The sequence below is a fragment of the Macaca thibetana genome, chromosome 1 (genome assembly GCF_024542745.1).
Source record: "Macaca thibetana thibetana isolate TM-01 chromosome 1, ASM2454274v1, whole genome shotgun sequence".
Classification (NCBI taxonomy): Eukaryota; Metazoa; Chordata; class Mammalia; order Primates; family Cercopithecidae; genus Macaca; species Macaca thibetana.
In genome coordinates, this window is record NC_065578.1 from 171,047,913 (window position 1) to 171,120,001 (window position 72,089).

General features: G+C 34.4%; 1 protein-coding gene across 1 annotated transcript; it reads right to left on the reverse strand.

Moving 5' to 3' along the window:
• Positions 1–14,975: 14,975 nt before the first annotated feature.
• Positions 14,976–43,050, reverse strand: RGS18 (regulator of G protein signaling 18). The gene is made up of 5 exons (XM_050783187.1): positions 42,757–43,050; positions 42,190–42,291; positions 41,072–41,133; positions 20,701–20,867; positions 14,976–17,820 (listed from the first exon to the last, which is right to left on the reverse strand). Exons 1-5 carry the CDS (start codon positions 42,873–42,875, stop codon positions 17,563–17,565), a joined length of 708 nt encoding a protein of 235 aa, XP_050639144.1. The 5' UTR covers positions 42,876–43,050; the 3' UTR covers positions 14,976–17,562.
• Positions 43,051–72,089: the final 29,039 nt, after the last annotated feature.

A 72,089-nucleotide genomic window follows, 5' to 3' on the forward strand; every position in this document is an offset into this window, starting at 1 on the left:
TGTGTCCATTAAACTTCTTTCCTTTATAAATTACCCAGTCTCATGTATTTCTTCATAGATGCGTGAGATGCACTAACACAGTAAATAGGTATGGCAGAGTGAGACACTACTGTAAAGATACCTGAAAATGCAGAAGTGACTTTGGAACTGGGTAACAAGCAGAGGCTGGACTAGTTTGGAGGGCTCAGAAGAAGACAGGAAAATGTGGGAATGTTTGGAATAATCTAGAGACTTGGAGCATCAGAAGACCAGAACATGTGGGTAAGTTTGAAACCTCCTAGAGACTTGTTGAATGGCTTTGACCAAAATGCTGATAGTGATATGGACAATGAAGTTCAGGCTGAGGTGGTCTCAGATGGAGATGAGGAACTTGTCAGAAACTGAAGTAAAGGTGACATTTGCTATGCAAAGAGACTGGTGGCATTTTGCCCCACCCTAGAGATCTGTGGAACTTTGAACTTGAGAGAGATGATTTAGGATACCTGGTGGAAGAAATGTCTAAGCAGCAAAGCATTCAAGAGGAAGCACAGGATAAAAGTTTGGAAAATTTGTAGCCTGATGGATGTAATAAAAAGCAAAACTCCATTTTCTGGGGAGAAATTCCAGCCAGCTGCAGAAATTTGCATAAATAATGAGGAGCCAAGAAAATATATACAGGGAATGTCAGAGACCATCATGGGAGCACCTCCCATCACAGGCCCAGAGGCCTAAGAGGGAAAAATGGTTTCCTGGACTGGGCCCAGGGCCCCCCTCTTCTATGCAGCCTCGGGACATGGTACCCTGCCTACCAGCTGCTTCAGCTCCAGCTGTAGCTAAAAGGCACCAATGTACAGCTCAGTTCGTTGCTTCAGAGGATGCAAACCCCAAGCCTTGGTGACTTGCACATAGTGTTGAGGCTGCGAGTTCACAGGAGTCAATAATGGACATTTGGAAACCTCTGTCTGGATTTCTGAAGATGTGTGGAAACACCTGGATGTCTAGACAGAATTTTGCTGCATGGGCAGAGCCAATGTGGAGAAACTCTGCTAAGGCAGTGTAGAAAGGAAGTGCCCTAGCAGAGCCCCCACACAGAATCCCCACTGGACCACTGCCTAGAGGAGCTGTGAGAAGAAAGCCACCATCCTTCAGACCACAGAATGGTAGATCCATCAACAGCTTGCACTGTGTGTCTGGAACTGCCACAGGCATTCAATGCCAGAATTTGAAAACAACCAGGAGGGGGACTATACCTTGCAAAACCACAGGGGCAGAGCTGCCCAAGACTGTGGGAGCCCACCTCTTGCATCAGTGTGACCTGGATGTGAGATATGTAGTCAAAGGAGATCATTTTGGAACTTTAAGTTTTACTGACTATTCTGTTGGATTGCGGACATGCATGGGACCGCCCCTTTCTTTTGGCCAATTTCTCCAATTTGGAAAAGACATATTTACCCAGTGCCTGTACCCCCATTGTGTCTAGGAAGTAACTAACTTGCTTTTGATTTTACAGGCTCAGAGGTGGAAGGGACTTGCCTTGTCTCAGGTAAGACTTTGGACTTAGACTTCTAGGTTAATGCTGGAATGAGCTAAGACTTTGGGGGACTGTTGGAAAGTCATGATTGTGTTTTGAAATGTGAAGACATGAGATTTGGGAGGGGCCAGGGGCAGAATGATATGGTTTGGCTGTGTCCCTACCCAAATCTCATCTTGAATGATAGTTCCCATAATCCATACATGTCATGTGAGGGATCCATTGAGAGGGAATTGAATCATGAAGGTGGTTACCCCCTTGCTGTTCTAGTGATAGTGAGCAAGTTCTCATGAGATTTGATGGCTGTATAAAAGGCTTTTCTCCCTTTGTTCAGCACTTCTTTCTCCTCCTACCTTGTGAAGAAGTTTATGTTCACTTCCCCTTCTGCCATGATTGGAAGTTTCCTGAGGTCTCCCAGTCATGTGAAACTGTTAGTCAATTAAACTTTTTTCATTTATAAATTTTCCAGTCTTGGGTATTTCTTCATAGTAGTGTGAGAATGGATTAATACAATAGGACTGATATAAAGGCTAGGAAAATAGGGGAGTTCCAGCAGTACATGGCAAAGACAAAAATCAAGAGATGAGAGATAGTCAAGACAATTAAAAATGATTATGATAAAATTAAAAAGCTTCCTTTTACTAAGAGTACTTTGACTCTTCAACAGGGCAGATATCAAATATGTATTAATTGGAGAAATGTGTTCTTATTTACTCAACCATTTACATGTGGTAGAAATAATTATTTTTATTGTATATGGAAAACTGATAAGTGAAAAACAATTAGCAACTTGAGCACATCCTAAATTTAAAATAGCTGTTAAGTTTTAGAACTCAGATTTAAAGTCATCTCATTAGACTCCAGTTTTTATGCTTATAACCAACATAAAATCCTGTGTGTTCCAGGAAGGGAATTCAAATACAGACACTCATAGGCTCTAAGATGTACTTGTCATTAAATAACTAGAGTCCAAGCAGAGAAACGATTTGAGGGAAGTGATGTTCCAAATTCAATGTCAGATCTACCACAAGAGTGGCTTGCTGCAGAGTTGATAATTCACTGATCTGAGGTAGCCGTTCCACCTATTAGTCATAGCTAAACTCTGGGGTAGGAACAATAAACGAGATAGGCAATTGTAATATCCACCACTGTTACAAAAAAACTTCACACTATGTTCATTAAATGTGTTAATTTACATAGAAATAAAAGCTTGAGTCATTATTCCCTAGTGGATTCTTCTTACCTGGTCTGTTCAATCTACTCTTAACTGGTCTGTGAGAATCCACCTCATCTAGGTATAAACCTATTATTTCATCCTGACTCATGACTTTCAGAACACAACAAAAAGGTAAACTGAGATAAATAGAAGCCATGTTTTGAATAAAAAACTAGTCTATTTAAACAGTTAAATACACATAAAAATGTATGTATATACCATATATAATTATTGTGCAAATGAGATATTATTCATAAACGTATGTATAAAATCTCAATATATACATCTCAAGCCACCCCCCGCCCCATCTAAATGTGGGTCATTTTAACTCAGTTAGCAATAGCTCAATACAACATGTTCATAATTCTCTTGATATTATTCAATTATATTAATGTCAAATAGAAGCATGCGTATTTTGTTTTAAATAGGCTACTCAATGAAATATATGATTGGGAAAATCTTCTTAGTTCTAAACATTGAGCACAAATGAGCTGCTAAAATTCAAACCACATTCCTGATTCTGATCCCCCACACCAATAAAACAACAACAACAGCAGCAACAACGACAACAACAACAGTATTTCAGCAAATGCTTTTATTTCTATATAAATATATTCTGTGTACTCAGGTGACTGTTATTTACTTTTTGTCGGTATGAGTTTTAGGCACTATGGTAAACTTTTTATATATATTATATCATTTAATTGTCATCCATTTTAAAATTATAAATTTGAAATCTCAGTATCCTCTGACGCAACCTGTGGCCATATAACACAGTTTTGGCCAATGTGGTCAGGCAGAAGTCCCTTGGGAGGAGTCTGTTCAGAAAAGAGGGCAGTGCTTCAATAGAAAGCCATCTTTTCCACTTTTTAATCAACTCTCCTGTCTGTTGTGAAAGCAGACATCATGCCTATAGTTGATGCAACCCATTTCAATCATGAGAACAAAAGGCACACAGGAAGAAAAATAAAGCAAAAACATTAAAGGCATCCAGGCCACTGATGTCATATGATGCTAACAGAGCAACCCTGGCCTGCTTATTATGTGAGAAAAGTGATGCTGTAAATTTTTAAAGTCACTGTTAATTTTTGGTTAATAAAATTACCACACAGACAGGAAGTTAAGGGCTAGGATAAAACATGAGTATTAGTGACTACAAAGCCAGTATTTTTTTCCTATTTTGCCAAAACTGTCTGGGTTCATATCCTTAAGGAACACATGGATTTCATGGAAAGGTCAATAAACAGCTAAAGTAATAGTAGCTTGGATATCACTACAATAATAAGTATAGCTTCATTAACACTTTATGTCATGTAATTCTTCTTGACAGTGTCCTGGATTTTGGAGAGCTAACCGTGGCAGAATTAATTTGCCCTTCCACCACCTTTTGATCTCTCTGCACTCATCCTCCTAGAACGTGTCTCCTAGAATGTAGGAGAAAATGTTTTTCACAAAGCAGGAAAATGTTAAAAAGAAAAACTAGAGAAAACTTTGGGCATTACATGAAAGATATTTTCTTTCTAAATTAATGTTTGTTTATATTCTCAGAGGTCATAAAATTATTTAAAATTTTAATGTGTATTAAAGAGTTGTTCAGAAGTTTAAGTATTTAGTGTCACACAAACTGCTTATAAAACAGTTTTTACTCTGCATCAATCTGCAAATCACAGTGGCAGTAAATGTTTCTGGAAATGTCAAATACTTTCTGGTTTAAAATCACTCCAGAATACCAATAGTAGCTCCTCATTGACATTTTACTATTCTGCTTCAAGCTAAAGACAGATGGCTCTTTATATGTGTGATATGAAAAGCAATATTCTTTTTAAAATCAAGTCGTAGTAAGGTTTCACTAAACTTTTTGAAAAGGTGTGCGACTTCTTGTTTACATGTTTTCCATTCTGAATTGCCCTATAACTCAACAGTTTTGCTTCTTTCAGTCTTGAAGTATGGCAGAAAGCAATTAGAAATAAGAATTTCAATATAAACATTATCTCTTTTGGAGGCCCATTGGAGTTAGTGGTAAAGCAATAATAATGATTAGGTTAAACAATACTCCAGTCTGTCACCTGTCAGGGGAATTCTAAATTTGAATATTAAAGTTTGTATTTTAACGTACTACACATGCTACTTGAAATTATAAAACTATAATTAGCTGTAAGTGTGACACCTATTGAAATTAAGGTTAAAACAATGCTTATAAAATGTCGTTATTATCCATTTTTAAGCACAAGTCATTGCCTAGCATGTTTCAAAAGATGGGGGAAGCTATTTGATCTGGTAAAGTAACTAAAAGTTGTCAGTTTTTAAATAAATAGGACACCATGGCAGTGTATTTGGAGAGGAGTGATTTTGTAAGTATGATCATTAAAGTGGCTTTGTTAATACCAATCCTCTTTTGCATTTGCAAAGTATGCTTCCTTCGAGAGGCTTAGAGTGCTTTTTTAATATCTTTGTACTGCTTCACAGTAACTGTAAAAAATGAAACAAATCTCCTCTCTAAAAATGTCATTGCATAAAGAATTTTCTCTATGGGAATAAATGACCTAACATTGAATAAATAACCAAAAAAATCTATTGCTACCTTTATCTGTCTCAAAGTGTGTAGTCAGATCAATGATCCCATTGAACTTTGCATTAGTCTGAAATCATTTGATATATTTGATCAATTTAGGGTGTAATATTTTGAAAAGGAGTTGTCGATTGTGTTTAATTTATCAGTTTGTGTATTCTCAGTACTGCTTATATGCACGTGATATATAAGGGTTGTTTAATACCTGAATTAAAATCAGATGTTGACTATATACACGCAGTGAAAGATGCAGAGGTTTTGAGGTTTAAAATGTATTAGTTTGCTTTTTATTGCTGTGTAACAAATTAATACAAACTTAGAGGTGGGCCAGAATTCTGGAGAGGGCTCAATTTGGTTCTCTGCTCAGGGTCTCATCAGGCTGAAATCAAGTTACTGGCCGGGGTTGTGTAACTATGGGAGTTAATATCCCATCACACTTTGCTATGTAATATGACCTAAGTAAGCAAGCGAGTGACTACTGAAATATGAACATGTTAAGCCTACACTCAAAGATACATGGTTGTAAGTCCTATAAACCAGGGAGTGAGCATCCTGGGAAACTTGGACGCCATCTTAGAATTCAGCCTACTGTAAGAAGGACACACACACACTCACACACACACACGAAGGCAGCATGAAGGGCAAACCTCATTTGAATTTTTTTTTGTTGTTGTTTCTTCACTGTTATCTCCTATCAGGAATAGAGATAAGGGAGAGGATTAAACATTCTCTGCTAGTTGTAGTTCAGCTATCTGAAAACTGACGTGTTTGATGAAATAACAGCTAACATGGATTGAATGCTTATGTGCCAGACACTCTTAAATTTTAGCTACATTAGCTCATTTAATCCTACAAAAACTGTGTAGAAAAGGTAACATTATTGTAACCTTTTTCATAGTTGAAAGATGTGAGGCACAAAAAGATTAAGTTGTTTATCAGGTTCAGAATGCTGGTGAGTGGCAATGATAGGATAATATGCCAAATATTTATTATATGCTCAATAAATGTAGTTATTAATTTGATTGACTATTATTTAGGATCATTAGAAAAGGAAATAGTATAGAGTAACCTAAAGCACGCATACATTTTGCTGACTAGCACTGTTGGTCTTTCATATTAGAACTAGTGGAGGATTGTAGCCATCCTCATGCCAGAGAAGTACAAAATCAAATTTGAAAGAACTTCTAATTCAAAATCACTTCTGTTTAGCAGTGCCCATGACTTCTGTTTAGAAGTTCCAACACTGCCCATCTTCTCAGTGTATGGACCAAGGAAATGGAGGGAAAAAAAAGACAAAATCTTATAATGATCATAAAAATTAAAACAGAATGGCCAACCACCACCGGGTAGAATCTTCATTATATTGAAGAAAGAAGATCGATGATGAAGAGCATTCAGCCCAGGTTTGATTCAGTGGCATAACCTGACTTTGACCTCATGGAAAAAAGCTAACAAAAATAACGTGAGATATGTTGTTTCTCTCAAAGCTTGATTTTGGCTTTTCCAAAATAAATAGCCACAGTACTGTTTCTTTTCTTTGACTTCTACCCCGCTGTCCTCTGCCCTCAAATACCGATTGTATCAACATATTATGTTCATCTAAGCAGAGGTAACAAAGCCCAGCAAACAGCTAGGATTTGGAATCTGAATCAGAGTTGCTCTAGGGGGTGAAGGTGGTTGTGGAAGGAGAAAAGAAGCTGCAGCAGACAGAGGTGTAAGAAATTTAATGCCGAGACCCAATGCTACAGGAAGAAACCTGAGAGCAGAATATTACTTGCAATGTGGTTTTTCATACATTGCAGCAATTCAGATCAGCAGGGAAACATGCTCACGTCCATGAATTATTATTTTGTAGGACTCATCATAAAATTTTAAGACACTCTTTTACATGCTCAATATGGTTTCAGAAAATCTGACTTTCTTTGTTAGGAAATGTAGAGAATTACTGTTTATTTTGATTTCAAGAGAATAGGCCAGGTATCAGTTGAGACTGTAATTCTATGACAATTTTACTAAAATAATTTTATTTTAAGATAAACAATGATTCAGCAGATGTCTGCCACACTATTGTGAATAACAACGAAATTTTAATCTTGTTCAAATAGGTAAGCATGGGACATAGTCAATAGAGAAGTATGTCTTGGTTGCCAGAGTTAAAAAATATTACTTATACAATTGATGAGATGCAAAGAGATAGCATAATTATAAAGTTGACTTGGAATTACTGGATTAGTAGAACTATTGGAACTGTGTTTGAAGTTGAAAACTTGCATTGATACATTTTCTGAAGGCAATGAACATATTAATAAGGTAATACAAAGGACTGCTAATTCTTAGAGTTTGTTATTATTCTGCAGAACTGTCTCTTCATGTCTCTCAGAATGAGAGCATATTAGTTGACATCATCAAAGAAAAAGTTTGTTGTAATCGTTGAGTCATTCCTTATAATAATTGCTTTTAAAGTCCTGAGGTTGGCTTTAAAAGCTTGAATTATGAATATTTCATATTATGTTATTTTCATATTCCATGTGCATAGCTCATGCAAATTAATTTTCTTATAGCTTCATACTGACCTTTACTTCATTGAAGGAAATTAAATTGTAAAATGAATCTGCTTGGGAAAATCTTTTTCAGGAAATATCCCTTCCTCTATTTTGTTGAGGTTTAAAAGAAGCCTTTAGCATTCCAGGTTATTGATCTTATTATATAATATAATGAAATAAAAATTTAGATATTTAATAAAAATTATTTGTTTAAAGTTTAAAATAAAATGCTAATATTTAAAATGTTGGAATACAGCAGAAATGAAATGTAGCTGTTACAATTACCTCCTAATATTTTTAGGATATGAGGGTAATTTTCACATCATATAGTGGTTTATTTGATGTTTTTCCAGACTGTTTGAAATTGCTAAAATACACGTTAAGACATAGATATTCCATAAATATCTAAAAATCTTTAATTTGTATATCCGATAATATAGTTACCATGAAGAAATTAAAATATACCTTAAACACCTAGAAACAAAGCAGATGTGTTTTTTACATGTAGTTATACACAATAAGCTGTTTTTTGTTTTATCTGAGGATGGCTTTGAAGAATTTTTTACATCTTTGATGATCTCAGATAGAAAATAGACTGAGGATTGTGTATTTTCTTTTCATAATATCTCAACTACCTCCAAAAATTCACAAATGTAACCTTACAATGGCTGGTGACACTGATGTTTTGTATACAAAAGAAGGGGAAAAACTTTGAGCTTCCCATGCATCATTTATTTTAAATTCACATTGCATTTTATTTTCAAAACTCTAAAATCATATTACATGGACATTACCTCCTTTATCTAAACATTATGATTCAATTTTCATATTAAAGTGTTTTTCAATGTAACATTATGCATGGAATCAAAAATAGAACTTTGGTGTTTATTCTTACACCAAAGAATAGTTTTGTTTATAAGACAAATTTAAAGAGAATATATTTATAAAGAGAGAGTCTATGGACTTTAGAATAATCTCAATAAACAATTAGTTTGGGAAGATGAAGCCTGAGAGATAAAATAACCAAATCCATAAAATCACGAGTATGAACACAGACTTGTTCACTGAATCCAAAGTAAAACAAAGACCTAATTAGTTCTTTAAGAAATTTCAGTTTTAGAAGAAGTAAAAGAAAGAATAATAATGTCTGAGGTAGTAAAACTATTAAGCTTGTTAACTTGAGGAGCTGTCAAATACAAAATATAAACAGATCTAATAATGGTTTAATAAAGTCTATGATGTCAGTTACATAAAATGTACTAAGACACGTACAAAATTCTTTCTTATTTGAACACATTTTCATAGGGATTACGACTTACATTCAAATACTATGCCAACTCTCTGGTTCTCCCAAAACCTCCCATTCCTACCCCACCCCCACTGTAGTATTTCTGTCAAAGCTTAAATTTTCTTCTCTATAATTCACTGTTTTGCTATATTTTTATAATTCTTTATTTATGTAGCACAATTTAAACTTTAAAAAAGAATGTTTATAAAAACCTGTAAACGTGTCATCATAATTTTAAATTTGATATCAACCTTTTTTGTTGTTGTTGATGTCAAGTCTGGTCTAAATCATTGCTTACCTTTTGAAGGAACTTGATCAACCAAACCATTCTGTATCTTTGCCAAAGAGTCAGCCATATAATGTGGAAGGGAAAAATTAACCTCTGTGCTCAAACTTACTAATATAATTTAAATGTTCACCTTTTATACTATCGATTTTAATCAGTATTAGTAATTCTAGTATTTATTTTATAGATGAACTAGAATCTTGGAAACAAGCAAATACTAGGTATTTTTCAATATTTCAGTAAATGTAGCATATATAAAACATTAAAGAGAAGCAATGAGGCATTTTATAAAACAAAAAAATAGATTAGCAGTGCTCATTGTTATAAAAGTATTTAACCTAATATCTAAAAATGAAGGTAGCTTATAGTTATAAATGAACATAATAGACATAGGAATACATATCTTTGGCTTTTGAAGCCAAAGACAGAGATAACTTGGTGTTTAATAATTGAGTATTTATTCAATTAAATATGCAATTTTAACATAAAACATATTATTAAGTATCTAAGTTCTTATAAAACTCTGAAACTCTGAAATTATATACACAGGACATATGTGTACATATATGACTAACATTTTAATATGGATACGTGTCATGCATTATGTCTTACATTCAAATTTATGCTAATAAATATAATTAATGTACTTCATTTCTTTCGTGAAATAAAATTCTCTAAATGTTCACTCTCCCAAAGATTAGCATTCAGTTAAATGGTAGTGTCCTTAGTGTTTTATACGTAAAGTTTAAAAATATCGATTTTAATATAGCTTTCATTTCTTTCAACCATTATGTATGTGCATGTTTATGAACATATGTAAGCATAACATTAGCAAAAGTAAATTTCAAGGAAATAATGTAGTTTTATATTGAGTTTTGATTAATGTTTAATTCCCATGAAAGTAAATGAGATAACTCTTGTGGCAGAATAATGAACATACCTAACATTTTGCTTTATTAGAAGATAATCTTGATACTTTGTAGTTACTAATAAATTAATGGTCGATGAGAGGAATACATAAATGATATTGGTTGATATCTGAGTGACATTTTTGCTAAAATTCCTTCTTTATTAATGTTTTAAATTAGTCTAGAAATGACTTCCTTATTCTACTCTACAAAATGTGAAGGTTTGTTGGGACATGAGCTCTAATTTCTTTCCAGCACCAGTGTTTAAAGATCAAATGAAATTTTAAAAATCTGCAGAGTGTCTTATTCAGACTCCCAGTAATGAAGTAGATTTCCCTTATTAGAACAGTGTCATGCTTTTAATAGACAATTCAAATATTGCAAATGTTTTATTATTCAAAATATATCACAATGTGCATTATTTGTAACGAAACACTGCATTTTAGAATCATTACTGTATCAATATTGTCTGGTTTTGGACTCTATTTTTTCTCATTCTTTACCTTCATATCTTTTATAATCCAAGTTTTTAATATACTCTGTCTAGGATTTACCTCAAATATATAATCACTTTTCCATTTTGAGATTTGAATATATTTTATTCTTAACTTCAATCTAGTTCTAGTTCATATTGATACCATACAATACATTTGAAAAATTAAGTATTTTTTCACACATTAATACTAGCTTAAAAACTTGATTTTTGTAATTAATATAATTCTATAAAAATTGATATTCATATTCATAATCCATTATTTCAATGACAAAAATTTGTAGATTTTTGAAATATTAGAAGAATATAAATGTTAAAATGTTTATTTTTGGAATGAAAAATTAGACTTATTTTTTATTCAACTTATGCTCCTCACATGTTGTTTTAATTTATCTTTAAGTGATATGTAGAATTAATCATGTTAAATCTTCAATATGTACACTCTATAACCCTTTATAGAAACCATGGTATGATTTTAAAGTATAGATGGTGGTTCAGAATATTATAATTTTCACTTTTCTGTAATCATTTTTCCAGAATATATACATTGTTTTTATTGCCAATATATATGTCCTTGAAATGAAAGAATTTCCCCCATGTAACCTTTTTTTGTTATGTTAAAGATAATTTAGACATGTGTCAATCATTTGTTGAAAAATTAGGTTTGAAATATTATAATATGCTATAATAATTACTGAACTCTGTCTCTAGAGATATGTTTGTTGACTCAGCCATTCAAGAAAATGGGACTTTCTATCTAAAATATTTTTAAGTTTCTGAAGGCCTCAGAGACTCTGTATGAAAAATGAGAAAAATGAATGTGAAATACTCTCTTTTTTCCTCAGAAAGATAATGGCAGTTGCTAGAGTGAACTCCATCAATAATTTGCAATATTCAGTGATCAAAATAATGCTTAGTTTTACGTGATTTTAAAATCACTACAACTACTATTTCATTGATTTCTCCAATTACTATTATCAGTTATTTATAATCCCAGTTTTCTCATAAAAGTCTTCTGAATGATATAAGTGTTGTCTTATTACATCACTCCAAACACTTCCCTAAAGATTTCTTCAATGAGGAGGAAATACTGATATTCCACAGCAGAGAAAATACACTCTACCCAATTGACTGAAAAATGATTGTAATAATTATACATTTCCTTTTAAAAATCAAAGTGTGTGTGTGTGCATGCGTACACATGTTACTACATGTGTAACACGCTGAAAACTTCTTTTATTTACAAATTTTTGTCAAAGTAGCTGCCTGGAGAAAGGATAAAACAGACAAAAAACAACAGAATAAAATATATGGTGAGGTTATTACCAAAGAAAAAAATATGTAATGGGACCAAACTGTAAGATTAGTGTTCTCTTCATGATCATGTGAACTTTTTAGATAATGTGTTTATTACATTTTTCAATAGAAGTGTTGAAGAATAATACAAATAAATAGAATTTCATGGGTTGAATCATGATTTTCCAGTGAACTTATTTAGTTGTCTCAGTTATCATACATGTATGATCTTTTGGTTGATACTCATTTATCAGTATCTCTTAACATTTTTTCACAATTCCATCAAAAATTTACTTCCAAATCCTCTGTGTTAAATAATTTTCCATTAATATAGCTCGAATACATTTCTGGAAGCTTACATTCTAATGTGAGTGATGCCCATTTATGAGATCAGTTTAGGTTTCTAGAGATTGAGGTTTTAAAGCAGATTTCAGTATGAATATAGCAATTTAATACCTAATCCCATACTATAAAATATACTCAGACATATGGTGAAGGCACAGGGGCATGACTCTGCTGTTTAGCTACATTGCATGAAATTGTCTTGCCATTTTTTAGATATAAGGAGTCAAGATATATATGTGAATGTTTCACACGTCATAGTAAAACAACTGATTTTTGTGTTTGCCTACATAGGAACACCATTCATTGTAACACTACATTGATAGCCTTTACATTATTTTATTTGTCTTTGTATCGCTACTGTTCCATATAGTGACTGGGACAGAGGTGAAGCATGGCAAACATTTGTTGAACTACAGGACCCTATGATTAAATAACAATAAATGAAGTATAAGATATTCCAAACTATGGGTTGTTAAATACATTTATTCCTGCTATCATTGATACTGATTTGATCTCACTTGGATTCATGTTTCAATATTTCAGTTTCTTTACATGTAACAACAATTCCACATTGAAAAAAGTGATTGCTGGGTTTTACATGTTGATGTCAATCTTTCCAAATGTTTTTTATTCACTTTCTTGCTCTAGTAAATAGCATCTAACAAAAAGAATTTTGACATTTTTTAGTGGATCAAAATATAACAATGATTCAGTCTTCATTTTTCTCACAATTATCTTTTTGTTACAGTTAGATAACAAAATCAGAAATAATAAGATTGTAGACAAAATATCTAAAATTTAATATTGTTATTTTAGCAAATGTCTGACATTTAAAATAGTTGCTTTGCTTATTACTTCTAAAAGTTTCATTTCTACTCTATAAAATTTAATTAGTAGGTAAGATTCCAGGTAAATATATATATTTACTGTTAAATAATTACATCTTTAAAAACACAGCTTAATCTCATTTTTTTAATTTTCCAAATGTAATATTTTACTACCTGTGCTGCTAAATTTGTATTGTTTCCCAAGTGATTTAATTTTTTAAATGTTTCTTAAACTTTTTGTTTTTTCATCTTCAAAGGACCCCTCTGTAATTGGTTGATTTATAGGGCAAAACCAATAAAATGAAATGACCAAAATCTTCAAACCCTTAATAAAATGTATTTATACATACATATACTTTCCGTTCTGCTTTTGTTTTATTTATTTTTTTAATTTATTATTTTTTTTTTTTTTGAGACGGAGTCTCGCTCTGCCGCCCAGGCTGGAGTGCAGTGGCCGGATCTCAGCTCACTGCAAGCTCCGCCTCCCGGGTTTACGCCATTCTCCTGCCTCAGCCTCCCGAGTAGCTGGGACTACAGGCGCCCGCCACCTCGCCCGGCTAGTTTTTTGTATTTTTTAGTAGAGACGGGGTTTCACCGTGTTAGCCAGGATGGTCTCGATCTCCTGACCTCGTGATCCGCCCGTCTCGGCCTCCCAAAGTGCTGGGATTACAGGCTTGAGCCACCGCGCCCGGCCCTGCTTTTGTTTTATAAAAGATGCACAAAGATATGCAAGTTAGTGAATCTTTTGTATTGTCCTTAAATGAGGAAATTAGCTACTTAACTCCCAGCTTCAAAAGATAAGTGGTAATCTGCACAATTGGTTGTAGAAGGATTTGCTATTTGGGATACATGTGAAGAAAAGTTTAAAACATGGCTCTCAGCTGCGTATTGCAGAATGCAAACTTTATCAGAGAATATACCAGGAAGAGAGTTTTTCTTTCTCTCACTTTCCCTGTCACTCCCACTGTTAAATTCACTTTTGGATGCCCAGAAGCTAGCAGTAGCAATCAAACACAAGTGTTCAATAAATACTTGTTCATTTATTCAAGTTACAGAATATGAGTTTTGATAAGTTGCACCAACTTTTATTTTCATTGCTGAAAAGGCTTCAGATGACATAGCTAAACAAACATGGTTAAATTTGTGTTGGTAATTTTTTTCCTTTTTAGACAGATGATAAAGAGTCAGGAAATTAAATATAAGAACAGTCAATGTGGCACAATGAAAATAAATTAATCTTTTTAAATTTAGTTAATGCCATAGCTAAGACTTAGCATCTGATGAGGTGGGTCGGGGAGGGTATACATCTTCACCATGCTTTGTCTTTTTTTTTTTTTTTTTTCCCTCTTAACGAAGATCTGCACTGCACATAACTAAAAAGTTAAGGGTTTTTTTTTTTTAAAAAGCTTTTTCTTTAGAAAAATGCTTATGCTTAAAATGTTCCCATATTTTAATTTAGCTGAAATATCATTTTTTATGAAGTAAAAATTATAAAAGTTTTGAGGAGAGCAATAGTTATCCCCATACTTTAGTCAAGAAAAATCTCATTATTCTCAAAGATATTTTTTGATTTGCAACCAAGACATTATTAGAAAAATTTATGTTAAAATTAAAATGTGACAGTTAAACACAGGGAATAATTTTTAAAATCCATCCACACGCTGAAGTCAATTAATACTGTAGTTGGCACTTTGCAAATGCTTACAATTGAATCACCATAAAAACATTGTGAAAATTTTATTCCAATATTACAAATAAAAAATTGAAGATAAGAATTTAGGTAGCTTTCTCAACATAGTACACTTGGTAGATAGTAGAGACAGAATTCAAATAAAAATGCACCACAAATTAAAGACTTTACTCTGCTGAAATACGACTCTAACTTCCTTATAATGCTTCCTTTTGATTTCACCTGACTTTGCAATCACTTATTGATCTTTTATTATGTTCATAACTTGACAGCCTAGGTATTTACTATTGCTTATGGACTTCAAAAAATGCCCCAAATTATCTAATTCAACCCAATTTTATTTATCATCCAATACTTTAAAGACATTGTTATCATACACTGGACTGGTCAAAAAAAATTCAAGCTCTATTTCCTGAGGCTTCTTTCCTTCATATATTTCTGGGTTTTCTATAATCTTGTGCCCTATTCCTAGACAAACATCCCATGTTAACTTTTAGTCTTAAGTTTTCCTTCATTAATTATACTTATTTGCCTCTTTTCCTTGGATACACGTCAAGAGTTGCTTTGGAGAATATCAAGTGAACAAATTAGAATTAATGAGTGTGGGGACCATAAAGAACACTAGAAAGTAGAAATCCTGAGTCTTTATCTTAAAACGAATGTGGATGGAGAGAGTCCTTAGAAGTTATATAAACTTCTGAGGATCCCACATCCAGTTAGGGGAACTCGCATACTGAGGCTCTCAAGTCTAGTTTCAACTTGTGCATTCTGTCATATTCAGCCAACACTCAGTGCTTTCTGTGCATCTGTGCTTGGCTACTTTCAGTTGTCCAATTATTTATTTTGTTTCTGTATTTGTCCATGTTTTCTCCTCCAGAGAGTGCAAAGTTTTTGAAGTCAGTGATTAATTTTATGAAGAAGTCCTGGTATGTTTTTGAAGCATCTCATTGAATATTTTATAATTTAGCAAAGAGATCAGATGATTTTGAACAGCATTATATATGGAAAAGCTACATGATACATATTTGTGGTACCTGAACAATGCTATTAAAATCAGCCCATGATGTTTCTGATGAGATCACAAAGTTTGTATCAAGTCTTAACTCTGTATATGAAACAATTAAATTCTATACAGAAAAAGAAAACAGGAATTAACCAAGGAAAACATAAAAATCACCTTTTTAGTTGATTTCTGAAATGCAAGATACTTTGTTTTTATATTCACAACAGTTTAAACAACTGATATAGCATTAAGATCAATGATACAATAACTCAATACTTTCTATCCCAATATTACTCTAAAAGAAGAAAATATGTTTATTCCTTGTTACATAACAGGAAGGATAATCAACATTCAGTGAAAGCTTTTATTGTCAGATAAACTTAACTGTATGAATGAAGTTAAAAATATTTATCACTACAAACGATCTAAAGTTTTTACATTTTACATTTCCACTAACATTATGTTTCCCAAGCCTAATGCATGGCATTTTTAAATACAAACATTTAAAATTAAATATCTCTTTAAAACAGTGACATATAAATGCATTAGTATAATCTTATTTGAATAATAATTACTTAAGCAGATTTGTTTAACAAGAATATAATCAATGAGATAACACTTTCTGAATATGAACCAATGCGGTAGATGACCAAATCGCCAGGGCCTTAGACTCCTTGCTGCTTCCCCTCATTTTGTTTCTGATTTCTACCCACAATTCCAAAGGGCCAAACATGAGACCTCCTGGGCAAACCCTTCTCTGGTTTTTATTCAAGCCATTGATGGCCTAATAGTTTAGTAGCAAGTTTTCTTAGCAGGTGATAAGGTAGTCTACTCGGTTCCCTACCTGGAGATACGCAAAATCTAGTCATGTTTCTGTGACCAACAGAAGTGCTTTTTATAACTGGGTATGTCAATGCTCACTTAGGAATGAGTTCATATGTGGATCTTATTCTCAGTCATTAATCTAGATTATATTTAAACTGAAGTTCTGTAGAGATGAATGTGTCTTCACAAAAGTTCCTGTTGCTGTTTTATAACTAGAAGTGATGTTACTATTCTTGGGACAGGGTTAGTAGTAACCCAATAATAAATGTTCTTCCTCTCCCATTGTAAGAATCAGATCACTTCTGCACTATTACTGAAAAAAGAGAACATTCATTATGGAAGATGCTATATGAACATTTGGATATCTGAGTATTATTTTGTTTATATAACACATATTATGCTGCTTTTGTAAAAAAATCCCAACTAGATTTTTGTTTGAACTGTTGACAACTTTGCAAAAGCTTAACTTTTACTTAACTCTACAATCTTATAAAACATTATTACTTTTTTCTACTGCCTTTTAATTAAGAAATAAGTTTTTTTCTGATTATGAATGGAATGACATCAAATAGAAGGTTTTATAGAATATACTGGCAGATACTGTATGTATTTTGTTAACAAAAAGTTTAGTTTTTACATTTTTAAAATCATTTCACATGACATATTTCAGTTTAAAGGATGGGACCAGATCTTAACATAAACATGCGATATGTTAGAAGCAGATGTATAAGTTTGTCATAAAAATGAGCAAAATAAATTTTCTTTATAACCAAATGGCAACATCTGATTGTACATCTTGGAATTCATTGCAGGTAAATGAGCGTGATCGTCTCCTAAGATTTGTTGGTCTCTGAGGTCTTCCTTCAATCAAGTCTAAATAGATGTCAGATTTCAGAAAACGTGTATAACTGTCTTGTTCCATGAGCTGATATACTCTGCTTTGTGCAGCATCAAAACTGTGGAGGGTAGGTTGAGTGATGCTCTTTGTAATGACTTCTTTGGTGTGAAAATCAAGGTTAACCTGGATAAACAGGAAAAAAAGTGATATTATAGTTAATATGCTTATATAAACAACTTTGAGAAACAGTACAGGACTGATGCAATGTTGGAGTGGGCATAGTGGACTTAGAAACTGATATAGTTTGGATGTGTGTAGCCTGCCCAAACCTCAGGTTTAATTGTAATCCGCAGCATTGGAGGTGGAGCCTGGTGGGCAGTTATTGGAACATGGGAGTGGATTTCTCATGAATGGTTCAGAACTATCCCCTTAGTGCTGTCCTCGCGATAGTGAGTGGTTTCTTGCAAGATCTGGCTCTTTAAAAGTATGTGGCACCTCCCTCTCTCTCTCTTTTGCTCCTGCTCCTGAAATGTGAGATAACCGCCCCTCCTCTGCCTTTTGCCATGATTGGAAGCTTCCTGAGGTCTTCTCAGAAGCAGATGCTGTTAGGCTTCCTATATAGCCTGCAGAACCATGAACCAGTTAAAGTTATTTTCTTATAAATTACCTAGTCTCATGTATTTCTATTTTTTTTTAGCATATACCAAAAACTTTATTCTTTCTGTGGCTGAATATTCCATTCTATGGGTATACCACGTTTCATTTATCCATTCATTTGTTGCTAAACAATTGGGTGGTTTCCACATTTTGGTTATTGGGAACAATGCTGTTGTGAACACTGGTGTTTATTACAGTGCAAGAATGGCCTAATATAGATGCTTGAGTGTTTTCCTCTATTCTTGACTAGCATTTCATCTGGTTCTTATCTCCTGGAATTCCTGGTCCTTCTTACTCTCTACGAATTTAGAATAATGGCATATTGAACTGCTAAAGATCATTTAAATAATTAAAGCATAACTCATTTTCAAAATAGGTAACTAAACCTCACAGAGGTTAAATTATTTGAGTCTTGGGAAAAAATGAGCTGGGGCATATTCGAGATTTTAATATGGGACTTCTACTTATTCCAGTGCTTATTTCATTACATTATGATGCTTTCCTCCAAGCAAACATATGCTGCAGTATGAATGTCTTTTAAAGATATAAAATTCTTTAATGTCTTGTATCATAGCACTGCATATATATCTGGTTCTGATGGTGGTAGGTTTTCAGGTAGAGGCTTTCTTTCCCCTTGTCCATAACACAATGCAACTAGTTGCCTTTTTAAAAAACCAAAAACAAACAAACAAACAATAAAATGATGTAAAACGTTGGTTTTGGGAGAATCACTATTTATAAAACACATATTAGAAACATTGAAACTCTATTTAATTAATATTTGAGGGCAGTCAAGTCATATTTGCTAGTCTTATAACCATTTTAGCAATTGTTTCACACAATTACTTCACACTGAGTTTGGAGTAAAAGAAAATCTCAATTGTTTTCCACTTGAAAACTTGCCTAGTTAGGTTTACCTCAATTGTAAGATTTTTCTCTATTGTAAGATTTTTCTTTTAACCTGTCTTTAAAGTAGCCCTAAAGCAAACAAAAGTCTGTATAAATAGATGAGCCAAAATTAAAATGGTACATGATACAAACTTCTTGATGTCTCTTGACTTCATCACTTATAGAAATCTTTAGTTTCTATGAGAGGTTGCTTGTGCTAAAGTGATTAATTAAGTGAATGAATCTAAATGTTTCAATTACTCATATTCACTCTTAGCCTAGAAAGAAAATAACTCTGAGAAGTGACTTTAATTGTACTTTTTCTTCTATGATAGTATTTTACAATGTCTTCCATTTGTATGGATAAATCTGTATAAATATCTTCACTCCAGCAACATCATGAACATTCTGGTAGAATGTATGAGGGTACAAATTTGATAAAGGCAGATTACCTAAAAAATTGAGCTCTGAATAGACATTTCTCAAAAAAGACATAAAGTGCCATTTTGGACAAAATGTTCAACATCATTACCCATCAGGGATATGCAAGTGGAAACCGTAATGAGATATCAACTCACTTCAGTTAGAACGGCTATTAATGAAAAAGACAAAAAATAACAAATGTTGGTGAGGATGTGGAGAAAGGGAAACTCATGCATTGGTGCACTTGTGGCGGGCATGTAAGGTAGTTCAGCCATTATAGAAAATAGTATAAGTATTCCTCAAAAATTAAAAATAAAACTATCAGATGATCCAGCCATTCTACTTCTAGGTATATATCTAAAGGAATTGAAATCAGCATGTTAAAAAGATATCTATACTCCCATGTTTATTGCAGCACTATTCACAGTATACAAGAGATGGAATCAACCTAAATGTCCATCAAAGGATGAATGTATAAAGAAAATGTGGTACATAGGGGACACTATTGAGGTATAAAAAAAAACAAAGAAACTCTGTCATCTGTGGCAACGTGAGTGAACCTGGAGGACATTATATTAAATGAAATAAGCCAGGCACACAAAAATAAGTACCACATGATCTGACCTGTATGTAGAATCTAATAAAGTTGCTCACATAGAAGTAGAGAGCAGAATAGTGGTTACCAAGGGCTAGGTAAGGTAGGAAGGATGGGAGGATGAAGAAAGGATGAATCAACAGGTACAGAGATAGATAGGAAGAATAAGTTCTGGTGTTACATTACCTAATAGGTGATTATGGTGAGTAATAATACATGGTATATTTCAAGAGTGCTAGAAAAAAACATACTGAATATTATCAACACAAAGAAATGATAAATGTTTAATTTGATGAACATGCTGTCTGATTTTATTATACAATGCAGTATATATATTAAAACATGACAATGTATTCCATTAACATGTATAATTATTACATGTCAATTATAAATAAAATTAATAAAAATAAGTTGGGAAAAATATAATTCACAATTTTAAAATAAAATTATTAAAAAATTTTGAAAGCAGTTATGCCTTTTTACAGTTATCTTTACTGTACCTCTTTTGGAGCATCAGTCTTTATAAATTTCTCATATATTGCTTTTGCTTTAAGGTGAATTTGTTGAGGTCCTTTGCTTTTCTTGAAATCTTCACAGGCTATCCAAAATTCAATATTTTCCTCACTGAATTCAGTTTTAAGAAATCTGGTAAAAGCCTCTAGTCCATCTATCAAGAAAATAAATAATATAACTACAAATATTATTAATGTTGGAAACATTTACTGATTGATAATAAATAAAACGTAGTTGGAAATATTAACAGAAAAGCTACATCCTCCCTCTAATGCAGCACCGCAGCACACATCTTGCACAATACACATGAGAGACCGCATGTAGTTTTCACAACCATAAAAGGAAAGTATTATTCCCACTGAAATAAGGCCAGTATCTCACTCAGGCTTAAGTTTGACTTTAGGACTAAGATTAAGAGGGACCCCCTACAGTGGACCTCACTTTGTGTCTCTTTTATCCATTCTCCTCCCAGAGTGTGAGGGGTGATTGCACAGAGTCAAGAAGCCATTACATTTGGAATGGATCCTACCTACTTCTACACCATGCCTTTGAATTTCAGGATCTTGAGACTCCCTGACTAAAAGCTCTATGCTTCCAGCATTTACACAGCCTTTTCTCCAAGTCGATCTACCAAAAACACACTGACTCACTGGTAGGTATACCCTTAGGCCTGACTATGAACAAGGCTTCAATTTGCAGGCTGAAGTGTGTACTCAAATGTGCGAAGAGCTGCTCACAGCGTGAAACCAAACCTTGGGGGGAAAGAAAAAGGTGCTAGGTCATGTTTACAGAGCGGAATTGTTAAGTGTCTGAAAATTTTAAATTCAAACATCATCTTCCAAGTGGCTTACAAAGTATATTTGTCAAAGCAGAAGGATAACATATATATTTATTTTAAAGTTATTAGTTTCTATAGCTCATAAACATTTAGACATACAGCACCCTATAAATGTTAGAGGCAGGTATCAAGTCTTGTGGAAGACAGTCTGGGCTCAAATTAGTGTTCATTTAGTTACTCTGTGGCCCTTAGCGTATTACCTTTTCTTTGTGTGTCTTAGTTTTTCAATATTTATTTATTTATTTATTTATTTATTTATTTATTTATTTTTTGAGGCAGAGTCTCCGTCTGTGGCCCAGGCTGGAGTGCAGTGGCCGGATCTCAGCTCACTGCAAGCTCCGCCTCCCGGGTTTACTCTATTCTCCTACCTCAGCTTCCTGAGTAGCTGGGACTACAGGCGCCCGCCACCTCGCCCGGCTAGTTTTTTGTATTTTTTAGTAGAGACAGGGTTTCACCGGGTTAGCCAGGATGGTCTCGATCTCCTGACCTCGTGATCCACCCGTCTCGGACTCCCAAAGTGCTGGGATTACAGGCTTGAGCCACCGCGCCCGGCCTAGTTTTTCAATATTTAAAATTAAGATAATAATGATCCCCACCTGATAGGGCTGTTGAGAAAATTAAATGTGTTAAAATACACAAGGTGTTTGAAACAGTAAGTGGGACATATTAAGAACTCCATAAGGGCTCTAATGGTGGCTGTGATGATGATGGTGATCTTGATAATTTTTATTTAAGGCTCACGAATATGACATTTACATAACTAAAAAAGTGGCAGACTTTGGATTCAACCCTAAGACAATGTGACTTCGAAACTAGGGCTCTTTCAACTATCCTTTTTAACACTCTACTTATTTTTAAGCCTTTTAAAAGTTAAACTTTTTTTATTTTGAGAAAATTATAGATTTACATGAATTCGTAGGAAGTAATGAGAGAGACCCCCATGTACTCTTTATCCAGTTTTCACCAATGTAACAACTTGGAAAACTACAGTGAAATATCACAGCTAGGATAGTGACATTAATTAATATAATCAAGATACAGAAAGTTATAAGTATAACTCATGTTGCCCTTTTACAGCCACCTTTACATCTCCCCACATATAACTCTTTTTAACCCCAGGTAACCACGAATCTGGTCTCCATTGCTATAATTTTGTCAACTCAAGGATGTTATATAAATTAAATCATACAGTATATGTTGTTTTAGATGTTTCTGTTTTCCACACAGCATGATTCTGTGGAGATTTATTCAGGTTGATGGATGTATCAATGGTTTGTTTCTCTTTGTTGCTGTATTATATTCCATAATATGAATATACTATCATATGTTTAACCATTCTGCCATTGAAGGAAACATGGGTTATTTCTTTCTTTTTTTTTTTTTTTAGTTATTACAAATAAATCTGCTATGAACATTTATGTATAGTTTTAAAAAATGTACACAAGTCTTTATTTATCTGGAATAAATTCCAAGGAGTGAAATTGCTTGGGTGTTTGGTAGCTGCACCATAGAAATGTGGAGGGAAGGGAAATATGTTCCTAATGGATTTTTCAGATAAACTTTCTCAGAATAAATCACATTCGAGTTGGATTTAAATGAGTTTTAGCAATCTTTCTTTAGATTCACTCTCACTCTCTAGTTATAGCCCATTTCTCTTTCTGCTGTGCTTATGTAAGTTATTGCATAAGGAAATATCATGAGTCCCATCTGGACTTCCCACTTGGTAGCATCTGATAGTACTGACCCCCTCCTTTTTCAAATACTCTTCCACATAGGATTGTAGGATGCCATATCTCCTAGTTCATACTGTGTGATCGTTTCTTTGTGTGTTGTCTGTTTAGGTTTAACTCCCTCTGTTCTCCATTAAATGTGCTATTTGCTAAAATTCTGTCCTTTACATTCTCCTTTTCCTTCTTCTTTCCTTTATCTTCCCTATTTGCCCATCTTCTCTCCTGACATTTTCCTGAACTCCTTTTTTTCTGACATCCAACTGTACTTTATGCATATTGTTAACACCTACAGACAAAATGAGGCATTAGAAACAATTCTGAAAAACAATAAACTTTTTCTTTTACATGTTGATATCATTAAAATATTTTAATCTTCTTACAAGAAATTTTTTTTAAAAATCTTAACTTCAAATATTCCTCTAGCTACTAACATATCTTTTTTCCTTACAAATATAAAATCTTTGATTAAGTTTTCTACACTTCGTCCCTTAATCCCCTCGATCTCATTTACTTTCCAACACACAAAAATGTGGTTTCTATTCAACACTTTACTCAAATTATTTTTGCCAAATTGACTTAATGTTATAGTTAGTGAACATTTTGTTTTCAGTCCATATGTTATTTCATCTCTCCACAACAGCAGGCACGGTAGAGAATTGCCTGTAATTCTCTTCAATGGCAGCTAAACTCCAGAGTTTCCTATTACACCTCTGACTACTGCATCCCCAACTCCTTCTCAGTTTATCCTTCTTCATCTTTCCCTTAAACTCATTTCCTGAAAAATTACTTCAACACCCAAATACAATCAGTATGCAGATGATTCTTAGAACTTATCTCAAGCCTCTTTTTCCTGAGCTCCAAGTTCATATCAAGCAACATGTGAGAAATATCATTGAATTGGCCATTGAATTAGTCATATGAATGGTGCATTTATCATCTTTACCCCAAACCTTCCCTGCATACATTTCCCATTTATTGACTCTATCCACTCAGGGATATAAATGGGAACCCTGGCATTTATTCTCAGGGATTTTTAATTTTCCTCTTATCTCACACATAGCTGATAATCAAATCTTGTAAAATTTCCCCTTTCATATATCCTACGTCTGTCTTTTTATTTTTGTGCGATCTGTAATTACTTTTATTTAGACGGGAACTGTCTCTCACACAAATTATAATAAAAATCTCCTAACTAGTGACCCTGAATTGAGGTTTTCCTTGTCTCTTCCTCCAATCTCCAAGTGTATTATCCACATTCTAGTCAGCAATATCTTTCTGCAGTACAAATTTTATTATGATTCTTCACCGTTTAAAATGTCCCAATAGCGTTCATCTCTTCCTACCATGTTTTTACACTGATTTAAGCTCCACTCACAGAGAGAAACATGTATAGTTCCATTCATGTGCCATGTTCCTGAATCTCTTAGTTTTAGCTCCTGTTGAGAATACTTTTCCCTTCCTATTCTAAATCCATAAAGCAATTTTATTAATCTAATCCATACAGCCTATATTCATTGAGGTTGAAATTACATTTCATCTTGTCTGGAAAGACTTCACCAATCTCTAAAGAATGAGTTGGGTGTCCTTCATATATGGCCTTTTACTGTGCTGAGTAAACTTAAAATATTGTACTGCAGTTGCCTGTTAACTTTTGTTTTCCAGGCTACACTGTAACATACATAAAATGAAGACCCTTGTCTAATTTGGTGACCCTTGTCACCAAATTTCCAGTACCCAACATGAGAAATAACGCAATAATTATTTAATAATACTAAAATAAATTATCAACAAATAATTGAATTAATGATAACAATACAGAATTATATTTAAAAACATGAAACAGTTCTAGGAAATATTTTGTGTACTAAATGAAATATCAGACCTATCATATTTACAAGAGATATGGACAATCAGAGCTAGTAACATAAAGCAAAAAGTAAAATAAAAATCCACAAAATTTTGTCCTATTGTGAATATGGACAAAAATATGTAATTAAAAATAGACCAGTTTATTAAAAAAGTTAATTCTTAGCTTGATGACATTAAACAATTAATATTCTAGTTTCATGCTTGGCAAGCAAAATTTTTAATACACTTTGGCGGCTTCTTTGGTCATATGAAAAGGTAGAGAAATGGCTATCAGTGACAGTTTTATTTCTGAATCTATATTATTAGTTTGGAATTCAACCTTATGAGTTTTGCCAATGTGAGCCTTCCACTGAGAGCTGGGTCTTTCCTGGCATGCCAACAAGATGACAGCATCAATTTTGAGAACTTGTAAAGCAGAGTTTGTGGTGAATGCCAGTCTATATGACTTTGGACAAGCTGGCAAACATTTCTGGAGGTACACTGCTCTCTGTTGGATATCACTATAAGTTATTCAAATATATCTTATAATGTATTCCTTATTTTGTTCAACTACTTTATTAAATATGTTTGTTTGCATCCTGAACTCCCCACTGAATAATTCATTAGTTAATCTAAACAATATTGATCACATGCTATGTTCCAGACACTGGTCTAGGTACCAGAAGTGGACAAAGCCCTTGATTTGATATTTAATCTATAGAGCCCTACCTTAAATAGAAAAACAGATTACTATTACACTATTAAGAAGAGGCGAGTCATTACAAAGTAATGGGAACCAGACTTGTCCTCCTACCACAAATAACTATAAAACTAGAAAAGATATTGAGGCTGTAGTTTTCAAGCAGAATACAACTGCTTGTATTCTGCAACAGGGGAGAAGAAAAACACATAAAGTGAGTGCTAGGCTTGTTCTGGCTTTCTACCTGGGGGCATTTTTAAGACTGGAATGCATGAAGACGGAGGCTAAACAAACTAAGAAGTCTTGCTGAATTGAGGAGGCAGAGATACGAGTTTGGGCATTATGATGTATTTGGAATTTGTGGGTAAGGCTACTGAAAAAAGGAGACATGCAGAAGGGTGTGGGACAGTTTGAGTGACCTTGTACCAACTTGTTCTCTCTTTTTCGTCACTTGTAGTTCTCAAAAATAAATGTACAATGCACTGACAATGCAACATCCTGAGATAAGAAGAAACTGACCAGAATAACCCTGCCCTGCTCCTTTGCCACCCCAAAAGAGGATCTTCTTTAACACTTTAGTCCAGGGATACCTGTATTCCCTCAGACACAAAAACCAAGACAGGCTGCTTTCTGGGATCCCTCAGCTGCAGTGCAATTGGAACATCATAGATAAGATTTAATTCACTCTTAACAGCTTTTCTGAGTGTTGAGGGAGCAGCTCATTATGAATACTAGGCTTCTATTATCCCTTGCTGCCTATTTGCAAGTACTAAAGTTGCTTTGCCCAACTAGTTGTATCAGTGTTCTCTCATAGTGGATTTGTGCAAGTAATCAAAAATTGTAGACCAAGATATAGGGGGCTTAACTGGTAACCAGTGCACAGTGAATCTGCTTTATAAGGGGACTCGGAAGCCTGCATGCAGTTTTCCTGCAGAGTCTTGACTGAGGGCTAAGCTGCACATGAGCAGGGCAAATTTTGTGAAGTCTAGAAGAGGATAGATGCTATGGGACTGAGGCAAATGGAGATAGGAGAGTTTTGATAAGTCTGGATGACTTTGGATTTCTGGCTCAGCCATAGAAGAGATACCAAAGAAAGGTCATGTTTCTGGTATAAATACTATGTCTTGTCCTACTACTAAGAAAGCTCTTGTCCTCATGCTAAGACAATTCTGAGAGACACCAGCCTTAATCAGAAAAAAATCAGGAGGATACAACAGGGATTTAATTCACTTCCAGAAAAATGATTCAATACTCTTTAAGGGAAGAACACATAATTTAGACTTCTATGTCTTCCTCCATGCTCACACGCAAAAAAAAATTAGTCATGTAAGGAGATTTTCATGACTCACTATCAATATTTTGTTTGTTGATAAAATATCAATAAAAACTGATCATGAGGTATCTAAAATGTTAGAAATAGCAGACAAAAACTTTAAAAAAGCTCATATAAATGTTTTGAAAAACACAAAGTTTAAAAAAGACTTAAGACAAAATTTAAACTATAAAAATAATCAAGTTGAAATTCAGGAAATAAAATGTAAAGTATTTAAAATAAAAAAATATTGGATAGTCATGGCAACAGATTAAAGACTGCAGAAGGGATGGGTATGCTAGCAAGCAGTTGGATAGAAGATAGATTTACTTAATCTAAATAAGGTAAGAAAGGAGAAAAAGAAAAAGAACAACAAAATGAAGAAACAAATAGAAAATAAATAATAAGATACTAAATCCAATTCCATATATATCAATGATGAGATAACATTTAAATGAGCTAAACATTCCAATTAAAAGTCAGAGATTATCTGACTGGGTTAAAAAGTAAAAACAGACTACATATTAGCAATAAGAGACACATTAAGTGAAAAGCATCAGGAAGACAAAGAAAATGGATAAAAATGTTACACAGTGCAGAGGTTAAGCATAAGAAATCTGAATAAAAAATCTTCACATGGCTTGAAAAAGTAACTTCAAAATAAGGAGTATTTCTATTTTGTAATTTTTATGTGACCAATTATTACTAGTACATAACAATCCTAAACATATATGAACTTAATTTAGAGCTTCAAATTACATGAATCAAGCTAATAGAACTAAGAGAAGTAGAAAAATTCACAATTTAGGTATAGATTTTAATTCTGCTTACTCATTAATTCATAGAAAAAAGGAGACAGAATATCAGTGACAATATATAAAACTTAAACATCATTAATTCGACTGAATTGAAAATTACAAAATGATCTACCAAACACATCTTTTCAAATGCACAAGGAATATTATCCCAGATAAACTCCGTGTTAGACTCATAATATGAGCCTAAATAAATTTCAGAAAACTTGACACCTTACAGATATGTCCTTTGCCCACAAGGGGTTTGAATTAATAACTGACACTAGTAACATAGATAAAAACAAAACAAAAATAAACATTTTAAAATAAGCACACAATAACCAGTGTGTTTGTGATAAATATGTAATAAACACAATAACCTACATGTTAAAGAAATCACAAGGAAAATTAGGAAAATATTTATACTTGAATTATAGTGAAAGTACAGCAGATCAAAAATTTGTGAGATGCAGCTTAAACAGTGGTCAGGGATAATTTTATTACACAAAATGGTGGTCTAGTAAAAAAAAAAAAAAAGAAAAAGAAAAAAAACAAGAAGGGTATAAAAATTAAGATCTAGTTTCCACCTTAAGAAACTTGAAAAGAAGAGCAAATTAAATACACAGTCAGTAGAAGAAAAAAGTAAAAATAAAAACAAGAGGAAAAATATACGTAATAGGAAAACTACAGAGAAGATTAACGAAGTCAAAGTTGGTTCTGAAAAACATTAATAAAATAGAACCCCTAGCAAGAGTCTTTTACATTAGGAAGCAAACCATAAATATTAGTATAGATCTTACATATATAACAAATAAATGAATATTATGAATGACTTAATGTCAGTAAATATAATTTATATGACATAGGGAAATTGTTTAAAAAAACAATAAACCTATACCCAAACTGACACTTGAAGAAGTAGAAGATCTGGTAGCCCTAATTCAATTAATAGATTTTGTAAGAAAACATTTCTCTCCCCCCCAAAATACCTGGGACCAAATTTAGTAAATTCCATCAAACATTTAAGAAAAAAAAATGTATTTTAATCTTACACACTTGCTTCAAGAAAATTGAGAGGGAGTGAACACTTTCCACCTCATTTTATGAGATGAGGATAACTCTAATACCAAAACTTGACACTCTCCCCCATAACAAAATAAGTAAAGACTAAGAAAGAAAGGAAGAAAGTTACACAATATCTCTCATGACTATAGCTGCAAAGATTCTATACCAAGCATATTTTTTAAAAATCCAGCTATTTATAAAGAAGGTGCAAATATTCTGGCATTATGGCTGAAAAAAGTTGAAATAAATGTAGCTTTGTCTGTTCAACTCATTTTAACTTAGATTGCCACATTTTGTTTTAATGTTTACAGCTCTCTAGAACTATTCCTCATGGTCAATGACTATTACTAATATAAAAAGTTCCATATAAAATGAAACAAGAAGAATACATTTCTATTGGTAGAATTACGGTAATAACTAAGAGGTTTTACATTTATAACATGTTTAGAGGTTTTGAAGGTTAAGTGTTATTTATATACATTACCTCATTTAATTTTTATAACAGATACATGGAATATGTCTTATTTTCATTTTCTTAGATGAGAAAACTGAGATTCAGATAAGTTCAATTGCCCCAGATTTCATACGTGTGTGTGCGTGCATATTTTTTCTCAGGACCGCATTGTCCCCTTTGGTAGGCAGAGAAATAACCCTCCAAAGTTGTTCATGCCCTAATCTGTAGGACCTGTGTGAAAAAAAGGAACTGAATATAGTGCAGGACCTTGAGATGGGGGAGATTATCAGCGTAGATCCAATCTAATCACATGAGTCCTTAAAAGTAGAAGATGCAAAAGAGTAGATCAGAGAGATTTGACCTAAGAAGGACTTGGCTCTGCTGCTGGCTTTGAGTATGAAGAAGATGGACATGACCCAGGAAATGTAGTATATTCTACAAGGTGGGTGTCTTAGTCTGCTTTGTGTTGCTATAAGGGAATACCTGAGGCTGGGTAGTTTATATAGAGAAAAGGTTTATTTTACTCATAGTTCTGCAGGTGGTATAAGAAGCCTGCTGGCATATTCTTGGCTTCTGGAGAGGGTTTTGAGTCAAAACATGGTGAAGACCAAAGAAGAAGTAGGCATGTGCAGAGAGGGATCAAACCCGCGGGGCATCCTGGCTTCATAACAACCTACTCTCGAGGGAATGAATCCATTCCCCTGAGAACTAATCCAGTCTTTCAAGAGTGAAAACTTACTATTGCTGAAACTGCACCAAGCCAATCCTGGGGGAACTTCTCTCATGCTAGAAACAAGTCCCCTAGGTGCCCCCTTCCAACATCACCACATTGAAGATCAAATTTCAACCTGAGATTTGGGGTCAGGGGACAAACAAATCACATCCAAACCACAGCAGTGGGAATGATCCTCTGTCTGTAGCCAGCAAGGGAAGGAAGTAGCTGGTCTATAACTGCAAACAGCTTAATTCTGCCAACAATCCAAATGAGCAGAAACGGGATTCTTCCTTAAACCCTTCAGAAAAAGAACAGCCTGCTGACATCTTGATTTATTTTGATCAAATCCATGCTGGACTTCTTACACAACTATAAGATAATCAAATTGTGTTGTTTTAATCACTGTAGTTGTGGTAAGTTGATACAGCAGCAACAGGAAACCAATACAATCCTGAAATTATTCTTTTTGCATCACCATTTATTCCTCCTTTATATAGACCTTATCTTCTTTGTCATGAAGCATCAGTTTTTAATGTTGTAAGCAATCTTTTTCATGTATGAGAGTTCCAGGAACTTACTGTTTAGGAAATCAGTAGTTAGACAAAGACATGACAACCTACAGAAATCCCTAAGCTTTATAGTATGGAATGATTCCAGCCACTACCACGAGAAAAGGATGACATAGGGTCTCTTCTGCACCATGGCTTCTTCATTGGGATGTTTTCAACTGGACAAAGGGAGATCCATTTCTTTTCCTCAGTAAATTGACCATGAGCAACAGATGTTAGTAGTTACATATTAGTTAAGAAACTAGAGAGACAAGGGAAGGTTGGGCTCAAAAAGAATTTGACAAGGCATTGTAAAACTGACAAGCAACTTAGAGAACTTGTCTGCAGTGGTGAGATGCTGATAAGATAATTTCTAGTCAAACACAACTCTCCAATGAAGGCCCTATTGCTAAGTGATTCCTGAATGAGTCAGCAAACTCTGACCACTGAGAAGCAAGAGTGATCAAGTTGCTCTTCTTTCTCTAGCTCAGTTAGTGTATTATTTTCAAGATTGATTTCTCACCCTGAGTGATATGCTTTTCTCAGACTGTAAAAGGGAAATATAAATGAACAATGGTTCTTTGAGGCATTTTGATACATTGTACATTTCCTTCGAATACCTAGAAATATATAGGTTTTCAGAGTAAAGTTAATGGTCTAGCTACAAAATAATTGCCAAAGTGAACAACAGGGTGTCAGATTTGCTGGTTGTACTGTGGCTTATTAATAAGCGCATAAGCACCCATAGGGATTATTGTTCCTTAGAACGTTCCTATTTGATTTTCCTTCCCATAATTCCTTTCACCATCTGCATTTGAGAACTTGGGCTTGTATAAAAACAGTTTGTGCCATGAATTGTCCAAGACTATATTCCCTTAATTTTTGAAAACGAAATTGTAATATCCTCTCAAGACTTCACGTAAACCTGGAGCCTTAGACTGATGACTTTAGGAAATAAGTTGAATAAGTATTGCTTGGCTGCTGATTGACAGCAGTTTGAGAATTTATTTCTTTTCCATTATGTAACTGGAGGGATGGTTTTACTACTTAGTCTATGGTTTTACTTGTCTTTCCCCCCCCACCCCTAATTTCCCCTCCTCTGTCTTCTATAATGATCTTGGAATAAAATAATGAGACAAAGACAAAACATGCTGACATGCTGTGTTAGTTCATTTTGCATTGCTATAAAGGGATACCTGAGGCTGAGTAATTTATAAAGAACATAGATTTATTTAGCTCATGGTTCTGCAGGCTGTACATGCATGGCAGCAGCATTAGCTCAGCTTCTGATGAGGCCTCAGGAAGCTTTTACTCATGGAGGAAGGCAAAGGGGAAGCCAGTGTATCACAAGATACGAAGCAGTGAGAAAAAAGGCAAGTCGCAGGCTTTTGTAAACGACCAGCTCACATGTTAATTGAAAGAATGAGAACTTGCTTATTACTGCAAAGACAGTACAAGCCATTCATGAGGGATTTGCTCTGTGACCCAAATGTCTCCCACTGGGCTCACCTTCAGCTTCAGAGGTCACATTTCAGCATGACATCTGGATAGGACACACAACCAAACCATATCACATGCCTTTCAAACACTAAATTGTAATTGAAGTATAATTTGAAACGTGGGGCAATGTTTAGGTATGTAAAAGAAAGTCACAACAAAAAACAATAATCTATGCACTAACTGGCCTGAACTAAACTTTAGGCAGTTAGCCTTAGCCTCTGCCCAGAACTACTTAAAACAAATTCTTCTTGAGAACTTTCCCCTTGATAAATAAATTTAAGATAATGGAAACCAGCTATTTACTACCTATACTTACTTAATCTTGCAAGTTGCTAAAGTATTTGTCCTTTTTCTAAGTTAATATCCATTTTTTACTAGACTTAATTCTAAACAACATTCTCTTAATTTATCTGATAACTATCTTCAGAGCCGACAGATTCTCTCTAAGTTTTTAAATATAATTCTAAAATGTCTTATTTCTTATTGCAGGGTCAGTATCTTAGTATGCTTTGCTTGAGAGTTGCTATAAAGTAGATTTCTGAAGAGAATTTCTTGGCTAGATATTAAGAAATAACTGGAAGCAGGATAGCAAAATAATTGTGAGAAGATTTTCAGGTAATCTTAATTAAAAAGAAAGCAAAAAGTAGTCATATGGAAATGTGCCCTCTGCTGATATTAAAAAGCATACCATTGGGTGTTATTGATCTGTTTGTTTATTATAGAGTCCTGCCTTTCCCCATTTCACAATAAGAGGCATTTGTATCTTGTCCTTCCTTGTTCCTCAGTCACTATTCAAATGGAAATTAAAGCAAAGTTTGCACAATAAAATGCCAGTTACATTACAAGGAAAGAACAACCTGTTTCAAGGTCATATTTCCAAAGAGGAAAGTAAGTATGTTTTATTTGGCTTATAAAGTTGCACTGACCCAGTGAAGGCATAAACGTTTTCAATTTTAATCTATTGCACTCTAGCCATATGTTATGCATAAACATGGATTGATCAGTTTTTAAATATCAAATTATTCCTAAGGTGAGTTATTAAATAATCTTCATGAATTCAGAAGAATATGACCATTACTTCTATAATTAACAGATCAGAATTATAATAAATTTTTTGTACTGTCAGCTAAAAGAAAATGCCAAGAAGCCAGATAGCTGAAATTGTTATTTATTAAAATAACTTTTTAACCTACCTTTTAATTACTGATTTAAAAAAAAAAAAAAAACAAAACTTAGTCTGAACCTGAGAACTGTGTTATATATTTAAACAGTATTTACACAAGTTAGGAGTTTTGAGTGTTCATTAAGGTCTTAGCACATGCTATAGGCTTTTTATTGGCACAATTCCATTTAATTTTCACATCAGCCCTATGGAGTAAGTCTTGTGCTCATGTTTATAGATGAAGAAGTTGACGTTCAGAGAGTTAACTTGCATTAAATCTTACAGATGGTAAAAGATAGTGCAAGTTCTTGAACTCAGGTTCATCTTATTTAAAATTACAGGACCTTTACAAGTAAACTGCCGTAAAGAAAAAGTCCCTACTGTTGAGGAATATGGAGATTAATAGGCAAGACAGGCATGTATGAACCAAGGACTGAGGAAGGACAATTAAAAGAGTGACTTATTCTGTCCAAAGTAGCAGAGGAAAATCAGCTTGCATAAAATTCAAGTAGAGGTCTTCCAGAAAATAACATAAACATTATTTCAAATAGAGTCCTTCACTAATTCACAAGCATGAGTGTCGACTCTGTGCCATCTGCTGTGCTCTGAAATATTATGCAAAAGCCCTTTGTTACCATGGTTAGTCTTGTGCTTGATACAGATACTCAAAGTGAAGTCAGCGTACTAATATCAAGAAAAGTGCTATGTATGTTCTGAGTGCTCACGATGCATTAACTAAAGTGAATGGATTTTGTTGGCATAATATGAATATAATAGTAAAGGAAAAATACGAATTCAAGAAATGAATAAAGGATGGATGAGAAAGAAGTTTATTAATTAACATTTTAGGTAAATAACTTTTTAAAAAGTAATGTGCAATGCTGTGCAAGATTATCCCAGCACGTTAGTTACTTCCTGTTTCTCTTACTTACTTTGGGCAGCTGCATTAAGTCAGTTCACAATGGAACCATTTCTCATACAGAGGCAGTAACTTACTAAACAGTCCTTTAGAAGGCGGCAGTGGTGAATGCAGCTGCCAAAAGTGCTTGATAGAACCTGGGATTAGAATTCACACTGGAAGAAGCTGGCTCAATGTGTCATACAAATATGAAATGCTTGTAATTGCATGTTTCTAAATTGAAACTCTGGCATCTGTTGGAGTATTTTTCTGATGCCAAGAAACCAAATGAAACAAAAAGTCAAGAAAATCTGAAGTTGGAAACCCAAGTACCGTATAATATCCGAAGTACTAAGTTGCATTGTTTCTTCTGTAACATTAGACTTTGTAGGTCTGATTTGCCATAGAATGTGGTTTCTTTTGCCATAATGAATGGTTTATGTGATCCGTTAGAATTTGGACTGGATTTTATTTATTTTTAATCTTTAGATAAATTAAGAAGTTGAGTGCTTGTTGGCCAGGCATGGTGGCTCACACCTGTAATCCCAGCACTTTGGGAGGTCAAGGCAGGCGGATCACGAGGTCAGGAGTTTGAGACCAGCCTGGACAACATGGTGAAACCCCGACTCTACTAAAGATACAAAAAATTAGCCGGGTGTGGTGGTGGGCGCCTGTAATTCCAGCTATTCAGGAGGCTGAGGCAGGAGAATAGCTTGAACCTGGGAGGCAGAGGTTGCCGTAACCTGAGATTGCGTCATTGCACTCCAGCCTGGGTGACAGGGTGAGATTCAATCTCAAAGAGAAAAAAAAAAAAAAAAAGTTGAGTGCTCGTTATGGTTTAGCTTGAGTCAGAAATTTAAATTTTTAGAGCACTGGAATTCTTTATCTTGCAGAAAATTGGTAACCAAAAATTAGGAACTGTAACTTGAAAAGCCACAAGGTAAAAAGTGTAAGAAAAAGTACTCATTTCCTTTCCCAAAAGTGAAGTACACATTTCCTTCTAGTCTTTACTCAAACTTAGCAATACGTATTTTCCAAAGTATAGTCAGTTTGTATTTTTAAATCCAGGATGTGCAATGACTTACATATTCTACTTCCATCCTACATGTTACAAATTATTTTCAGAAATTACTTAGAACCACAATTCGGAGTGTAAAAAGTTCAAGTAAATAGTTATTAATAAAAAGGTTAAAACTATTGTAGTTTTTAGCAATGACTGGATAAAAGGGTACACACGGAAGAGGAACAGTTATGTGGTAGTGGAAAGATTTTCTAATTGAAATTCCCCTCATGAGATATAACATTTTCATTCAGATAAGCACTTATCAACAATGTGAGCTGGTTAGAACATCTTTCCATAAGTCAGCCTTCCATATTCTAGGTGTGCACTTACAAAAGCCTGCAAAACTTTTGATAAGGTTTACGGCTGACAAAAAATGTTCAAGGCCCGGTGCAGTGGCTCATGCCTGTAATCCCAGCATTTTGGGAGGCTGAGGCGGGCGGATCATGAGGTCAGGAGATCGAGACCATCCTGGCTAACACGGTGAAACCCCAGCTCTAATAAAAATACAAAAAACTAGCGTGGCGTGGTGGCGGACACCTGTAGTCCCAGCTACCCGGGAGGCTGAGGCAGGAGAATGGCGTGAACCCGGGAGGCGGAGCTTGCAGTGAGCCGAGATCGCGCCACTGCACTCCAGCCTGGGCGACAGAGCGAGACTCTCTCAAAAAAAAAAAAAAAAAAAAAAAAAAAAAAAAAGTTGAAACTTTACTCTGTTCTTTTTTTACAAGTCTCGTTCATCCTCCTCTGTTTTGCATGTATTACAGGCATCATTATCTTCCTATTACAATTAAAAGGAAATCTAGAAATCTTTGGCTCATCCTTTTTTGTTTCCTATTCCTTCATCTTGTCACTCTATAACATACATACACATTGATTAAGTCAATAAGTTTATCCTTTTTTTTTTCCTAAGAGGGTCCTTACTTTGAGTTTAGCTTTTATATAACAACCTTTTAGGTAGTTCATATTACGTGCATGGAATTTTACCTTTCTAACCATCAGTTATCTTTTTAACAAACAAAGGCTTCCAAAGTTTGTTCCCAACTTAATTATATAATGTGTTTATTACTCTTTGCCTCAAAGTAAACTTACTGCTTTTCCAGATCATGTCAAAATCTCTTAGTACTCTAAGCGTTTCCTTGCCTTTATCTCAGGAATTACCTTTTCTTTTGCCAATTGAATTATTGCATACATCTATTTGATCACTTTTAGTGATCTTCTAAAGCCTACATGATATACTGCAAGTTCTATATAATATTTTAAAAACTATTTAGCGAGTTATTTTAGAAGTTACATATTATACAGCAGTGTCATTTTACTTTCAAGGGTGCCTTACACAGAGCCATATACATATATGTAAACAAATAAAAACACATATGTGTGTATCATATACCTCTATATTTTATTGGCATCAATTGATTTTATAAGTTCAAATTGATAAAATTAACTTTTATAAAGCCAATCAAGTGAGAAGATTGATAAAACTAAATTAAAAATTTATGATTATGAATAACAGATATAGTTTGATATTTCATTTTTGATTTATTACTACTTTTTAAATTTAAATAGCCCTTAGAAATTACTGGTTTATATATATGTAGTATTAAACTACAAATTTTTATTATTCATTTTGAAACTTCAGACAAATTTGACAATAAATAGAAATAGCAGAAAAAATATAGACTTATAGCTCCATCGAACCAAATAAGAAACAGAATTTAAATTATTGATGGACTTCATTGTGTTAAAATTTACTATATAACATTCTTGAGATCATTTTCCAAAGTATTTTATTCTACAATACATTTGGATTTACAGACATATTTTTCAGAAGGTAGTACAGAATGTAGTACAGATTCAGAAGAAGGTAATATGCCCCCCATTCAATTTCCCCCTCTTATTAACATCCTACATTGGTATGGGACATTTGTTACAATTAATGAACCAACACTGATACATAATTTTTAACTGAAGTTTATACTTTATTCATTTTTTTAATTTTAAAAGAGTTAAACTATGTGACTAAAATTTGAATAAAATAGAATTATCAGAACACCTCCCTGAATCATTTGATTTTTGTGGGATAGAGCAAAAATCAATGACCTTTCTGTTTTGGTCTCATGGATATACTGTCTGTCTCCCTAACCCACCATCCGTTTTCAAATTGTATTTTTCAGTGGAGAGTTATTTTGGTTTTAATTCCCTAACTAAATTACATTGTTTAACGCCCCATTCCTATACTGATTCTCTGCATGGATGGTCTCCTTCTCTCCTTGTTCAGCTAGTGAATTTTGATTAATCCCCTAAAATCTAGGGTAAAAACCATCTATCCTGTGGTTTCATTCCTAAAACTGCTAATAATCAGTTTATGATGGTTCTAGTATTAACTGTTTTTGTCAAACTGAACACCAAAATTTCCACTGTATTTGGTTTGATTTATCACTTCATTTCCCATTTGACTAAACTGAATAAATTTTGTTTCCTTTTAATAGATATACAGAATTTGAGAAAAGTATACGTTTTGCAGCATTTTATAAAAGAAAATTTTATAAAAGGAAATTTTGTAAAATTTGATAGAGCAAGGTCTTTCTTGAAGTGTGTGTGTGTGTGTAGGATCCTTCTCTTTAAATACACACACACACACAAACACACACACACTCTTCTCCTAGAGTCAAGTAAATAGAAATAAACTGAATTTAACAATTGCAACCAAAAGACTTGTTTTAGGTGATTATTTTAAGCTTTATAATTTAATATTATTATAAGCATTGTAATAAAAAATAATTGGATTAGGAAAGATTGAATAAAATAATACTGGTAGTATAAATTTTGTGAATTCAATATAATATATTTAGCGTTGTAATCATGACAGGTGGTAATATCCAGTGGGTTAGTGCTGATTTCTTTAAGCGTGTCTCTTCTTGATTTAAATTACAGATAGTTTGCCGCTCTTTAATATTATTGGTAGAGAAAAGAGAGAGTAGCAGATTCGATTTTGTCCTTTTGCTTTTTACCACTTTTAAAGAAGAAAGATTACAGAATGCTAGATGAGGATTTTCTATAGGACTAATTACCCTGCTAAATCTTTCTATGCTTTGAATGAGTAATGAAACTATGATGAAATTATTATATACCAATTTATTAAGTGAAAACAATCCTGTCTATATGTTATTGTCAATTGAAATTTTAACCCTCTAATTGATCGTCATCCAGTTGTAAGTAGACTGGAAACAGAAAAAAAGATTATTAAGCTGGTTAGTAATTATTATTTTTTATAATAGCAGTTATCATTGGCATTTGTGTAGTGTCCAAAATTTATTGGCTTCTTATTCATCATCTCATTTAATCCTGACAGGAATCTATTTCTGTTGGAGCTAAAAACGTTATCTTCATTTACAGTCGAGGAAGCTAAAAGTCAGAGTGATTAGGAAGCTTAACTGAGATTATACAACCATTTATGTTTTAGGAGAAACCTAAAACTCAAATTTCACTGGAATTCTGGACTAACTTCTAGAAACAAATTCAGTTATATTATTTTCCAGGGGATGTGCTAAGTTTAGGAATCCACAGATGAAAAGACGTATGTTTCCTTCTAATACTTACATTATAAAGAAATTAATCCCAGTCCTATTTGTTTTTGTTGTTTTGTTTTGTTTTGTTTTCTCCGTCTCTGACTGGTGAAGAGTCTAAAGGGCAGTGTGGTACCAAAATGTTGAATATAAGAGGAGATTTTAAAATAAACACCTTTTGGGGACATGAATTATGGAAGCAAGTTTTACACCAGTTATTGTAATTAATCTATAAAGAACATATCTGAAACTGAACCAAGACAGTGGGAGCAAGAAAGTGAGTATGGGGGAAGTTTGACATAGATTTGGCAAGAATTTTAACAACAGTTTAGAAATTGTTGTATACGGGGGCTGGACACAATGGCTCACACCTGTAATCCCAGCACTTTAGGAGGCCTAGATGGGCGGATCACTTGAGGTCAGGTGTTCGAGACCAGCATGCTAAAAATACAAAAATTAGCCAGGTGTGGTGGCGCATGCCTGTAATCCCAGCTACTGCAGAGGCTGAGGCAGGAGAATCCCTTGAACCCAAGAGGTGGAGGTTGCAATGAGCCGAGATCATGCCAGTGCACTCCAGCCTAGGCTACAGAGCAAGACTCTTGTCTCAAAAAACAAAAACAGAACAAAACAAACAAACCAAAAAAACAAAAAAGAAAACAAAACAAACAAAAAACACCAAAAAAGGAATTGTATACTGGAAATGAAGACAAGTGAATACAGAAGTTGAGGAAGGCTGTTTAAGTTACTTTTCCCAAAAATAGGAAGTGATAGTAGCTAGCATTAGAGTGAAATACAAGGAATAAATGTTAAACTGTGTCAGCACGAACTTTCTTATCACTACTCTCCATTCTCATTGATCACATCCTTACCTAAGTTTAAGCCTTGATTTCTCTACCTATAAATATTACAAGTCAGAGGCAGATATCTGCTTTCATTGGCAGAGGGAACGTTTTCAGGTATCATCTACTGATACAGAATTTTTATATCACTAAATTCAGGAGAACATGAAAAGGTCACCAAGACCTTATAAAGAGTTGAACAATTAAGGAAGGGAACAAAACAAAAAAAAATTACGTCAGAAAAGAAAAGTTGTTGTTACATTAAATGGAGCACAGTATTTGAGGCTGAAATACAGATATTCCACTCCCAACTGATCTGGCAACAGGAATCCTTTCTTCCAGTAGACACCTTAAAATTGTGAAAGGCACGGGCAATATTACAAGGAGTAGTTAGAGTAGTCTGGCTAACCTCATCTTGGAAGGGTCTTGGAAGAACTGGGAAATGATTGTATTTTAGACAAAGACTAAGGTAAGAAACTGGACAAGTTGAAGGTACAAAAAAACAAAAGCTCTGGGCTTGAGGTGAATGTTTGTCAATGATAAAGCATTGCTTTTTTTTAGCAGACTCTGACAAGTTCAGGGCGGAGAATAATAAATCTGTGATTGCCTAGCCACATCACCTGCTCAGTTCAGTCTTTCTATCTGAAAGAAAACATAGAATGAATAAAGATAATAAAGTTCACTCATTTGCTACCTTATGTAAATTGATCCTAAAGAGTGACAGTCCAGGGGGCCTGCCTCCTAAGCCATGCTGTATTATCATAGTGTTCGAGAGTCAAATGAAGTCTTGATGCTTGTCCTCACCCTCCATCTCATAGACAAAGTTCCACCTTAAATACACACTCGATTCTCAGCATTTCTACAAAATTTTGCTTTAAAAGTAGACAATTGATGTGAAGTACAGAATGAAGAATTTATAAAATTTTTTAAAACTGTGTTTTTGTGGGTTTCCTGAATGTCCATCAAAAGAATTACTTTATATTTTTAATCCCTGAACAATGAAACTAACATGAATAGTTTGTTAATCATGAATTTAATGAAACCGAGGGTTTCATTCAAAAATCGGAAATATTTAAAAATTGAAACTAGCTACAGTATAAATAACTAACATTTCATCCACAGTAGGTAATTCTAAACAAAAAGAGAACTTTAAAATTTTCCATTATTTGAATTTTCTATTATTTAGTTACTTCTGTTGATCAGAAAATTGAATTATTGAAAATTAACAATCAGACAAAAATTTTGTGACTTATTGTTTCATATAATTACATGCACAGTTTGTGTCATTTTCCATTAAGCAATAAAGTATTTGGTGAAAGTACCACTAACCTCTATGGGAAAGCAGTTTGTCAAATGATTCACCCCATTTCACTGCCTCTTCAGGGGAGACTCTGTACGAGAAACAAAATGTTTTATAATGGAGTGTGCAGAAAGTCTGTTTATGAATCTGTTCTAACATATGCTATTGTACTGCTCTTTTCAATTTTATTTCACAGTTTCTCCTTTGATGATAATATAAGGAAACTTGTATTTACATTAGAAACTTTTAAAACATTGTTCAATTTTCGTTTAGAATTTGTCTGTTGAATAATGTGTTAAAATAACATTAATTTTTTTCTCACGGATATGTGAGTTGTTTTATTTTTTAATTAAAAATTAATCCTTTGTTAGGTTAAAAGGCACAGAGAACAAATATAAAGAAATCAGGTCTACTATCTGTTTAAATTCAGCAAGTAGAAGAAACTAAAGTGACAGTATCTTTCAGTTAAAAATAAAAGATTATACTGCAATTTCCTTGAAGTTGTAACCACACTAGGCTGCAATTTTTTTTTAACGGATACAGGAAGTTTGACTAATAAAGTGTCAAAGGGATAAGAAATATAAGATATTTGACTACAAGAAATATTCTAGAGATGCTGATAATGTGGAAAATTGAATATATTTTCTTGGATTTTTTTTATTATACTCAAATTTGGAAGAATTTGTATGAAACTAGTTTATACGGTTTTTGCATTTTCTTTTTGAATTAAATAAATGCTAAGTATTAAAAGACGTTATTTGTGCTTTACTTGCTATGATGAGGGTTTTTTCAAACTACTGAAGAAAGAGATGAATAGATCTCTACTATGACAACATTGCATTGTGGAAACTCTTAAATCAATGAGCATTTTATCAGGTTATAAGAAGTAAAATATATCATTTAGAACTGACAGGTATATAATTTTAAAAGAGCAGCTTTAAGTGTTCACGTGATTATTCCATGCAAGCGATTTAATTCAAGTGGTTTAATTGTATGACATATTTCTAGTCTCTTCAAATGAAATTTCTAACTTTCCTTATACTACTGTGTAATTTTCAATAAAACAGAAATCCCTAATTGCATTTTTCTTAAATCGTTAATGATAGAATCAGCAAAATCTTCCTCAAAATACTGAAAATTTATTCACCTTGTTTCTTTGGCCAAGTGCCCAGATCTACTGGAGCAGGTGTCTTCATGAAACTCAGGTTTCTGCACAAGAAGACTTAGTCTATTTCTTTTTTCCTTAGCTCTGTAATAAAGAGGCCTTCGTGTCAGGACAATGTAGATGACAGTTAAAATCTCTTCTGTTGACTACCAGAAAATGTTGTAATTGGTAAATACCCACGCCTACCCAAACCCACTCCCACACACTTAAATACTGTATTTGTGGAGGAATTAGGCTAACATATGGAAATGTTTCTCCTTTTGTTCACCGATAATCAAGTATTTGAGATTATATTTCAATAAAGATTGTACTAGTTCCTCTGTGTGGCTAAAATTGTTACACTTTTTTTTTTTTTTTTTTTTTAATGAGAACACTAGATTTCACAGTTAGTTGTTTACACCTAAGAAATAAGAAGGTGTTTTTTCCCCAATTAAAACAATGCAATCAATGTATTTTCCACCCAATAGTTCAAAAACAAGTGGTAATGAATCTTCAACCTCAATTATACTTTTAAAAGTATAAGACTGACTTAAAATTGTATAATTTTACCTGATTTTGGCTTCTTTGCTTGTTTCTTCTTTTCCTGAACCATGTATTAACTTGAAAAAAGTTTTTTCTTTTGATTCACACATATTTATTTGAGAAAAGAAAAGCAATGTTGTTTCCATCTTCCCTCTAAAATGAAGAGATGTCTAATTTATTACATCCTTCTCTAGTTCGTTTGTTAATGCTATTCCATACGTATACATAGTATAATAAAAAGTTATCACAACTCTTACAAGAGCTGTGTTTCTTTCTGCCTCTGCAGAAATGCAGAACTGAGGAAATGAAGTACAGTTTGGTCCTAAGTTGTTTAGGGAAATGATACCACAAATTTGCAAAATGACTCTTGGTCTCCAAGATAAAGACTAGTATTACCACAGTGCAACTTCTCGTTCAAGTTTGCGCAACCAGAATGGTTCTTTAATAGACTCAAAAACACTGTCATTTCCCACAGGAACTTTTCAAACAGTTAAGTGTGTGGACTGTGTGTTAAAATGTGTTATGACAAAGTATTATATCAAACACTAGGAGATATTTTCCCCAGTTCTTAAAAAAGTATTTTTCTTACTGTTGTTACATGAGTTAAGTAAATCACATTTAACTGACATAAGATTATGTAATGTTAATCACATTGGCTTAACATATTGTAACAAAATAAGACAATAGATCGGAATTTTATGGTTAAAAAAGATCGTAGAAAGCATTTAATTTAGTAGTGTTGGGCCGGGCACAGTAACTCACGCCTGTAATCCTAGCACTTTAGGAGGCAAAGGTGAGCAGGCTGCCTGAGCTCAGAGTTTCAAGACCAGCCTGGGCAACATGGTAAGACCTCATCTCTACTAAAAATACAAAAAATTACCGAGGCATGGTGGTGCGCACCTATAGTCCCAGCTACTCAGGAGGCAGAACCACGAGAATCCCTTGAACCTGGGAGGCAGAGGTTGCAGTGAGCTGAGATCATGCCGGCTACTTCACTCCAGCCTGGGCAACAGAGCAAGACTCTGTCTCAAATAAATAAAAAAAGTTTTAAGCACAGATCTATAGAATGATTTTAGACATTTTTGAAATTTTTATCAGTCTGTGATGAAATGGAGAAAAATAATATGAAAAGGTTTTTTTCTTACAGCTTTATTTTAATTCCTTTGATATAAAGGACTTTGCTATTTTGAATTTGCTGTCCTGACTCTTTTGTTGTTAAAATGTTCCTTATAATGTAAAAATGTTCTTTATAATGACATGGATTAAGTAGAGATGGTAGTTTTTATGTTTTCTAATGTCTTTATTTAAAAAAATGTCGACAACTTCAAATTGGTTTAGCCTCCACTTCTTTCACTGTTTAATAGAATCCAAAAGTCTTACAAATGCAGTTATAGTCCATAATTCAAATTTTATTGAAAAATAAACCAAAGTTCACAGGTATTAGGCAATTTAATCTTACAAAGTTTCAGAGACAGGCCAGTGGAAAATCTGGAGTTATCAGAGCCTTTGATCACCTACTATGTTCTTTAGCCCTTCCAAGAATCTTTAATCTCCAGTAGTGAATGCTTTCATCTAAAATGGTATATATTGAAAGCTAAGTTATACAAATCTAAAAGAAAATTTTATTTTCACTCTTTTTGAAGTATTGCTTTACCAAGACAATTTATCAGGGATACCTGCTAAAAGCTCAAAACATTTATTTATATGAATTTAAAGAATATCTAGTATACATTTATACGTATACCCCCTGATTCCATGACTTGTACTTCGAGCATATTTTAAATCTCTCAACTTGGCTGATAATTGAAAAATATTATGTATGATGGCATTTTGCATCGAGTTTATGCTGGAACTGGATGCTGATAATGCAGATTATGCTTCCACCCTGCTGTGCCCTAATAATGGTTAGTATCCACTATGTTTATATCAGTTTAATCCTGTGAAGGTGAATGAGACCAAGAGAAAATCATAGGAGCATGGACATCAGCCAGTCACTAGGAGTATAACCTAACTGTTAACTCAGAGAAGTTAAAGACGTAAAATTAATATATTTATTTTTCATACGATATGTTAAATTTGGCTGGGCATGGTGGCTCACGCCTGTAATCCCGGCACTTTGAGAGGCTGAGGCGGGTGGATCACGAGGTCAGGAGATTGAGACCATCCTGGCTAACACGGTGAAACCCCGTCTCTACTAAAAAAACCACAAACAAATTAGCCGGGAGTGGTGGCGGACGCCTGTAGTCCCAGCTACTAGGGAGGCTGAGACAGGAGAATGGCGTGAACCCAGGAGACGGAGCTTGCAGTGAGCTGAGATCGCGCCCCCGCACTTCAGTCTGGGCGACGAAGTGAGACTCCGCCTCAAAAAAAAAAAAAAGTTAAATTTGTGTGTGAAGTGTGTTATACACAATGCTCATAGAACTGTGGAGAAAGAAATTGTGAAAATACGGGCACAAGTTGCCGGGTGCAGTGGCGCATGGCTGTAACCCCAGCACTTTGGGAGGCTGTGGGTGAATCACAAGGTCAGAAGTTCAAGAACAGCCTGGCCAAGATGATGAAACCCCATTTCTACTAAAAATACAAAAATTGTCTAGGTATGGTGGCAGGCACCTGTAATCCCAGCAACTTGGGTGGCTGAGGCAGAGAATTGCTTGAATCCGGGAGTTGGAGCTTGCAGTGAGCCGAGATCATGCCAGCCTGGGTGACAGAGTGAGACTCTGTCTCAAAAAAAAAAAAAAAAAAAAATATATATATATATATATATATATATGTTTTTTATATGTATTTTTTTAGTATGTTATATATTTTAGAATTGCTTATAAAATAATATATTTTGTATTCTCACCGTAAAACAATAAGTATGTGTGTAAACATCATTCTTTTGGGCATGGTCAGTTATTATTTAAACATTTTTACTTTTAATGTTAAGGTTGTGTGTGTGTCTGTGTGTGTGTGTGTGTGTGTATCTACCCATGTGTTTCCCTTTTCTAGCTCTCTTCACTCCTTTGTGCAGGCCTGGAATCCTTTTCCATTGGCATAAAGACCTGTCTTCAAATTTTCTGTAGTGCAGGTCTGCTAACAACAAATATATTCAAGTTTTGATTTTCTGAAAAAAAAAGTTTTGTTTATATTATGAAGTGGCTAAATCAAGCAATTTAACGTATGTATTATCTCACATACTTATTGTTTTACGGTGAGAACACAAAATATTTTATGAACAATTTTCAAATATATAACATATGAAAAAAGTGTCTTTTTCCCCATCTTCAGGTGGACGATATTTTCACCAGAAAGAATCCTAGGATGATTTTTCTTTTCTTTAGGACTTTAAAGGATGTTACGCTTTTGTCTTCTGAACTCCATTATTTCTGTTGAGAAATCAGTGCCAGTTTTCTATGTTCTAATATGTCTTTCTTCTCCTGTGACCACTTTTCAAATGCTTTTATAACTATTTTTAAAACTTTGGTTAAGATAGAAATGGTGTTTTTTCTACTTGAAATTTGTTGAGCTTCCTGGTCTTGTGGGCTTTAGTTTTTACAGCAGTTGAAAACTTTTAGGCACTAGTTGTCCCTTTTTTTGTTTCTCTTTCTCCTATCTTCAGATATTCCAGTTACAGTATGTTTGGCTCCTTAACACTGTTCCTCTGGTCACTAAGGACCATTTTTTCAGCCTCTTTTCTGTCTCTTTCTCAGGTTAGACAGCTTCAATTGCTATGTCTTCAAGTTCATTAATCTTTTCTTCTCCAATAGCTAGTCTCCTGTTAAACTTGTGCAGTAAAATACTCATTTCAGCTACATAACTTCCATTTTTATAGTTTGCATTTCCTTCCTTATTATACTATTGTTGGTTTTATATTCAAATACTTAAAAATATTCATAATAGCTGTTTTGAAGCCTGTTCCAAAAATGCATCTCTGTAATTCTGGATCTGCTATTATTGACTGATTTTTCTGCTAATGATGGCGTATTTTCCTGCTTCTTCAGATCTCTTGTAACTTTTTATTGGATGCTGGGCATTTTGAATTTTATGATGTTAAATATTCAGGATTCTTTTATTCTCCATTTAATGATGATGAAGTTGCTCTTGGCCAACAATCATTTGTGTATCACCTCTGTCTTAAAGACCTGTGTTTAAATTTGTTATACTGGATCTACCATAGATTTAATTACTAAGGCATAATGATTCTTAAATCTCTAATGCATTCCCAGGGTGTTCAATAAGGTTTTTCTACTTTGGAGGATAAGAACTTAAACGTACCTGAACGTGGTATGAGCTCTGTAAATTAACCCACATCCCTGGCAGGAATCCTTTGTCAGTACTTATGCAGTTTTGTTTTTCATCTAAGTTGCTTGGTATTCAGCTAGACTCAAAAGTACTCTGATATAGTATTTTTAGACTTTTTCTAGTACTTTGTCTTGTAAATTTCAGTCCTCTCACTCTCCTTGAATTTAGATCACTATTTCCTCAACTCAAATTAGTGTTTTTGCTCTATTTAAGGAGTACCCCTATAAACTTCTCAATTTCTAAATTCTAAATTTGAGATTTGTGTTCCTTCCCTGCACTGCAGTCTTTAAAGGAAGGCAGGGGCTTACTGTCTCTGGCTCTCTTCTGTTATGGATCACAGTTCTCTATGCCTCTCTTAGAGAGATAGAGAGAGTTTTCTATCTCTTATTTTCAGTGGCTAAAAACCAGTGTATTGTGTATTTTTACAGTTTTCAAGCTGTTTATGGCAGGAAGGGATGTGTCAGTTGATCATAATAATCATCGTCATCTGTAAACATATATATAATATGCATATACAGTATTATACCCTGTTACCTGAATTCCATTAATACTGTTACTGTTCAACAAATTTATCGTAGTTTTAAAATTAATTTTCCTATATGTCTCAATAGATTTATTATAAATATTATTAATTTTAACAACCCTTTTTCAGTTATCATAACTTTATTTTCCAGCCTAATATCATTGGTTTATAACTTGAGTACAGTAAATTAATAGTTGGAATCTTTGTCTTCTTTTCCTTGGCATTAGGAGAAAGTAAGGCTAACTTAAATGAGGCTAGGCTTCAGATTTATATTTTGTGTATGTGTACATTTATACAGTTATGTTCCTTATTCTCTTATAACATTGCATAGAAATTGGCCTTTGTACATTTCTATTATTTTCATGTGAAATTAATTTCTCTGTGTTTTTTTCTGAATGAGGTAGATTTCAAGAAAGTTTATTTGGTTTAATTTATTTAATTTTAGTAATCACAACGGTGGTAGTACTAGTAATCTAAAAACAATTTAAAAATGAATAATTAGTGGCAGTTCTAATTATCATATTCTGTGTCCTTGAGAAAAAAGAATTCTTAATATAGAATAAGGGACATGCAAATGCAATAGAGAATAGTTTAGTTAAAAGCACTTTAGTCTTGGAAATTTGATTGCAAGCATCAATGTAAACAGAAAATTGCTACTGTGTTGGTCATTGTTTCTAGTCTTTTATAGTGGACAGATCTAGGATATATATAATTCCTGCCTGTAAATGTTTTCTAGACTTTTCCACTATAAATACTTAGAAACAGTGACTAATGCCATAGCAATGAGACCTAGATTATGGTCTTGAAATGTCACTTCTCACTCCAAGAAAACTAGGTTTGCTAAAGACATCGCTGATTCCAGGTCTCAGACAGGACATAGCAAAGTTGAGCCTAGCAAATATTGTCATATCAGTTAGCAAATAAGCCATCAAAGACTGATCAATTTAAAATTCTTCAAGAATTTTGTGGGTTTTCTACTAACCAAGATGACACCATTTGAACTGCAATAATTTTAATAAGTGCAATGGATTAAACAGATCAAACTTATTTATATCTATGAGTTCATAATGATATTAAAAAAGAATTGCCTACTTTCAGATTATCAATAGAAACTAATCCATTGTTATTAAAATTGTTTAAGAAAGGGAAAAAATTAAGCAGGTAGCCTGCAATTTTTATTAACTCTATCATGGGTAACGAAATACTAGATGAGATAAATTTTTTAATAAAAATACTCTAACAAACACATAAAAATAAAAATAAAATAATTACATTAGAATCTCATCATTTTAATCCCTAAAAAATGATTAAACTTAGGTATTGTGATTCAATGGTTGTTAAGATCATATAAAGACAGGGCAAAATTTTGTGCTTTTTATAGCCTTGCTATAAAAAGTTTTTTTTTTAACTTATAGGTTTTTAAAAAGACCAAACTTAAGTCTGATTCATTCTCTGGACCCAGCTGTCAATGAGTAGAAATGACAGAGGACAGAAGATGGAAGAACATGTCGAACTGCACCATAAATATGCAATCACCAGAATCCAGACCCTGGGGGGAGCTACAGCACAGTCCTTCAACAGATAAATTGTAAGAAAGAGAAGCAGATTAAAATAAGAGGGAAATAGAATTGTCTCTGTGGATCAAGTGAAAAACCATAAACTTGTGAACCAAATAAATATAGCTTTACAAATAAAGGACTAATTGCCTAATGAGTTCTGCCTGAAAGTGTGAATGTTTGTTTTTATGTAGGAAACACCCATGTTCCTATACTTATCAAGCAGTCAAAATCAACATAATATTTTACTAGCTATTTTGAGAATAAATTTGATAAAGAGCATGAGGTAAGATAATATGAAAAGAATTTATATACCAGAAACCAACCAAGTTTCCCTTTTCACAGTTATCCCCAAACTATTCTCAATCATAGTAATTTAACTTTTTTTTCTTTTTTTAACACAGCAACACTGCAAATCCTGGATCACACTTGTCTTCTGAAATTTATAATACCCCAATGGAGTTTCACCATGTTGGTCAGGCTGGTCTTGAACCCCTGACCTCAAATGATCGGCCCACCTTGGCCTCCCGAAGTGCTGGGATTACAGGCATGAGTCACTGCGCGTGGCCATATCTTTTTAAAATATAAATCTGATCGTGTTAAAATAAAAATACTACTACTACTAAGAGTAATAGTAATGAATAAAATATAACAAAAAACAAATTCATTGTCTTTCTGTAATGCAAAGGTGAAAGGGACATACACAGTCCTAACATCACACAGTGAAAATGTTAAATATGATTTCTTAAGGTAGCTCACAGGCAGAGAAGCAGCAAAGCACATACTTTTTCTTTCACACTTGCATCATTCCACATAAAAGACTTGTCACAGGCACAGGTGTGCATGACACATTGTAAAAGGGCTATAGGTGGGAGACCTCATCTCATCCATTCAAAATATTTATAAGGAAAGAAGGATAGATAGCATCTGTGTAACAACGAGAGTGTCCTGGATTAAGAAAGGGAGAACTCCAGAGTTCATTATTAAGTTGGTGCAAAAGAAATTGCGGTTTTTGTCATTACTTTAGCACCAACCTAATACATTCTTCTACTGAGCTATTTCACAAACTGTTAGGCAAAATTCTTCCTAAACTACAGTTAAAGAAGAGGAAATGATCATCAGGGTCATTCAGATTTGCCTCTGCTCATTCCCTAATGACAAACAAAATAAAAAGCTTCACTCAGCTTCCTGATGTGGCCCCTAACCATCTTTTCAACCTCTTTTCTCGCCTCATCCCTTCTATCACTTTAACTCCAGCTGTTCCTCATTCTTACCCTTCTTAGGATGGGTCATGCTGCTTTGCAACACCTGGTCTTTATGCGGTCAGAAAAAACTATTCAAATACGTTGAAAGGGAAAAAAAGATTACTGAGTGTCCTATCCCGTATGTCCTTTGAAGTTATTTTCCCCTTTCATTGTCGTTTAGGTATTTTATAGTTCTATAAATCATTGAACACCAATAATAATGAGCATGCTTTTTTCATTTTTATTTTTTTAGACTGAGTGACAGAGTCTTGCTCTGTGGCCAGGCTGTAGTGCAGTGGTGCCATCTCGGCTCACCACAACCTCCGCCTCCCGGGTTCAAGTGATTCTCCTGCCGCAACCTCCGAGTAGCTGGGACTAAAGGCACCCACCACCATGCTCAGCTAATTTTTGTATTTTTAGTAGAGACAGGGTTTCCCCATGTTGGCCAGACTGGTCTTGAACTCCTGACCTCAAGTGATCTGCCCGCCCCGGCCTCCCAAAGTGCTGGGATTACAGTCGTGAGCCACCGTGCCTGGCGAATTAGCTATAACATCTTACTGATTCTCTCATTAATTAGTGAGTTAAATACAATTTTATGTTATTTCATTTTATTTTTTGAGATGGAGTTTCGTTCTTGTTGCCCAGGCTGAAGTGCAATGGCGCAATCCTGGCTCACTGAAACCTCTGCCTCCTGGGTTCAAGCGATTCTCCTGCCTTAGCCTCGCGAGTAGCTGGAATTACAGGCACCTGACACCACACCCGCTAATTTTTGTATTTTTGGTAGAGGTGGGGTTTCACTATGTTGGCCAAGCTGGGCTCGAAATCCTGACCTCAGGTGATCCGCCCGCCATGGCCTCCCAAAGTGCTGGGATTACAGGAGTGAACCACCGTTCCTGGCCCAAATAAAATTTTAAATACTTAATATCTGCAAGGGAGTCATGATTTTGCCTGTGAAGATATACTTTAACAAAATAACCCATTTCTTCTCCATTGATTTACCTTCTTGTCCATTGGATACAGTGGTTACTCTTTAAATATTAAGCTTAGACATTGCATTATTTCTTTTCTTTTTTTTTTTCTTTTTTTTTTATTATACTTTAAGTTCTAGGGTACATGTGCACAACGTGCAGATTTGTTACATATGTATACATGTGCCATGTTGGTGTGCTGCACCCATTAACTCATCATTAACATTAGGTGTATCTCCTAATGCTATCCCTCCTCCCTCCTACCATCCCACGACAGGCCCCAGTGTGTGATGCTCCCCTTCCTGTGTCCAAGTGTTCTCATTGTTGAATTCCCACCAATGAGTGAGAACATGTGGTGTTTGCTTTTCTGTCCTTGTGATAGTCTGCTCAGAATGATGGTTTCCAGCTTCATCCATGTCCCTACAAAGGACATGAACTCATCCTTTTTTTCTCAAGGATCTAGAACTAGAAATACAGTTTGACTCAGCCATCCCATTACTGGGTATACACCCAAAGGATTATAAATCATGCTGCTATAAAGACACGTGCACAGGTATGTTTAATGCGGCACTATTCATAATAACAAAGACTTGGAACCAACCCAAATGTCCATCAATGATAGACTGGATTAAGAAAATGTGGCACATATACACCATGGAATACTATGCAGCATTATTTATTTTCAAAGCTATTTATGACTTAGCTAGGCAAAAGTGACCACCCCATCCATGGGGCCCCACTTTATCAATGTAATTTTATCGTAACAATTGCCAGATTCTGTTGCAGTCATTTTATCACCTATATTATATCGTACTTGATTCTAACTTCTGGCTATAGGAAATTTTTTTCATATTCATTTTTGTAAATGGAGTATATAGCACTCTGCAGCACAGGAATATTTAGTACACATTGTAATACAAAAAACATGTTGAAAACCACACAAATGTTTGCTATAAATAATTATTATAAGACTAGCACCGTTGCAATTATTACCCAGGATTAAAAAAAAATAGTACTTTGCCAGCCACCCAGAAGTCATGTGTCCCACTACAATGACAAATCCTCCATCTCTCTATGGGTAACTATTATCTTGAATTTTATAATGATCACTTCATTATTACAGATTGTAACCCAGGTATATATCCTTTGATATATTTCTCTTTTCCTTTTTTTTAACTTGATATGATTTTTAAGTCTCTTTTAATGGTGCCCTATCAATTTCTTTTTTTTTTTTCATTTTTCTTTCTTATTTGTTGTTGTTGTTGTTGTTGTTGTTGTTGACAGTCTTACTCTTGTTGCCCAGGCTGGAGTGCAATGGTGCCATCTCGGCTCAATGATACAACCTCCACCTCCCGGGTTCAAGGGATTCTCCTATCTCAGCCTCCTGAATATCTGGGATTATAGGCACATGCCACCACGCCCAGCTAACTTTTGTATTTTTAGTGGAGATGGGGTTTCACCATGTTGGTCAGGCTGGTCTCGAACTCCTGACCTCAGGTGATCCACCCACCTCTGCCTCCCAAAGTGCTGGGATTACAAGCGTGAGCCACTGCATCGGCCCAATTTCTTTCTTTTTCTTACAAATTAACTGTTGGTGAACAAGGCTGTAGTTTCCTGTGCAGTCTGGATCTTGATGATTGTACATTAATGGTGCAGTGCAACATATTTCTCTGAGTGACTCGTCTGAATGATACTTGCAAGTAATAGCCTATTGGTGTGGTGAATATTTCAGGAATTAAAGGAATAACTATTTGTGGTCATTGCAATTGACCATATGTACATACATTGTAGTTGTATGATAACTTATTTCCTACCACATGCAATGACTTGCCAAAATGAAAATTTAAAGCATATGTAATACCCAAAACTACTCTTACTTCCTTTTTACAACATATTTTAATTATTTATGTAGTTGTCAAATTTGATACTTCATTGACTATATCCAAAAAGATTGAAAAACGTACCTTTGTAAATTCATAGAATTATGTAATCACCTGATGGTTTCTTCTTGCCCACTGCACAGGTAAAGTTGATTCAATGGGACAGTGGTATTCCAGTAGAAATAAAGTTTAACAACTGCAGGGCTAGCCAAGAAGAAGAATGGGAGTTTATTACTCAACTCAGCCTCCTGGAAAATTCAGAGGCTAGGGTTTTTCAAGGACAGTTTGTCAGGCAGGAGCCTAGGTAATGGAGAATGCTCATTTGTTGCACCAGGGATGAAATCCTAGAGAGTCAAAGCTGTCTTTTTTTCACTGAGTCAGTTCCTGGGTGAGGTCACAAGACCAGCAAAGGAAGTTTCTTAGTATGAGTTACTACTGCAGGTGGTGCCACCTGGTTCATGAGAATACAGGGTCTGAAAAATACCTCAAACACAAATCTTAAGTTTTACAATAGTGATGTTATCTATAGGAGCAATTGGGGAGATTACAAATCTTGTGACCTCTGGCTTCATGATTCCAGAACCATGATTTTAACCTTGCGGCAAATTGGGATAATTTTACAAAGATGGTTTCGGTTCCTGAGTAAGGAGTGGGTTAGTTTTGGAAAGAGACTGTCATCATCTTGATTTTAAACTATAAACTAAATTCCTCCCAAAGTAAGCTTGGCCTGTGCCCAGGAATAAACAAGGGCAGCTTGGAGGTCAGAAGCAAGATGGAGTTATGTCGGATTTCTTTCACATTCATAATTTTCGGAAAGGCAGTTTCAATCGCAGCTGTGAATGAACGTCATCCCACAGTTCAGAGAGTTAAGAATGTGAAAAATTAAATGACTTGCTCACTGTCAGCATATTATTAGCATGGTTGAAACTAGAATATTTTCATAACTCCAATCCTTTCCTAAGCTTATCTGCAAGTGGCTTAAAACTTTTGGCTGAGAAAATGTTTTAGTGGTTTCCCATGTTCAGCATCTCTCTCTTTGCTTGTGACTTTACTAGACCTCTGTGAGGTTCCTTTTCCTCTGAAGTTGACCCGGATCACCTGACTGCAATTGTGTTCGATAGGTTTCTCCCCTGAGAAGTTACTTTTCTGACCTTTACATACTATATTCATGGGAAGCAAGTCACCAAGTTCAACCCACACTCAAAGGCGAAGAGGGCAGAATTAAGGTTCATGAAGGTATTATTAGAAATAATACGCATATTATTTCTAATTTTCATAAGGTAGAATTATCTTTTTTCCTCTATTTATTCAATACTTTATCAGTAGAGACTCATGTATACTTATATTTTGAGTTATAATCCAGTACCACATTATTTATTTTCGTCTTCCAGCTTTGGACCTTGGTAATTCATTCAGATTGACTCTTTGTTGCAGCAACTATTAAAGTATAGAAAACGAAAATTATTAGATAGCAACAGGTCCTACAGAGAAAATTTTAACTTACTGTGATGTATTTCACTTATTTAAAAAAAAAAATAACTTGAGAAAAAAGTAATACAATTTTTTTTTTTTTTTTTTTTTTAAGTAGCGTCTCACTCTGTTGCCCAGGCTGGAGTCCAGTGGCACCATCTCTGTTCATTGTAACCTCCTCCTCCCAGGTTCAAAAGATCCTTACACCTCAGCCTCCCAAGTAGCTGGGACCTTAGGTGCATGCTACCACTCTCAGATAATTTTTTTTTTTTTTTGTAGAGAGGGGGTTTTGCCATATTGCCGAGGCTGGTCTAAAACTCCTGGGCTCAAGTCATCCGCTTGTCTTGGCCTCCAACGTGCTGGAATCACAGGTGTGAGCCACCATGCCCAGTCTATGATACAATTTTCACTGCATTTTGAAAGTAGATAGAATAGCATATTGAGTCTCCATACAATTAACTCCTGACTTTAAAATTAGCAATGTTTAATTATTCCTTTTATACTTTTTTGATGAAATATTTCAAATACAAATCTAGACATTAATATTTATATTTTAAAACTTTAGGCCAGTTGTGGTGGCTCACGCCTGTAATCCCAGCACTTTGGGAGGCTGAGGCAAGTGGATCACGAGGTCAGGAGATTGAGACCATCCTGGCCACCATGGTAAAACCCCGTCTCTACTAAAATACAAAAAAATTAGCCGGCATGGTGGCTCACGCCTGCAGTCCCAGCTACTTGGGAGGCTGAGGCAGAGGAATTGCTTGAACCTGGGAGGCAGAGGTTGCAGTGAGCCGAGATCATACCACTGCACTCCATCCTGGCGACAGAGCAAGACTCCATCTAAAAAACAAAAAACAAAACAAAACAAAACAAAAAACTTTAATATATATTTGTGAAAGATATTTTCTTAGATAACTACAATGCCATTATCATACAAAAAACTTTAATATTCTGACACCCAGTCCATATTCAAATTTATTTGATTACTCAAAAATGTCTTCATATAGTTTGACAGAATCTTTTTTTTTTTTTTTTTTTTTTTTTTTGAGACAGAGTCTGGCTCTGCCGCCCAGGCTGGAGTGCAGTGGCCGGATCTCAGCTCACTGCAAGCTCCGCCTCCCGGGTTCACGCCATTCTCCTGCCTCAGCCTCCCGAGTAGTTGGGACTACAGGCGCCCGCCACCGCGCCCGGCTAGTTTTTTGTATTTTTTAGCAGAGACGGGGTTTCACCGTGTTAGCCAGGATGGTCTCGATCTCCTGACCTCGTGATCCGCCCGTCTCGGCCTCCCAAAGTGCTGGGATTACAGGCTTGAGCCACCGCGCCCGGCCAACAGAATCTTAAAATATGTCCACACATTGCCATTGTTATGCTTCTTAAACCATTTCTAAATAGAACATACTTTGTTCCCTCACCCCCTCCCATTTTTTTTCATGGCATTAATCAGTTGAAGTAACTGGGTGACATACAGATTTGTGTCCATCGCTTGTGTTCATATAAATGAAAGTTAGAACTAAAGGCTTAATTGCATTGTTTACCTCCTTTTAGCTAAGAATGTCTCACAGACGGTGATGTTCACCTCATAATGTGTCACATCAAGAATAATATAATGACTGGAGAACCTAAGTTAGTTAATTGATTTCAGCAGGCAATAGCACGGTTCCTTCATTGTAACACTGTGCTTGTTTCCCCACTGGTCAGCATGTAATGCTTTGGTGGTATATGAATACTGTTCAGCATGTAATGCTTTGGTGGTATATGAATACTGTTATCCTTTACCAAATATATTGACGATCGTTGCCCAAGTCTATTATTTAGATAGCAATCGCAAAATCATCTTTTCTAATTCTGTATCTTCCATTTGATTTACATGGTTTTGTAAAAATAACTTTTCCAAGCTGGGAGTGGTGGCTTATACCTACAGTCTCAGCTACTCAGGAGGCTGAGTTGGGAGGATTCCTTGACATCAGGAGTTTGAGGTCAGTCTGGGAAACATAGTAAGACCCCATCTCAAAAGAATAAAATAAAATAAAAAGAATAACTTCCTCATTAACCAGGACTTTTTTGTTTATTCTGACATACAGTTCATTTGAAGGGCTAGACAAATAATTTGTCTCCCGTAATTACTAATTTTCATGGTATTGAGTTGTTTCTCTAGTACTCAGGGTATTTTGTCTTTATTTGTTTTTATTTGCTCTCTTGCTTTTTGACTATTATTATGACTTCATGGGTTATTATATAGTCAATGTGTTAGGTATCAATTTCAGTTATTTCTCTTCTTAATACTCAAATCACCTTATCCTGGCCCAAGCGAGCAACTTCAAGGTGGCTCCTGGGTCATTAAGGAACTAACCCATTAGCTTTTTTTATTGTTTCATTTATTTCTGGCACAACCAGATGCTCAAGCTCATCTGTACATTTCTTGTCCCAGTCCTAAAATCAGTCATATTTCCAAGGAGCTCTAATCCATTTAACTTGGGAATAATATTTACAATCCAAAATGAGGGTGCTATGGGTGTTCTTTGCTGTAGAGTTGTTGTCATTGCTTCTAGAATAAAAAGTGTATTTTCAAAAGAAGTAAAAAGTTCATACTTTGATTTTATGACTTTTTTTTTTACCTGGGAAATTATTTCCTAAAACCCTTATTATTTTCTATGTCCTACAAGGCACATGAAATGATTTAGCATTATCGGTATCAATATTACCACCAAAATAAGGCTACTGAATAACATTTAAATTTTCTTTGTTTTTCCTTTTGTTCTTACAATATATTCCACCGAGGATATGTATTCAAAATATGAGGTTCTGTTTTTTCGCTATATTATTATGTGACTTGGTGTTATTCAAAATATATAATAGTATCAGGGAAATATTACTTTTATCCATGTCATCCTTCTCTTTCCATTCTCTTCATACATACATGTATACATACATACTATATATATTTTTTTCTTCATACAGATATATGTGTATCACTTAATACAGATACAGGTATATATTTCTTCTATATCTGTGTATAAATATAGATATATGTAAAACTCTGGTTTATAAAAATAAACCAAACAATAATAAGTAAATGTATCTTTTAGTGTTTCTTTTTATAAGTATAAATACACCCACAAATATTTAAAGTTTCCCACCATAAAATACAAATGCAACATACTATCTGTATTTCTCACCTTACCATTCAAAATTTTCCATACACAAACTGTTCTGTAAACATTTTTATTTACCTTGCTACTTTTACTTAACAGATATATGCAGGAGATCATTGCATATCAGAAAATACAAATCTCCCTTATTTTTCTACTAAATTATATGAGTATTTTGTAGTCCAAGATTATATAGGTTGCTTTGAAACATTGCCAATATAAATAGGCTGTAGTCAATAACCCTGTGCTAGGTCATTTAATTTTTGTGCCTGTGTATTTTGGGGATAGATGCAGGTTTGATGAATTTAATGCTAAGTGATAAATACTGTGCTGAAAATCTGTCTCTCTAAAGGTAACCTATTTTGTGTTCTCACCAGTAATGAAGGAGAGTGTTTGTTACCCCAGGGCTTCACCAACAAATTGCATTGTCAAGCTTTTGGATTTTTACCATGTAATAAATATGAAGTGATTCTTCATCATTTTCTTTTGTTTTGTTTTAGTGTTTTACGCTTGGTTTTTGTTTAAAAAATAACCTTTTATTTGGAAATGATTATACATATAAAGAAAGGTTGAAAACATAATAAAGTGAATTTATATAAACCTTTCACCTCGCTATCTGTAAAGTTTATATGTCAAATAATCGTGGCACAATTATCAATACAAGGAAATTCATGTTGGTAGAATACTATTCACTAAATTATAGGCTCCATTCAGATTTCACCAGTATTTCCAAGAATTCATGTCCTATAATGTCTCTAACTGTGTATTTAATTTCGCTGTTTCTTATAACCGAGGGTGAGTATAGTTTCATATATTTAAAGTCCATTGTATTTTTTTTTCTGTGAACTCTGTTGTATAGCTCTTGCCCATTTGTCCCTGAGGTTTTGATCTGTCGCCTTTGATTTGTAAAAACTCTTTAAATGCTGGAGATGCTAACACTTTTTATATGTTCTGTGTTCTATTTGTCTCACGGTTTGTCTTTTGGCTTTTGCTTATGGTTTTCTAGTGTATGTTTTAATAAAATTCTCTCTTTAATATAGTCAGATTTATCAAGTGTTTGAGTTTATTACTTTTGGATTTTGAGTTATATTTAGGGAGATTTCTATCCTCTATGAGGCTGAATGAAACATGCCCAAGGGTCCTGTTAGCACTTGTATAGTTTCATTTTTAATATTTAAATCTTTGGAGCATTTGGAATTTATTATCTCCTAAATACAAGGTAAGAATCTAGATTAATCTTTTTTTTTAATGGTTATTCATGTGTCACACCATAATTAATTTCAAAATTCCATCTTTCCCCACTGATTTGAATTCAACTTTCTTTTCTTTGATATCAAATTTCTCTACATATTTAAATCGATTTCTAAACTTTGTATGTGTCTTATTGGTCTATAAAAATGCAGGAATGGTATGTTTCAAGTTGTGGAGACTATAACATGTTACACACTTAAAAAACTCAGTCTTCTTCCTTTTGTGTCAGGATTTTCATGGCTATATTTGTTTATTTTGTTAATGTTATTGTTTAGGTCAATGTCTGGTACTGGATTCTGTGGCAGGAGCGTGGCAGAGACATTGTAGCTTTACTTTGATTTCATTTATGTTGTGTCTAATTTTATTTAATATTGTCCTATTTAAAATTGTCCTGTGTGTATTTCAGGTGTGTTTTAAAGTTTTGACTCAGGTGTATTTTATATTTTTGTGATTTTGTTACCCTTTCAAAGAGGGGAAAATAAGGATCTAAGATATTTTTCTTAAAAATCATCTCTAAATGGGAATGTTGGAAATTGTGTTACTGTAGTAATGCATGTATAAATCTTGTACATAAAAAATGACTCGTGCCTTCCAGTTTCAGCCCCAACAAATAAAATGCTTAGAAGTCGTCATTTCCATTTTTACAGCAACAGTAAAATAACTGAACCATGATGTCTTGGACTCAACAGAGAACTGAGGTCACAGGGCAAACCACCACCTGAAAATCTGGAGAGACAAGTGCATCTAGAGAGGGATAGAAACTGAAATCTTCTTACCTGGAACAAAAGCTGCTGGAACTATGAACTGATAGGAATACTTATGTGGCAATTTTAATGAACTGCTTGAGGTCAAGTGAAGACTAGTGTGAGGATGAGAGCCTCCTTGGGGCTACAGTCTTAGGAGCCCTCATATTTCTGTGGCCTTTCATTCCAGAAATGCCACCAGATTTTTATGACGAAGGTCCAAGAAATATCCCTTCTTGGCTCTGGCTAGGGAAGGAGAAGACTAACCGCTATGGGCATGATCATAGCCTTCTCCATAACGAATGCTTATTTTCCAAAGAAAAGGATTTTGCCAGTGTTCAATTCTGAAACTATCTCAGCTGAAGGAAGAGAACCTCCTTCTGCTTTCCTGTCTCACCTATGTGGTGGAAAAACAGAAACATCAGGAATCAAAGTTTCACAGAAATAGACTCAGAATGGTGTAGCCAGAGAAAGGAGTAGGGGGCTTAAGATAAAAACAAAACAAAACAAAAACAAACGAACACACAACACCTCTACCACTGAAGAAACACTTGTTTTTATTTTATTTTATTTTTTGAGATAGGGTCTCACTCTGTCACCCAGCCTGAAGAGCAGTGGCATGATCATGGCTCACTGCAGCTTAGATCTCTTGGGCTCAAGCTATCCACCCTCTTCATTCTCCCATGTAGCTGGGACCATGGATGCACACCACCACTCCTGGATAATTTTTTGATTTTTTTTTCTTTTGTTAGAGAGGGTAAGTCTCACCATGTTGCCCCATCTGATCTGAAACTTCTGGGCTCCAGCAATCCTCCTGCTTCAGCCTCCCAAAGTGCTGGGATTATGGGCATGAGCCACAGTTCCCAGTCTGAGAAACACATGTAATGTTTGTGAAGGTCACAGCCCCAAGACCATCTAACTACCTCATCAACAGGGTATAAAATAATCATAAAAATGAATTCTTCCTGAAAGAGCTGCAGGATCCAGACTTTCGAACAAGAGTACTCAAGGAAGCCCAAAGTCAAGTGAGGAGACAAAAACAAGGACAGTAGAAGAACTTGATTTTAAAACTCTCTCATGTTGTCTCATCATGTGAGATGCTGGATATGACTTTCTACTCTATAGAATAAAAGCTCTTCGTGGGCAGAGACCATGTTGTATCATCTCGTCATCTTCTGTTCTAAAAAAGAATAGGCTGTCAGCGTAGCTTTTAAAAGTGGGAATATGGGTAAATAAAACACTCATGATTTCATATTTTGAGAATTTATACAGGAATTATAGAAAACTCAGAGACTTAAAATCCTGATTCTAGCATATTTATTATTGCATCCAAAATATCCATTTGCAAATGTTGATATTTCTTCCTGTACACATGGTTTACATTTACTATAGATGAGCGGGTAAATCAGAGGAGGCCAGTAATGACTAAGTGTGTATTGTAGCTGGCATCTCTGTTGGAAAGTTTTTCATAATTTTGTTATTTTTAATTTTACAAACATTTCACACAGAGTCCTGGAGTGTTTGATAATGAAATTCCCTCCCATCTCCACAGGCACATGTTCATTCACACCACTCTTTTTTAAAGATAAAGATGGTTGCTATTTTGTTGAGGTTTGTACATTTCCCTTCTGGTCTTGATTGAACTTTCTGACATTTATCAGTAATTACCTATGACTCCAAGTTTCCTTCAGTGATGAGTTACTGATTATTCTTAGGAAGTGTCTGCAAGAAATGACTTTTGAGAAAAGTTTTAGTTGAAACCTTCTTTGGTCATAGGTTTTATTCTGTTCGTTGAACCTGGCAACTTTCATGCCTATTTTCCTTAAGTGATAGTCAAAAAGGTTTTGTTTGTTTATTTGCTTTAAGAAATACTAGAATATACATAGCTAAAAGGAGGTAATTTAAGTTACAGTGCTGATGCCAAAATTAAGGAAGGTAACTATCAATAATCAAAATCTGTGTGTGTGTGTGTGTGTGTGTGTGTGTGTGTGTGTGTGATAGAGAGAACCAGAGAGAGAGAGATTTTCTTCAGAAATGCTTTTGTTTAAAATATTGCTTATAAGTGGATTACTAAGGAACACAGGAGAGCCTTAAATTCCACATGACTGAGTTTTATCCTTGGGACATAAATAACACTAAAATTTTCATATATATTGTTTTATATATATACATATATACACATTTATATATACATATTCACACACATATATGCATATATACATATATATGTATATATAACATATATAACATATATATACATATGTATATATATAACAAATACATTGCATTGTTTTGTATTTGAAACCTGTTTCATAATTTTGTATTTAAATGTTTCACATGAAGTTCATAAAAATGATTTAAATACTAAAATTTGATATTTTTCTTTTCATTTAGTCCAAAAACTGGAGAGAAATAGCATTTCAAGTGACATTAGAGCTCAGCTCACTGGAAAGTTAGATTTAGATTTTCTTCAGGCATAGTTCATCACGCATTTTCATAATCTGGATAAAATAATTTTTGAGGCTGCTATGGTCTGAATGTCCTCCAAAATTCATGTGTTGAATTTTTTTTTTTTTTTTTTTGAGATAGAGTCTCGCTTTGTCACCTAGGCTGGAGTGCAGTGGCGTGATCTCACTCACTGTAACTTCCTCCTCTCTGGCTCAAGAGATCCTCACATCTCAGCCTCTCAAGTAGCTGGGACTACAGGCGAGAACTACCACATCCAGCACATTTTTAAATTTTTTGTTTGTACATTTATTTTAACTTCTGGCGTACATGTGCGGGATTGTTACATAGGTAACTGTGTGTCATGGGGGTTTATCATATGCATTATTACATTACCCAGGTATTAAACCTAGTATCCATTATTTTTCCTAACCTACTCCCTCCTCACACCCTCCACCCTCTGATAGGTCCCAGTATGTGTTGTTACCTCTATGCGTCCATGTGTTCACATCGCATAACTCTCACTTATAAGTGAGAACATGTAGTATTTAATTTTCTGTTCCTGAGTTAGTTTGCTAAGGATAATGCCTCCAGCTCCGTCCACATCCTTGCAAAGGACATGATCTTGTTCTTTTTTATGGCTGCACAGTATTCTATGGTATATATGTATCACATTTTCTTTATTATTATTACTATACTTTAAGTTCTGGGTACATGTGCACAACGTGCAGGTTTGTTACATATGTATGCATGTGCCATGTTGGTGTGCTGCACCCATTAACTTGTCATTTACATTAGGTATATCTCCTAATGCTGTCCCTCCCCTTTGCCCCCACCTCACAATAGGCCCCGGTGTGTGATGTTCCCCACCCTGTGTCCAAGTGTACTCATGGTTGAATTCTAAACTATGACTGAGAAAATGTGGTATTTGGTATTCTGTCCTTGTGATAGTTTGCTCAGAATGATGGTTTCCAGCTTCATCCATGTCCCTACAAAGGACATGAACTCATCCTTTTTTATGGCTCCATAGTATTCCATAGTATATATGTGCCATATTTTCTTAATCCAGTCTATCATTGATGGACATTTGGGTCAGTTCCAAGTCTTTGCTATTGTGAATAGTGCGCAATAAACATACGTGTACATGTGTCTTTATAGCAGCATGATTTGTAATCATTTGGGTATATACCCAGTAATGGGATGACTGGGTCAAATGGTATTTCTAGTTCTAGATCCTTGAGGAATCACCACACTGTCTACCACAATGGTTGAACTAGTTTACAGTCCCATCAACAGTGTAAAAGTGTTCCTATTTCTCCACATCCTTTCCAGCACCTCTTGTTTCTTGACTTTTTAATGATTGCCATTCTAACTGGTGTGAGATGGTATTGCATTGTGGTTTTCATTTGCATTTCTCTGATATCCAGTGATGATGAGCATTTTTTCATGTGTCTGTTGGCTACATAAATGTCTTCTTTTGGGAAGTGTCTGTTCATATCCTTTGCCCACTTTTTGATGGGGTTGTTCGATTTTTTTTTTTTTTTTTAATTTGTTTAAGTTCTTTGTTGAGTCTGGGTATTAGCCCTTTGTCAAATAGGTAGATTGTAAAAATTTTCTCCCATTCTGTAGGTTGCCTGTTCACTCTGATGGTTGCTTCTTTTGCTGTGCAGAAGCTCTTTAATTAGATCCCATTTGTCAATTTTGGCTTTTGTTGCCATTGCTTTTGGTGTTTTAGTCATGAAATCCTTGCCCATGGCTCTGTCCTGAATGATATTGCCTAGGTTTCCTTCTAGGATTTTTATGGTTTTATGTCTAACATTTAAGTCTCTAATCCATCTTGAATTAATTTTTGTATAAGATATAAGGAAGGGATTCAGTTTCAGCTTTCTACATATGGCTAGCCAGTTTTCCCAGCACCATTTATTAAATAGCGAATCCTTTCCCCATTTCTTGTTTTTGTCAGGTTTGTCAAAGATCTGATGGTTATAGATGTGTGGTATTATTTCTGATGGCTATGTTCTGTTCCATTGGTCTATATCTCTGTTTTGGTACCAGTACCATGCTGTTTTGGTTACTGTAGCCTTGTAGTATAGTTTGAAGTCAGGTAACGTGATGCCTCCAGCTTTCTTCTTTTGGCTTAGGATTGTCTTGGCAATGCAGGCTCTCTTTTGGTTCCATGTGAACTTTAAAGTAGTTTTTTCCAATTCTGTGTGAAGAAAGTCATTGGTAGCTTAATGGGGATGACATTGAATCTATAAATTACTTTGGGCAGTATGACCATTTTCACAATACTGATTCTTCCTATCCATGAGCATGGAATATTCTTCCATTTGTTTGTGTCCTCTTTTATTTCATTGAGCAGTGGTTTGTAGTTCTCCTTGAAGAGGTCCTTTACATCCCTTGTAAGTTGGATTCCTAGGTATTTTATTCTCTTTGAAGCAATTGTAAATGAGAGTTCACTCATGATTTGGCTCTGTGTTTGTCTGTTATTGGTGTAGAGGAACGCTTGTGATGTTTGCACATTGATTTTTGTATCCTGAGACTTTGCCGAAGTGGCTTATCAGCTTAAGGAGACTTTAGGCTGAGACAATGGGGTTTTCTCAATATACAATCATGTCATCTGCAAACAGGGACAATTTGACTTCCTCTTTTCCTAATTGAATACCCTTTATTTCTTTCTCCTACCTGATTGCCCTGGCCAGAACTTCCAACACTATGTTGAATAGGAGTGGTGAGAGAGGGCATCCCTGTCTTGTGCCAGTTTTCAAAAGGAATGCTTCCAGTTTTTGCCCATTCAGTAAGATATTGGCTGTGGGTTTGTCATAAATAGCTCTAATTATTTTGAGATATGTCCAATCAATACGTAGTTTATTGAGAGTTTTTAGCATGAAGGGCTGTTGAATTTTGTGGAAGCCTTTTCTGCATCTCTTTAGATAATCATGTAGTTTTTGTCTTTGGTTCTGTTTATATGATGAATTACATTTATTGATTTGCCTCAGCCTCCCGAGTGAGGGTACTACAAGCTTGCACCACCACACCTGGCTAATTTTTTTCATTTTTAGTGGAGACAGGGTTTCACCATGTTGGTCAGGCTGGTCTCGAACTCCTGACCTCAAGTGATCCAGCCACCTCAGCCTCCTAGAGTGATTACAGGTGTGAGCCACTGTAATCTTCTAGGGAAGAATCTATTTTTCTTTATTATTTTATTATTGTTATTATTATTATTATTATTATTAAGACCAGGTATCACTCTGTAACCCAGGCTGGAGTGCAATCATGGCTCACTCTAACTTCAACCTCCCAGGCTCAAGCGATCCACCTGCCTCAGCCTCCTGAGTAGCTGGGACCACAGATATAAGTCACCATGTCTGCTGATTTTTTACTTTTTATTTTTGTAGAGATGGCTGGTCTCAAACTCCTGGGCTCAAGCCAGTCTTCTGCCTCAGCCTCCCAAAATACTGGGATTACAGTTGAGCCACGGTGCCTGGCCAAGAATGCATTTTCTTGCCTTTTCCATCTTCTAGAGGCTGCCTGCATCCCTTGGCTTATGGCTCCCTCACAAAGCCTACAATGGGGGTTTCAGTTTTTCTCCCATGGCATCCTTTTAATACTGATTTTCTGCCTCTATCTTCCATGTTTAGAGACACCTGTGACTACATTGATTGCACATGAATAAACCATGATAATCTCTCTTTTAAGGTCAACTAACTAGCAAACTTAATTTCATCCATTACCTTAATTCCCCTTTGCCTTGTAACTTAACATACACATAAATTTTGAAGATTGAGGCCTGGATGTATTTGGAAGGTGATTCTTCTTCTTATATCCTTTTATAGAAAAAAAAAAAAAATCCAGAGAACAAGGTGGGGGTAACATTAAATCATGTTGATAGTTGAGATTTTGGTTGAATGACAATGTGCCACATCCAAGGTAGAAGTGATTTGGAGTCTACATGCATTTTGTTGTTCAGACAGATTTCTGCTACGGTCTCTCTGACTGATGCTTACATTTTAGAATTCAGATCTCTAATAAAAATGTAACTTTGGAAAGAATAAGAATTTGTTTTTTTTTTTTTTGTCTTCACAAGTCATTTACGTTCTTTACCTCTTTACCCCTGGTACAAAGTGGTTCTTTTAATATAGTGATATATTAAAGTTATTCTCTGAGTCACAGATGAGTGATACATTCTCTGAAAAGGAAAATATGACTAATTTGCCTGATAGCAACAGCCTTTCAGAGCAGTTTTTCCCAACTATTTCAAACACAAATATGTTTTTATAGTATCAATATAATTATACACCATGCTTGTTGTGGTACTTTCAGCATCTGTTGATTGAGAAATACACCATGACAAAAACTACAGTGATTTTAGTATGCTTTTAAATAAGTATGTACATTATTCATCATGGCATATATGTGTTTCAGATAATGGAATATATAAGTGCATGATGTAATACTACATATTTATTTTACATCCATGACTTATACGCGAAAATATTCACCTTCACTTTGTAATCACTCTGCACTTCAGAAATCCGTGGTATACCAGATTATAAACTACTTCCTAAAAGCCAAAACCGCTCCACTCTATCTCTCCAATCCTCATCACTGATTATATTTTTGTTCAAAAATGCCATTGTCTTATTTTTGACATGTAAATAGAAGAAGCAAGGTCCTAAACCTACATGGAAAAAGTGTTGAAAATTCTAAAGAAGTATGCAAGTAAATCGATTTTTCATTCTTATCTCTAGTAGTTGTCTTGCATAAAAAAGATGTAATTTTAAAGTAATATACAAAATTAAATAAGATACTCTCATTAAATTATACTTAATAGTTTAGCCCACAGTTCTCAGAACAAATCCTTAAAAATGGTTGAGTCAAATGCACATCCAAATTTTACACCTGACTGAAGCCTTCAAGAAACAGGATCCTTACTTTTGATAAACCAACTTCCATGCAAGTGAGGAGTATTTTGTAGGCATTTATAATAATATTAAACTCTCCACCTGAAACCTGAAATATATTGTTTCATTGAGTTCTCTATACTGGAGAGATTGTTTTGGTTTATGGGAACATAATTAGAAAATAACTTTTAAAAATAATCTGTTTGATGAGATTCATAAATTCATAATTATCAACAGACAAATAGTGCATTTTCATAGGCTTCTCATTTAATTTTTCTTTTTTTTGCTTTTCATTTTCTGGTAAAATTGCTATTTACTAGAATATTTATTAGAAAAAAATACAGAGTTAAAATTTTAAATAATCATCATAATACAGATATTTCTTGTTTGTTTATTGAGATTTACTTAGAATAATGTAGAGAGCAAATAATGTAACTAAAATAATTACATAAAAGAGATTGTTAAAAATTTAGGTTAGTAAAAAGTAAAGGTAAATGTTAAATTACATGGTTTGGCTAGCAAAATAAATCACTTCAACTTATCCCATTCATTTTTTAAAAAATGATACCTTTAGAAGTATTATCTTTCCATTAAGATTTGGCCTGCAGTTCCTAGATATTTAAACAGTTCCCCTAGTTTACTTAGATGATGCATTTAAAGTTGATTTTACTTAAATATATCTTGGAAGTAGACTGTAGTCTTTTTTGGTCAAGGTGACAGTGGTATTACTTTATTTTGAAATAACTACCTGGATTTAAGATTATTGTGGGCCTACAAATGCAGATATCATGTTAACAATTTATAACTTTATAATAGTTAAAATTTCCTGAAATCTGATGGAGAAAGTGAATTATATAAGAGAAAGCTACTGGCATATTTCCATTGCTAGGGGCTAAAGGCACAGAACATTTACAGATTAAATAGTGCGTAAATTTTAGTTTATGTGCCTATTATAGGCACTGTCGACAGGAAACAGGATGCACGCAGTGTGAAACATGGCTTGCAGTGCCACTGGAGGCTTGTTCTCTGAAATTCACGAGTATACTGCCATTAACAGCATGTGTACTAGCAGCCTCACATTTTGGGTTTATTTACAAAGCTAAACAATGTACTGAAAGTTGATTATTGATCATAAATATTTTCATAAACAATCATTGAATTTTTTCTCAAGAGAGTATTAATCACTAAAAACCAGTAACAGGTAAACAGAGCATCTTATTTTTCAGACCGTCAAGTAAACTTTCTAAGTAAATTTCTGGTACACCAGGCAATCTACACTAGTTACTTAAAAATCATATGAATTTTTTTAGGAATGCTGTGATGAAAGTATTTTATTACCAGTGCTTTTATAAATATCACGTGATTTGAGAGTGAATTTTAGTTTCTTCCTTTGAAAACTATGTAGAGACACAGAACAGAGTTTAGCCCAGATTAAATACCAAAATGTTAAAAAATTGTGTGTTCTACTGGTTAGATGTTATTGTTTAATATTAACTCGAGAGAAGCAATGACAGGTAGCTTTAAAGAGCATAGATTTGAGCCTCAGCCTGTCTTTGGCTGCTCAATTGCTAATTGAGTGAACTGCAGGTCAGTTAGCTTCACTATGCTTCAATTTCTTCTTCTTTTTTTTTTTTTTTTTTTTTTTACACGAGATACTAATAGTATTTACCTCAAAAAGTTTTCATGATGATGGAATGAGTTAATATAGGTATAGCACTTAAAACACTGCCTGACATCTTATAACTGCTTTTTGAAAAAAAGTATTAACCCATTTATTATTTTCAGTGTCTAGGACATGATAGGTAGTGTGCTACCCCGGAGTCCCAAAGCCAAAGCGTTCTGGCCCCTTTTCTCAGAGCTTACAATGCAATCTAAGAGAATGCGTCTTAATAGATCATCTCAATATAATGTGTTAAGGGTTCTAACATGAAATTCATGCTGGTTGCTATGGAAGAAGCTTGACTCTGTTTTGGGTATAAGAGAAAGCTTTCTGGAAGATAATATCTGAACTGCTTTTTCAAAGATAAGAAGTTATCTCAGTGAAGAAGCAGAGGAAGAGCAAGCATCTCAATTAGAAAACAGCATGATAGAAGACACAGAGGCATGTAATAATCTGACGTATGCAAGGAACTTCAAGCAATTCCACATCAGAGAGATTAATCATAAGAGCCTATACCTGGATGTAACAGCACCCTCCAATCCCCCACCCTGCCTCCTCCTCTGAGATAACTCAAATGTTTTTATATTGGACATAGATGCTCCAACCCAACAGGGTGTCTACTGCTCATTTAAGGTTAAGTAAACCCAGGAACAAAGAGTTAGGGACAGGTACTTTATGTGAGAGATGGTCCAGAAAACAAAAGTAAAAAAACACTGGACAAGAAACAGTAAGGAAGAAAAGGAAACAAGGTATGTGTTAATAAATGGGTGTCTATTTTGGGCATCGGGGCGTAGGTCTGTTGGGGCCTTATGAGGAACCATGTAGGACATACTTCCAAATTGTTCCCCAGAAAGATGGAGAGGCTAGGCTATTGAACAACTTCCACTCTCCCACCTCATTCACCTGACACACACAGCATTGGTTGGATGTTGTGCCTTGAAGCAGTTACTCCTCTGAACTCCAGTTGCACCTGGTCTTAGCCAGCAAGCTTTCATGGGACTGGAATTTGCTCTCGTGCAGACAAGGAGAGAGATGCAGCGTTTAGAGTGGAATGTTATCAGCATGGCCACAGCTGTTTTCTACAGTTGAAGATGAATTCAGAGGTAGACTTATGAGTTAGGGTTGTAAGGACTAACTGTGGACACACATTTCAGTGAACTGTCAGTCTTCTAAATACGTTGGTTCTGTGGACCCTGGAATAAGGAAGGAGGCAGGGGCTGACTGGAGAACTGAGATACAGGTGGATAAGTAAGGAGAGAAGAGATCATTGAGCATTTCACAGATCATGCAATACTTGCAATTTATCTTGTATCCTGAAGAAAGGCTTTTAAAATGATTTCAACAGAATGTGAAATGTTTTAATTTGCATTTTGGATCGTCTTCTTAGGTTGTAAACATCATCCTTAACTAGAAAATCACATAAATTTAGTTATTAGGTTGAATATGATATAAAAATGGGTCTTGGCCCACACATGAATATCTAGATTTAGCAAAAGAAAAAATATTTGAATTCTGTATTATAATTTCTATAGAACTGAACTTACTTTTTAACATATTTTAAATGAGTTTAAAGACTAAGTAAACCATAGTGTTTTTAAAAGCATGGAGTAACATTTACATATTATAGGATTTCATCAGTCTCAATCATGATGTCATATACTGAATAAAAATGCAAAGATGCACTGCCTATATTAATGAATGAGTGCATTTAGAGCCACGTTTTATGCATAATACCTGATGAATGCAAGCAATTTACCTTTTTAATTTTTACTATAACCATATGCTATTTTGCATATAAGCAATAGGATAAGATAGCTTTATAATATGAATTCTAAGTGTATTCCAATTAGTCTTCAGTCAGTGGAGACACGCCAGAGAAATGCCTGAGAGACAAAACATAAATTACTTATTTCTAGACAATCTAGCATCAGTTATAGGATTTAATATTGATTTTATGCCAACAATTTTGTAGGTTAAATGAAGGAGTAATTGCTTTAAAAATGATTTTTAAACAAAGGAGTAGTGATTTGTAACCAGTGTGACCAAGTTACTTGAAGTCAGTATTTTGAACTTCTGTAGACAATCCTTTTAATAACCCTGCTTGTTTTCTATTTTATAAAACTTCTGTATACTGCTTTTTAATCTTAAATGCAAATGCTTTGCCAGAGGAAGAGATCGCTCTGTGCCTTCCCCACTGACATTGTTTAATATGCACATTAACTGCAATAAACTATTTCTTAAGGTGAGGATAATTTAAATTGGGGAATTCATATATAAATCAATCAGAATAAGGCTGAACATATTCACTAAAATATATTCAGTTATATCAGACCACTTATATATTTGTTTACATTATATTTAAAATTTAAAATAGTTGCTATTGAGTTCTTAGCAAAAAATGTTATTTTGCTTAAATGTTCATGAGTGTATCATGTACATATGTGTCTTGGAGTGTGCGTCAATGTGTGTGTTATATGTGTATCTATAGAGAGATACACACTATTATTATTTTGGAAGATAATTTACTTTGGGAGTATTTTTTATGGTATTTTAAAAATTCTAAGTAGATATTATTTTCATTGACTAATTGTTGAGAGCCATCTAAATACTAGACTTTGACCGGTAAAGAAATACACTTCCTAAATTTCCATATTGTGGAGGAGGATGTAGCCCTCTCTGTCTCCAACTTATTAGTGGCACTGCATGTTGCTAAGATGTAAAATGGAGAGCTATCAAAATGGGAGACAGGTAGCTTCTCATGGTCTTCAATGTAGTGTCTATCAAAACAAAACATATGCTTCTTTATAAAAATTACTCTTTCAGACACTTCAGGAAAATTAATACATAAGCAAAGTTCAAGTATAGGTTCTCTCGGCCTCTGTTATATAAACATTAAGTAAACACAAATGCACAGTGCAATGGCAGTGGGTTGCATGACATTACAAATCAATCTCGCTAAGCTATAGCACTTCTCAGCCATATAATTTATGATCTCAACTGAGCTGTTCTGATGACAAAGCATACAGACCCGTCTTAAATTGTTCAAGTAATTTTTAGCACAATATCATTGCTTATCCTTTTTTGTCATTGTTGGATAAATGAAAACTTCATATGGAACACAATTGTTCTGTAGTACTTCTCTTAGTGTTTACATGCTTAGATTCAGAAAGAAAAGCTACTGCTCAACCAATGATTCTTTACCACTGTCATTTTCTCTGATTCATTCAGACTACCTCAGTCATTTCTATAAGAGACTCTACTGCTTTTGGTCTAATATTCTAAT

Coding starts and splice junctions, on each gene's coding strand:
- RGS18 (XM_050783187.1), bottom strand. CDS start 42,875: ATGGAAACAACATTGCTTTTCTTTTCTCAAATAAATATGTGTGAATCA. Junction 42,292..42,756: donor AGCAAAGAAGCCAAAATCAG/GTAAAATTATAC, acceptor TCTTTATTACAG/AGCTAAGGAAAAAAGAAATA. Junction 41,134..42,189: donor CACTTGGCCAAAGAAACAAG/GTGAATAAATTT, acceptor TTTCTCGTACAG/AGTCTCCCCTGAAGAGGCAG.